Consider the following 72,089-nt stretch of genomic DNA (forward strand, 5'->3'; position numbering starts at 1 on the left):
ACCCATCTTCAATGCTCTGACTGAGGGAAGGAGGTTTCTGGCCAAAATCTCACAATACATGGCCCCGTTCATCCTCTCCTTAATACAGTGCAGTCGTCCTGTCCCCTTTGCTGAAAAGCACCCCCAAAGCATGATGTTTCCACCCCCATGCTTCACTGTAGGGATGGTGTTCTTGGGATGATACTCATCCTTCTTTTTCCTTCAAACCCGACGAGTGGAGTTTATACCTAAAAGTTATATTTTGGCCACATCACTTTCTCCCATGACTCCTCTGGATAATCCAGATGGCCATTGGCAAACTTCAGACGGGCCTGGACATGGGCTGACTTAAGCAGGGGAACATTCCATGCGATGCATGATTTTAAACCACTATACTGATAGTAGCCTAGGTAAGAGTGGTCCCAGCTCTCTTCAGGTCATTCACCAGCTCCTGTCGTGTAGTTCTGGGCTGATTCCTTCCTTCATAATAAACCATTACATACTAAACCAACGTTATTAAAAATACGGTATTCATTATGAAACCTCACAGATCTGTACACAAACCTGAAAGATGTGTCCAGCAGCCTTAAATGGAAAATAAATCGATTTTTTTTTTATTATTTTATAATAAGTTATTTATTTCAGAATTCTGAAAATGTAAAATATTTTTTTTGTTAAGCTACAGTAAGTGCTTCGTTTAAAAAAAGATCAACATTTAAAAAATAAATTATGCGATGGGAGTTAGTGGCGCCCCCGTGCGTCATTCATTACAATGACAGAAGCGTAAAAGTGGTTGAAATTGTGGCAATACACCTTGTTCATTTTCATATTCTTGTTCCCTTTTACTCCGTGGTAAGATATTATTTTTCATACATACATTACTAAAACATACAAGTATTTCACCAGCAGCCGCTGTAGTGGCTGCTGGTGGCAGGAGCTCTGTGCTCTTGTGTCATCCTTTTGTGGTCCTGCTGTTTCCCTCTTGTTTTCATGTGGGGTTTTTTTTTGCCTTTTGGTTGGGGACCCTTCGGGACTGTGTGACAAGGGGTGGCACTTTCGTGACTTCTGTGGTGCTTTTTTGTGAACTTCTGGATCTGCCTACCGGGAGCCTTTTGGCCATAGAGACCAGCTGCTGGGTCTCTGCCACACCAGAGTCCATTTGGAGAGACTGGAGGAGATGCGGATGAAGAGACAGGGCTGTGGAGCTGGCACTGAGCGCCGGGACGGACAAGCTTCACAGTAGGGCTGGGCGATATATCGACATACTCGATATATCGCGGGTTTGTCTCTGTGCGATATAGAAAATGACCACTCCTCTTGACAAAATTAGTGCAGTTCAGCTACATTTGTTGGTCTTCTGACATGGACTTGTTTCTTCAGCATTGTCCACACGTTTAAGTCAGGACTTTGGGAAGGCCATTCTAAAACCTTAATTCTAGCCTGATTTAGCCATTCCTTTACCACTTTTGACGTGTGTTTGGGGTCATTGTCCTGTTGGAACACCCATCTGCGCCCAAGGCCCAACCGCCGGGCTGATGATTTTAGCTTGTCCTGAAGAATTTTGAGGTAAACCTTATTTTTCATTGTCCCATTTAAAGCACCAGTTCCATTGGTAGCAAAACAGGCCCAGAGCATAATACTACCACCACCATGCTTGACGGTAGGTGTGGTGTTCCTGGGATTAAAGGCCTCACCTTTTATCTTCCAAACATATTGCTGGGTATTGTGACCAAACAGCTCCATTTTTGTTTCTTCTGACATTACTTGGACAAAGATAAGACCTTTCATCTGACCACAGAACTTTCCTCCAGAAGGTCTTATCTTTGTCCAAGGTATGTGCCATATTTATTAAAGAAGACATGCATTATACAATATTAAAAGTAACACAAGAACTAGAAATAGTAGGGGTAGAAATATGGAATAATAAAGAAAGGTACAAAGTGCTAAACTTCTATAATCCATGCAAGAAATGACAAATACATCAACTAGAAACAATGGTGGAGCACTGGAGTGGCAATATCATTTGGTGTGGTGACTTTAATGCACATAGCACAGTGTGGGGTGAAAGGATGACTTAATGGTGACTTTAATGCACATAGCACAATGTGGGGTGAGAGGATGACTGGAATGGGGAAACATTGCAAGCATTTTTGGAGGAAAAAGAATTGGTGTGTGTGAATGATGGGTGGGGAACAAGGTTAGATGTAGTTACGGGTAAAGAAAAAGCAATAGATTTAACACTGGTGTCACAAGGGTTAGCAGGAAAGGTGGAGTGGGAAGTAAATAAAGACAGCACTATAGGAAGTGATTAATACCCAATTTTCATTCACATAAACATAAAGCAAAGGACAGAAAGCACTAAGAAAGAAGGAAGATGGAAGTATAATCACGGTGACTGGGGACAATTTAGGGAAATTACAGACGTGACATTAAAGGAAATGGATATAAATCAAGATATTGAACAACGTAATACAGATATTACAAAGTGCATAATGGAAGCAGCCAAACAGAACATATCAAGGAGTAGAATGGGGAAAAGAAGGAAGATGGTGGACACAAGCGTGCACAGACACAATAAAAGAACAGAATAGAGCATTTAGAATATTAAGAAGGACACATATTTTTCAAGATATGATCCAATATAAAAGACACCAAGCTAAAGTAAGGTACGTTATTAAAAAGACAAAAAAACACTATTGGAGAACATTTTGTGAATCACTAAAGAGAACTACTCCTTTAGGCCAAGTGTGGGGAATGATCAAGAACATGTCAGGGATCAGAAGTCAACATAAACATCATGTGATGAAAGATGGGACACAGTGTGTGGTAGAAAATAAAGAAAAAGCAGAACTTTTAGCAAAAACATTTGTTAAAGTGCACAGTAATGATCATTTGAGAAATGTAGAAAAACAAAAGAGAGAAGAAACAACTAGTTTAAATATTGGGGAAATGATGGAAGATAATGATAATGGCTTTAGCAACACTATAGATATGACATTTTCTTTGAATGAAATGGTTCCAATATTGAAAAAGTTTAAAAATACGACACCAGGAAAAGACCAGGTGAGTTACCAGATGATCAAAAATTTAAGTAACATCGGCAAAGAAGTGGTCTTGAAATGATATAATAGGATATATGAAGAAGGAAAATGAGCAGCTGAGTGGAAAGAAGCTGTAATAATTCCAATATGCAAACCAGGGAAAGACAGAAGAGGCAGACGGAAGAGGCAGGTAATTATAAGCCGATAGCATTGACCTCACATTTGGGCAAAGTAATGGAAAAAAATAATAATGAAAGACTAGACTATTATTTAAAGTCAAAAGAAATAATAAAAAACTACCAAAGTGGATTACTACCATGAATTGATTTACGTGGACCCCGACTTAAACAAGTTGAAAAACTTATTCGGGTCTTACCATTTAGTGGTCAATTGTACGGAATATGTACTGTACTGTGCAATCTACTAAAAAAAGTCTCAATCAATCAATCAATGGGAAAGCAAGAAACACAAACGAGCAGCAGTGCAGCTGGAAGAGGAAATTAGAAAAGGACAAATGAATAAATAAAGTATAATTGTAGTATTTTTTTTTTACATAGAGAAAGCTTATGATATGTTGTGGAAACAGGGGTTGCTGATAAAATTAGATAACATTGGGATTAGAGAAAAAATGTATAGATGGATAAAAGACTTCTTAACAAGTAAAACAATTTTAGTAAAATTAGAGAATGAATATAATAGAGAATATGAAGTGGAAAATGGTCCAGTACTATTTTCAATATGATAAATGAAGTGTTTAGTGAAGTGGAAGGGTTAGTGGAGGTGGCACTGTTTGTGATGATGGAGTGATGTGGAAGAGAGGTAGAAATACTAATCATAGAGAAAAAAAAGATTCAAAAAGTGGTAAATAAAGTTCAAGAATGTGGAACAGCTTGGGGTTTAAGATTCTCTGTTGGAAAGACTAAAGTCATGAATTTTACAAAGAGGAAAGTTCAAAACAAGCTCCAAATTAAACTCTATGGAGAAAATATAGAAGAGGTACAAGTATTTAAATATTTGGGAATATGGTTTGATAAAAATATGAACTGGTCAACCCACATCAACAAAATAGTGGAGAAAAGTAAAAAGGTGTTAAATATAATGAGGGCTTTGAGGGGTAAAGATTGGGGGGCTGATAGGCAGACATTGAAAGCAATATATATCACTTTAATTCCATCTGTTATTGATTATGGATGCATCATTTATCAATCTGCTGCAAAAACATTACTTGGGAAAATAGACAGGATCCAATCACAGGCACTAAGGTTTTGTTGTGGAACTACTAAATCAACCCCAGTTGCAGCATTACAAGTAGAAATGAATGGAAAAGCTTTAGACATGAGAAGAGATCAACTGTCAGCAGTTTATTGGGCAAACTTAAAAGGGTCCAAGCAAGGACATCCAACTCACCAAGTGTTACTAAACTGCCAAGAAAAAGAGAAGAAAAATATATATATAGTTTGGGGTGGATAATAGGAGACATATGTAATAAAGCTCAAATTGACAATATTAAAGTTAGCCCTACAGTACCAATCCCTGCAATACCACTGTGGATGTATGACAACCCAAAGGTAAACATGCAATTATTAAAGAATATAAATTTGAATAGTTACCAGATAGAACAATGGATTGAGGAAAAAATTTTTGTCAACATCATAATATATACAGATGCATCAAAAACTATAAATAATAAGTAGGAGCTGCAGCAGTTATCCCACAAGGAAACATAGTATTAAATAAAAGAATCAGTGATAAGTTATCTGTTTTTACGGGGGAATTGGTCGCAATTTATATGGCAGTTCATTGGATGGAGGAAAATAAAGCAAGAAAAGCAGTCGTACGTGTGCTCGGACTCCAGCAGTGCATTGATGAGCATAAAAAACATAGCATCAGAAACAAGACAAGATTTAGTTGATGAAATAGTTCAGGCAATCTGCAGAATAAATAAAGCAGGAAGTGTGGTAACATTTCTCTGGTACCTGCTCATGTAGGAGTTGTGGGCAATGAGTTAGCAGATAGATACACAAAACAAGCAAGCACTAAAACAGAAGTAAACATGGAGATGAACCACAGTAAAGAAGAAGTGAAGAACATCATTAAGATAGAACACAATAAAAAGTGGCAAGATAATTGGAATAAGGAAACAAAAGGTAGAGAGTATTACAAAGTCCAGAGGAGAGTAATGAGAGGAGGAATAGAAATAGGAAGGAAGAAGACATTATTACTAGAATGAGATTAGGACATACATATCTAAATAGTTGATTGACATTGATATGAAACATAATACAGGACTGTGTGACTGTTGTCATCAGATAGAAAGTGTAGGACATGTTTTAATACATTGTAGGAAATAGAGAAAGGGAAATACTGGAAAATAAGTTAGCGAAAGACAAGTTTAGGTTAGCAGTGGAAGAGATATTAGGATTGCACTGAGAACACATAGGTTATAAAGCATTATACATATTTAAAAAAGACTGGGTTAAATAAAAGAGTATAGAGTAGGGTTCCATTTCCGTCCACACTCCATTTCAGTAGGTGGCGGTAATGCACACCACCACCACCCTGCTTGTCAACCGCCATTAAAGCAAAGACGAAGAAGAAAGCACATTGACGCAGAAAGAAATAAGCAGTGTCGTTATTTGTCCTCCAGTTTGTAAATATTAATGTCCTATAAAATACATATTTAATCATTTATTCAATGATAAAATTGTGCCGGTGCGCGAGATGCACTTTGCTGCTTCTCGTGCTCGTTTATTGTTAGTTAGCTTAGCTCGCTAGTTAGCTTAGCTTGTTAGCTGCTAACAGAAGACACAGAAGTTATCAACACATCGCTAAGTAGAGATCAAGTGTGAGAGTAACGTGTTGTGATTGTGTGAACATGTCTACATTACAAATGTTGAGAGCATTGGTGGATCAGCGACTAACTGCTGCCGTTGAAGAAATATTTGTAGTGTTAGAAAGAACGATAGCAGAATACGAGGCGGAACTTTCTAGAACAAAAGAGGAAAACAATCAACTATTGGACGCTGTTTTCAAGAAACATCAAGTTGTGTTACACAGAACAGGTTTGTTTACTTCTTATTCTCACGTCTTTACTAAATGTATATTTGATTATTAACAAGAAAATGACATTTGTAATATATCATATGCAGGCCTCGAATTTTAAGTTTTTAAGGTCAAGGCAAGTGTTGCCTTAAAGGAGGGCTCGTATTTTAGGGCACCAAGACAAACATTATTTTCTTTCGAGGCAGGGGCTCTAAAGCACATATGGAAACAATTATGTTAGAATTGTCCATTATGGGGATGTAACGGTGTGAACATTTCTTATTGTGACCAAAATTATCACAGTTATTATTATCGCAGTAATTTTAAATGTGCTTAAAATTTTCAAAAACTACTTATACGGAAATCCTTTTACCAATTTTTTTTTAAACACACACATTCAAAATGTAAATATGTACCTCGAGTTTTGATTGATTGATTGAAACTTTTATTAGTAGATTGCACAGTACAGTACGTATTCCGTACAATTGACCACTAAATGGTAACACCCCAATACGTTTTTCAACTTGTTAATCAACACGTTAATCAATTCATGGTAGAAAGCTGAATGTGCATATGAAAGCAGCACAAGCATCATAAACAAAGTAATATGGCAGAAACAAAATATAAGTTAATAAATAAAAATGTGAAAAATTCAGAAGATGGCCCCTTATGGATATAAGATGTAACGGCACTTTTTGTCCATTTAGATACAAGTAATGTTCATAAATGAGGTCTAGTCTTACACATAGGACTGCACGTTTATGGGCAAAATAATGATTAACAGTATTTGTATCAATATTGATATCTTGATTATTAATCATGATTATTCATTGTTTGGTAAAACAGTGTTGGGGTGTGAACACATCATGTCATTTGTAATATCTCATAAACATGCTGTAGATTCTGGATCTATATATTTAAAGACAAATATTTGTGTTTTTGTTCATTAATAGTATCAGCGTGTCAGATTTTTTATTACATGATGCCTTTATCACTAGTTTTCCATTTTCATCGAGAGAAGTATTTTTTAAGCTATGTACATTTACATGTGCTAATGTGTGAACATCTACATGTTGTATCGGGACAGATCCATTGAGAGTTTGAGCAGAAATATGTCGTATAGGAATTAATTATACACAATACAACATTAACAAAATGCTGTGTCACATGAATGGTTATTAAAGGCCTACTGAAAACCACTACTACCAACCACGCAGTCTGATAGTTTATATATCAATGATGAAATCTTAACATTGCAACACATGCCAATACGGCCGGGTTAACTTATAAAGTGCAGTTTTAAAATTCCCGCCACACTTCCGGTTGAAAAACTCCTTTGGATATGATTTATGCGCGTGACGTCACAAAATCCACGGAAGTGGTTGGACCCCATCGGACCCGATACAAAAACCCCTTGTTTTCTTCGACAAAATTCCACAGTATTCTGGACATCTGTGTTGGTGAATCTTTTGCAATTTGTTTAAAGGCCTACTGAAAGCCACTACTACCGACCACGCAGTCTGATAGTTTATATATCAATGATGAAATCTTAACATTGCAACACATGCCAATACGGCCGGGTTAACTTATAAAGTGCAATTTTAAATTTCCCGCGAAATATCCGGCTGAAACGTCTCGGTATGATGACGTATGCGCGTGACGTCAATCGTTGAAACGGAAGTATTGAAGTCCATACGAAATAGCTCTGTTTTCATGTCATTATTCCACAGTATTCTGGACATCTGTGTTGGTGAATCTGTTGCAATTTGTTCATTGCATTATGGAGAAAGAAGCTGAGCAAGCAAAGAAGAAAGTTGTCGGTGCGAAGCGTCTATTTTGCGAGGGAAGTCAGCAGCAACACGTACACAGCCGGCGCTTCTTTGTTTACATTCCCGAAAGATGCAGTCAAGATCGAAGAACTCGGACAACAGAGACTCTAACCAGGAGGACTTTGATTTGGATACACAGTTGCGATACCGTGAGTACACAGCTGCGCTTCCAAACATTTGATCGCTTGCTATAACTAGCTCGAGCTAGTAGCTAGGAGCTAGCATAACAAGCTAGCTCTTTGTGGCATATTAAATATAAGCCTGGTTGTGTTGTGGCTAATAGAGTATATATATGTATTGTGTTTATTTACTGTTGTAGTCATTCCCAGCTGAATATCGTGTCCCACCCGCGCGCTTCCAAACATTTGATCGCTTGCCCGTACGTGCGTGTCAAGTACGTAACTTTGGTTAAATATATAAGCTTTATGAACCTTGGGTTAGGTGAACGGTCCTTTGGGCTGAGTGAGTGTGTGTGTTGTGCAGGTGTTTGAATTGTATTGGCGGGTTTTATGGACGGGATCCCGTCCATATAACCCGCTCGAGCTATAACTATCTCGAGCTAGTAGCTAGGAGCTAGCATAACAAACACCTAGGTGTTTGTTATGCGGGATTAATTTGTGGCATATTAAATATAAGCCTGGTTGTGTTGTGGCTAATAGAGTATATATATGTCTTGTGTTTATTTACTGTTGTAGTCATTCCCAGCTGAATATCAGGTCACCCCCGGCTCTCACAGCATCTTCCCTATCTGAATCGCTTCCACTCCCCACTAGTCCTTCACTTGCACTTTCCTCATTTACAAATCTTTCATCCTCGCTCAAATTAATGGGGAAATCGTCGCTTTCTTGGTCCGAATCTCTCTCACTTCTGGCGGCCATCACTGTAAACAATAGGGAACTTTGCGTATATGTTCAACTGACTACGTCACGCTACTTCCGGTAGGGGCAAGCCTTTTTTTATCAGATACCAAAAGTTGCGATCTTTATCGTCGTTGTTCTTTACTAAATCCTGTCAGCAAAAATATGGCAATATCGCGAAATGATCAAGTATGACACATAGAATAGATCTGCTATCCCCGTTTAGATAAAAAAAATTCATTTCAGTAGGCCTTTAATGAACAATGGAGGCTGCAAAGAAGAACGTTGTAGGTGGGATTGATCGGTGTATTAGCGGCTAAGTACAATACTTACAGCAACACAACAAGGACTACTTACTACGCCTAGTCGATGCTTGCCGCCAAACCCACGGATGAAGTCCTTCGTCGCGCCGTCGATCGCTGGAATGCAGGTGAGCACGGCTGTTGATGGGAAGATGAGGGCTGGCTGGCATAGGTGGAGCGCTAATGTTTTTATCATAGTTCTGTGAGGTCCGGTTGCTAAGTTGCTCAATTAGCCTTAGCGTCGTTAGCAACAGCATTGTTAAGCCTTACCAGGCTGAGAATTTTTAACTGTGTAGTTACATGTACATGGTTTAATAGTATTGTTGATCTTCTGTCTATCCTTCCAGTCAGGGGTTTATTTATTTTGTTTCTATCTTCATTTGAGAACGATGCTATCACGTTAGCTCAGTAGCTAAGTGTGTCACCGATGTATTGTCGTGGAGATAAAAGTCACTTTAAATGTCCATTTCGCGTGCTCGACTCTCATTTTCAAGAGGATATAGTATCCGAGCTGGTTTAAAATACAAATCCGTGATCCACAATAGAAAAAGGAGAGTGTGGAATCCAATGAGCCAGCTTGTACCTAAGTTACGGTCAGAGCGAAAAAAGATACGTCCATCACTGCCTCTCTAGTCCTTCACTGTAACGTTCCTCATCTACGAATCTTTCATCCACGCTCAAATTAATGGGGTAATCGTCGCTTTGTCGCTCCGAATCGCTCTCGCTCCATTGTAAACAACGGGGAATTGTGAGGAATACTAGCTCCTGTGACGTCACGCTACTTCCGGTACAGGCAAGGCTTTTTTAATCAGCGAGCAAAAGTTGCAAACTTTATCGTCGATTTTCTCTACTAAATCCTTTCAGCAAAAATATGGCAATATCGCGAAATGATCAAATATGACACATAGAATGGATCTGCTATTCCCGTTTAAATAAATAAAAATTCATTTCAGTAGGCCTTTAATGAACAATGGAGGCTGCAAAGAAGAATTACTATGGGAAATGAAAAAAACCCACAAGTAATGTAAAAAAAAACATCCATCCATCCATTTTCTACCGCTTGTCCCTTTTGGAGTCGCGGGGGGTACTGGAGCCTATCTCAGCTGCATTCGGGCGGAAGGCGGGGTACACCCTGGACAAGTCGCCACCTCATCGCAGGGCCAACACAGATAAACAGACAACATTCACACTCACATTCACACACTAGCAGGGCCAATTTAGTGTTGCCAATCAACCTATCCCCAGGTGCATGTCTTTGGAGGTGGGAGGATTGATTGATTGATTGAGACTTTTATTAGTAGGTTGCACAGTGAAGTACATATTCCGTACAATTGACCACTAAATGGTAACACCCGAACCCACACAGTCACGGGGAAAACATGCAAACTCCACACAGAAAGATCCCGAGCCCGGGATTGAACTCAGGACTACTCAGGACCTTCGTATTGTGAGGCAAACACACTAACCCCTGTTCCACCGTACTGCCCATGTAAAAAACATGGTGTTTAATTTTTGATATCAATATAAAACACAAAGTAGTTTGGCTAATGAAGGTAAAGTCTAATAAACAAGCTTTGTTCTTCAACAACAACCCCATACTTGAGCGCAACAGTGTGGCCAACAAAAATAAAGAGTGATACCTCTCACATCTAAAAAATCCCCCCCCCATTTACTTCCGGGGCTGCGTCCAATAAAATCACAAAGTTGCCGAGGGTCCTTAACCTGCACGCGACTGTCCTGTTTCACGCCTGTACAAAAAAAACCCAATAATCGATTTCTTCAGATTCCAGCAGCTGTCAAAGACGAAGTATCCTTCCAGCGACGGGCAGTCAAAGCCGAAGTGCTATCGATCGCTGTCAATGACGTAAGAGGAAACATGACCACGGAAGTAAATGGGGGGTGGGGGGGTTTTGTAGGGGGAAGAAATTTGGCGTGACATCTCCCTCTCACAGACAGCAAGCGCACCTTACACACGTCACATACTGTCACGTCATACGTCACATACGTATACGCCCTCCCCGAGCAGAGAGGTAGCAGCATGGCTAACGTTAGCTGTGATGCTAGCGCAGCCGCGCGAGCAACGTTTCCTCTAAGGTGCGCGCCTGTGCCCCCCTCCTCACCCCGGATTATAAATAATGTAAATAATTCAATGTGATTATCTTGTGTGATGACTGTATTATGATGATAGTATATATCTGATAGTATATATCTGTATCATGAATCAATTTAAGTGGACCCCGACTTAAACAAGTTGAAAAACTTATTGGGGTGTTACCATTTAGTGGTCAATTGTACTGTACTGTGCAACCTACTAATAAAAGTCTCAATTAATCAATCAATCAAAACACATAGAATCATCATACTGCTGTGATTATATGCATCAAGTGTTCATTCAAGGCTAAGGCAAAATATCGAGATATATATCGTGTATCGCAATATGGTCTTAAAATATCGCAATATTAAAAAAAGGCCATATCGCCCAGCCCTAGTTCAATGATGCCATTTCTGTTTGTCATGTATAATTGTGTCTATTTTGTGTTTATCCTTGAATGAACAGGTCAGTTTCTTGTTACCAACCATTGTGTATTATTCAAACTCCCCTAAGTCAGCTGGCTAGTTGTTATCAAGAGTACTAAAACCCTTTTCAACATGATTCTGACAACTAAGTAGGCTAAATAACTTTAAACTTTAATACATGCTCGGATAGGCCAGTATCGGTATCGGTCAGTATCGGTATCGGATCGGAAGTGCAAAAACCTGTATCGGGACATCCCTAGTTGGAACACTATCAACGAAAGCAGTACAACAAAGGAGGAGTGAGCATCCCAGTAAACAAACTACAGACTTTATAAAGAAGTTGTGGCAACGTTCCCCACACATCGTCTGCTGCATGCTAACTCTCAGTCCCAGCAGCTGACGGAAGGACGCTAGCTTCAGGTTCAAAATGAAACTGCAACATCAAATATTGTTCTCCTCCAACAACATTGCACTCTTAATCGCACACCGACACTCCATGGAAGTATAAGCGATTGAAATTAAGTGAAACGAAGCGATCGGCTCCGTTAGCTTGGAGGGAACATTTTCAAAACAAAGTCCATGATGTCGCCGCCATGTCTCCCGAGCCATACGGCTCTAGTGATCATGCGCAGACGCTGCGGCGCTTCAGTATTCAGGAAGTAAGCAGTTGCGTAAAATGCATTGATAAATGACGGTTTTTCGGTAATTAAAAATGTAAACGGTTTTACTCATACTTGCCAACCTTGAGACCTCCAATATCGGGAGGTAGGGGGTGGGGGGGGCTTGGTCGGGGGTGGGGGGGTGGTGGTGGTTGGGGGCGGGGGGCGTGGTTGGGGGCGTGGTTATTTACAGCTAGAATTCACCAACTCAAGTATTTCATATATATATATATATATATATATATATATATATATATATATATATATATATATGAAATACTTGACTTTCAGTGAATTCTAGCTATATATATATATATATATATATATATATATATATATATATATATATATATATATATATATATATATATATATATATATATATATATATATTTTATTTACATAAAAGAAATACTTGAATTTCAGTGTTCCGGTGGCTATCCATTAGATGGCAGTATTGTCCTGTTTAACTTCTCCGTTCATGATGAGTATATCATTTCGGCCACCGTGTTCAATGGAGAAGTCTGTTCTACATATTTACAGGCAACATACACCTTCCCCTTCGAACGTCTCCTTGTTGTGTGCGCAGTTGTGCACTCTACTCTCTAAAAGCCCTAGATGTTATGACGTCATTGGGCAGGCAAGCTGTTTATATTGTGGGAAAGCGGACGTGAGAACAGGCTGTCCCCACTCAGTCTCAGGTCCGCATTGAGCTGGAGGGGGCGTGGCCTCCAGCTCCGGCTGAATACCGGGAGTTTGTCGGGAGAAAATCTCTGCCGGGAGGTTGTCGGAAGAGGCGCTGAATACCGGGATTCTCCCGCTAAAAACGGGAGGGTTGGCAAGTATGGTTTCTAATCATTTCTACAACTCTTAGTTTTTGTGATAGAGTGATTGGACTACATAATTGTTGGTCACAAAAAACATTCATGAAGTTTGGTTCTTTTATGAATTTATTATGGGTCTACTGAAAATGTGACCAAATCTTCTGGGTCAAAAGTATAAATACAGCAACATACATTATTAATTTTGGTGATGTAGAAAACTTACAATCAAATCAAATTAGCTTCATGGCCTCTTAACTTCATGTGAGTGAATATGATTGACGACACCTGTTGACTTCTCTGAGCCCATTTAAATAGGGCTCATGTGATGCAGTCATTAGACTCGGTTACAAACGCGACAATGGGAAAGTCAAAGGAACTCAGCACAAATATGAAAAAAAACAAATTGACTTGAACAAGACAGGAAAGTCTCTTGGAGACATTTCAAAGCAGCTTAAGGTCCCAAGAGAAACTGTGCAGACAATTGCTCGTAAGTACAAAGTGCATGGCACAGTTTTGTCACAGCCATGATCAGGAAGAAAATGCAAGCTATCACCTGTTGCTAAGAGAAAATTGGTCAGGATGATCAAGAGTCAACCAAGAACCACCAAAAAGCAGGTCTGCAAAGAATTGGAAGCTGCTGGAACACAGATGTCGGTGTCCACAGTCAAGCGTGTTTTGCATCGCCATGGACTGAGATGCTACCATGCAAGAAGGAAGCCCTTGCTCCAGAAGCGACAACTTAAAGGCTTACTGAAAGCCACTACTACCGACCATGCTGTCTGATAGTTTATATATCAATGATGAAATCTTAACATTGCAACACATGCCAATACGGCCGGGATAACTTATAAAGTGCAATTTTAAATTTCCCGCTAAACTTCCGGTTGAAAACGCCTTTGGATGATGATGTATGCGCGTGACGTAGCCAGTGAAACAGAAGTATGGATACCCCATTGAAGCCAATACAAAATAGCTCTGTTTTCATCTCATTATTCCATAGTATTCTGGACATCTGTGTTGGTGAATCTGTTGCAATTTGTTCATTGCATTATGGAGAAAGAAGCTGAGCAAGCAAAGAAGAAAGTTGTCGGTGCAAAGCGGAGCAGTTTGGGAGGGAAGTCAGCAACACAACACAGCCGGTGTTTCATTGTTTACATTCCCGAAAGATGCAGTCAAGATCGAAGAACTCGGACAACAGAGACTCTTACCAGGAGGACTTTGACTTCGATACACAGTCGCCTGTAGAGAACTGGGAGAACACAGACTCTTACCAGGATTACTTTGATTTGGATACACAGACGCAGACGCGGTACCGTGAGTACGCAGCTGCGCTTCCAAACATTTGATCGCTTGCCCGTACGTGCGTGTCACGTACGTAACTTGGGGTAAGTCTAAAGTTTGCTGCTGATCACATGGACAAAGATAAGACCTTCTGGAGGAAAGTTCTGTGGTCAGATGAAACAAAAATTGAGCTGTTTGGCCACGATACCCAGCAATATGTTTGAAGGAGAAAAGGTGAGGCTTTTAATCCCAGGAACACCACTCCTACCGTTAAGCATGGTGGTGGTAGTATTATGCTCTAGGCCTGTTTTGCTGTCAATGGAACTGGTGCTTTACAGAGAGTAAATGGGACAATGAAAAAAGGGGATTACCTCCAAATTCTTGAGGACAACCTAAAATCATCAGCCCGGAGGTTGGGTCTTGGGCGCAGTTGGGTGTTCCAACAGGACAATGACCTCAAACACACATCAAAAGTGGTAAAGGAATGGCTAAATCGGGCTAGAATTAAGGTTTTAGGATGGCCATCCCAAAGTACAGACTTAAACCCCATTGAGAACATGTGGACAATGCTGAAGAAACAAGTCCATGTCAGAAAACCAACCAAATTTAGCTGAATTGCCCCAATTTTGTTAAGAGGAGTGGTCAAAAATTCAACCAGAAGCTTGCCAGAAGCCTGTGGATGGCTACCAAAAACATGTAACCAAATAATAACATTGCTGTATGTATACTTTTGACCCAGCAGATTTGGTCAGACATTATCAGTAGACCCATAATACATTCATAAAAGAACCAATCTTAATGAATGTTTCTTGTGACCAACAAGTATGTGCTCCAATCACTCTATCACAAAAATATAAGAGTTGTAGAAATTATTGGAAACTCATGACAGCCATGACATGATGTTCTTTACAAGTGTATGTAAACTTTTGACCACGACTGTGTGTGTGTGTGTGTGTGTGTGTGTGTGTGTGTGTGTGTGTGTGTGTGTGTGTGTGTGTGTGTGTGTGTGTGTGTGTGTGTGTGTGTGTGTGTGTGTGTGTGTGTGTGTGTGTTTCCATTGAACAGTCAAAGGCCAAGACTTCCTTAAAATATTTGACAAAGGTCACAGGCAAAGTCAGGCTCTGTGTCCTTAAACAAATAATTATTTACCCTAAGCCCAGTGTCTGCCACACTAACCCATCGTTTAAGGTCCCCCTCCTTGGATAATTTTTTACACAGGTAAGAGCGCCATGTATTTCTTGAATCTCCGGCTCTTAGCTTTGTATGGACTCATCGATCGTTTAGAAACTGAGTTTGAAGAGGAAGTGATGCCAGAAAGACCGTGCCCCACACAGGAAGTGACGTTAAAAAGAACACGCCACAGCTTCATAACAGACGCTTGTGGAAATCACACGTGAATACTTTAAAGGAAGGAAACGCGCGATTGCAGCTATTTTAGGTACAACATATCTCAGACGGCAACATAGCAAAGTTGAGCGACGGTTTTGGATAGAGCCTGGGAGAACGGTAGCCTGGTGGGATATGTTTGTCAATGAGTGTGTTGTGCCACATGAACGGCAAGATAACTTTCGAATGTCCAGGTCAGCTTTGATTCTACTTAGCGAAAAACTTTGTCCATTTGTCGAAGGGGAGACAACGAGAATGCGGGCTCCCGTGGACCAGGGAGTACTACGGAAAACAGCGAATGCATTTGGACTGGCAAAGCAGACTATCAGTTATTGTCCGCGATGGATGTCTAGATTTGTACTCCATAACTATTGTGAAGCCATAAAGTGGTTGCGGCCGTCAAGTACGACCGCCAATTTCAGCCTACACGCACATCTGTCCTGACCAGATATCTAGATCCCTAAATTGATTGTTGTAAAATGTTGTTTATCGCATTGTTTACTTTCACACGTACATTAAGGATATGATTCATGTATGATGGCTCAGGTGTAATTCACTACAATAGTCTTAACAGCTGCTGATGGTGAGGCAAGCAAGGTTTACTGTTCAATCAATCAATCAATGTTTATTTATATAGCCCTAAATCACCATAGTCTCAAAGGGCTGCACAAGCCACAGCGACATCCTCGGCACAGAGCCCACACAAGGGACGTCGATGTGAATGACTATGAGAAACCTTGGAGGGGACGGCATATGTGGGTAACCCCCCCTCTAAGTACAGTCCCTAGTGGATCCACATAACAGTGAGAGTCCAGTCCATAGTGGGGCCAGCAGGAGACCATCTCGAGCTGAGACAGGTCAGTAGCGCAGAGACGTCCCCAACCGATGCACAGGCGAGCGGTCCACCCCGGGTCCCAACTCTGGACAGCCAGCATCTCATCCATGGTCACCGGAACCGTTAAAGGAAATGTGACAATAGGCTACATTGAAACACAGGGTAAGAATACACTTCCAGGTCAGAAATACTAGGTTGCGTTGCGCCGAAGGGGAAGGGGGTCTTACACGGTGGCTTTGTGTTTGTGTGGACAAGAATAAGGTTAGGTGGAATATAGCCTGGATAACCTTAGCTGGCATACTGTGACTGATCAAACGTGGACGTTTCTAAAGCATGTGTTTGTCTTCTCGTGTCCCACAGACCTCGATGAAGAACATCATCTCCATGAGCAGGAGGAGGAACCACAGCCCCTCCACATTAAAGAGGAAGCTGAGCAGCCACAGCCCCTCCATATTAAAGACGAAGCAGCGGAACACAGCATCAGTCAGGAGGGAGATCATATTGAGGGACTGGTGGAGTTCCCAGTGATTGGTGTCCCTGTGAAGAGTGAAGATGATGAGGTCAAAGGTGAAAGTGAGGAGAAGAGAGAGGCGGAGCCTCCAAGCAGCAGCTCAACACAACACATGACAACAGAAGCTGATGGAGACCACTGTGGAGGATCACAAGCAGACAAGCTCTTAGCTCCACTATCAGATAGTGAGGACACAACGTCACACTCTCCTGACACTGATGATGAAGACTCTAAAGATGATAAGACATATCACACTGACAACACTCACTTCAAATGTTCTCACTGTGACAAAACTTTTAAAAAACATTGTCACCTGAAAATACACATGAGAACATACACTGGAGAGAAACCTTTTTCTTGTTCAATCTGTGGCTTATCTTTTACAAGAAAGGAAAATATGAAAGAGCACACAAGAAGACACAAAGAGGAAAAACCTTTTTCGTGTTCTGTGTGTGATTCAAAGTATGCACGAAGTCAAGATTTGAAATTACACCTGAAAAGACACACTGGGGAAAACCTTTTTAAATGTTCTGTGTGTAATTCAAATTTTGTCCGAGGTGAACATCTAAAAACCCACATGAGAACACATACAGGAGAAAAACCTTTTACTTGTTCAATCTGTGGCTTATCTTTTACAAGAAAGGTCAGTTTGAAAGATCACACAAGAACACACACTGGAGAAAAACCTTTTTCTTGTCCAATTTGTGGCTTATCTTTTACAAGGAAGGAAAATATGAAAGCGCACACGAGAACACACACTGGAGAAAAAACGTTTTCCTGTTCTGTGTGTGATTCAAGTTTTGCACGAAGTCAAAATTTGAAAAAACACTTGAGAACACACACTGGAGAGAAACCTTTTTCCTGTTCTGTGTGTGATTCAAGTTTTGCACGAAGTCAAAATTTGAAAAGACACATGAGAATACACACTGGGGAAACCGTGTTGAGTTGCAGTGTGTGTGATGAAAGATTCTCTCATGAGTACCAACTTAACAAACACAAGTGTGCTGGTGAGAACAGCAGCAGTAAAATAGAAAAGCGCTCTGCAGACCTCCACCAGGCCAAATCTCCCAGTAGTAAATAAACCTTTAAAAGAAGGCTGAATCCAAATGATGATCCGGATCAACACCCAAATCTAATCACTTGTTCCTTATCCCATTTCTGACATGTCCTGAAAGTTTCATTAGCATCTGGGCAAGGCAAGGCAACTTTAATTGTATAGCGCTTTTTATACACAAGGCAGACTCAAAGTGCTTCACAGACAACAAAGTGAAATGAAAGAAAATAAAAGCAAAATTAAAATGCAGACAATAAAAATAAAAACAGTGCGGACGTTAAAAGTTAAAAGATTTAGCTGAAAGCTAAGGTGAACATAAAAGTTTTCAGTCTAGTTTTAAAAGAAGTCAGAGTTGGGGAAAGTCGGACATCTTCAGGAAGTTTATACCAGCTATTTGTTGCATAGTGACTGAATGATGCTCTCCCTTGATTTGAGTTTACTCTGGCAACCGCTAACAGATTGGTCTCAGAAGATCTTAGTGATCTAGAGGGCTTATATAGTGGGAGCATATCAGTGTTTGTTTGAACTCTAGCAGCAGCGTTCTGAACAAGCTGTAGCTGCTTGACAGTTTTTTTGGGAAGACCTGCAAGAAGACCATTACAATAGTCTAGCCTACTGGTAATAAAGGCATGTACAAGTTTTTCTTAAGTCTTGAGCTGACATGAGCCCTCTAAGTCTTGTTACATTTTTGAGGTGATAGTAGGCCGATTTTGTTACTGATTTGATGTGACTGTCGAAATATAAATCAGAATCTAAAATAACCCCAAGATTTCCAACTATACTTTTTTTTGTTATGATTCCAACTAAATGACAATCAAACAAACCCCAAATCACGTTTAGTTACTTTTCAATTACTTTAATAGCAAACGTGTAAATATGTTTCTTAGTTACACATCCTGGAAAACAACATCCACACAACAGTTTATATTTATTATTCATTCTTACTAATATTTTTAGCCGTGTACTAACACATTAATGTGTACTTCTGCTAATATTTAAGAAGTGATGATGATGTTATGGTTCAGTGTGCCCCTTCACAGGCTTGTTGTCTCCAAAACAAGTCTCCACCATGGTGGTGCCAGCAGTCCTACTACTTGTACTTGTACACTATACAATATAATTATGCACACCTTTTTGTAAGATAGGCATTTTTGTTTGTACTAGCAATTTGAAACCAGCGCTGTATCCTTTGTATGTGACCTTGTATAATAAAATGTCTGTTTTTTATGACTAATGGTCTGATTCTTTGAGATGGTTAACAAAAATAAAAGTCTATTCTTTCAATTGGTGCCGTGACCCAGATTGGCTGACACTGAGGACTCGAAATGTGTTATTTTGCAGGAAGATCTAGGCCTCTATTCTACTCAAATAGTTTGCACGTTTAATCAAATTTTATTGATAAAGACTTTAACCACAGGTGCCTCGAAGGGCTGCATGAACCACAAGGACATCACTGGTCTGATGTCATGTCTCACAACAGTCGTTAATGACTTGGAGATGGTCCTCCTTGTGAGTCATGAAGCGCATTTTCATCAGTGAAAGATCCTTGAAGACGACTTTTTCCTGTGTCTTTGTCTTTGCAGCCAACCGTCTCAGATCAAACATGGATCCATCTTAGTGGTATCTGATGTAGACGCCAATGTCAAGGTTCTTGATAGCATGGAGGATGACTTGTGTGAAGAAGAGGTTGAGGGTTAACACCATAACTGATCCCAAAGATGCCAGTATAGTTGCCGTTTGAGAGGACCTGATCAATCTTGTCATCGTGAGAAATCCTTATCAACATTGTGAACTTTTCTGGACCGCCCAATTTTGCAAAAAGACCAGAGTGCTTCACGATTCACTGTGTCAAAAGCATTGGTTAGGACAACAAAGACCAACAGGTCCATTTGTTGCTCTAAACACTCTTCTGGGAGTTGGAGTATCACAAATACCAGCTCAACAGTGCTTCTGCCCGGAAAGAAACCACATTGTGCTTCTGGGAGGCGATTCTCAGAAATGACATCCGTTAGACTGTTTTAGCAGGACACAAGCTCTGATCTTTCCAGCAATAGAGAGAAGCGATATACCTCTGTAGTTACCACAGTCCGAATTTCGGTCCTTTTTGTAAACACAATATGACAATGGTGGCATCTCCAAGGTCAGACTACGTATCTCCTTTGTCCCAAATGGTTAACAGGATGTCGTGAAATGCCTTGAAGGCTGTGGGTCCTAAGGCTTTGTACACTTCTACAGGTATGCCATTCTGAACTGGTGCTTTACCTCAGCATGTCTGGTCCATGGCAGTTCTCACTTCCCCCCAGTAGGAGGGAGGTACAGGCACGCCTGAGTTGGCTTCTGTGGTATCGGTTGTAATGCCTCTTGGTCAACAGAAGGTGGTCTGTTGAGGAACTGACAAAAGAGTTATTCCCAACGCCCACTGGTACAAGATTTGTTCTTTGATTTGGTGGATGCATCAACAGAGAGAGGGTGTGCAGTGCGCCCTTTGGCTGGACCGAAGATGGCTTTGAGACGGCTGAAGAGCATTTTGGAGTTGATAGAGTCTGCGTAACGCTGGAGTTCCTCAGCTTTTGACTCCCACCAAATGTCTTGCATAGAGCAAAGCTCTCTTTGGACTTTGGCTTGACAGTCTTTGAACCTGTCATGTCGGGATCCACAGGTCAATATAGGCTCTTCTTTTTTCATCAAATTGCACCTGTACAGCCATGTCGTACTCATCAAACCAGTCTTGATTAATTATCTGCTTCTTGCCAAACACAGCTTGTGCAGTCGCTGTTACTACGTCCCTGAACTGGGTCCATTTATCTGGTGTACTGCCTGTAAGGTGTCCTTTTGAATCTAATTATTGGTCCAAGCTGGTGGGAGTGTGAAGTTTGGCTGTATTAAATGATGCTTTAGTGACGTATGCCTATACTTTCATGTGGTTCTCATTGGGCTAAATCCAGAACCCTGGTTAGTAGTTTTCCTGCCGTCTTATGTGTCTAAACAATAAAGTTCCTAATCCTTCAACTCCCCCAGCCGGATACTCACCAGAACCCCCTTAGTCCAGCACATCACCCTGGTCTTGCAGCAACTCCACTGGCTCCTCGTCAAAGACCGTGGCCAATTTAAGATAATTTTCTTACTTTCAAGGTTATCCACAACCTCGCCCCGTCATATCTTCATATCTTTAGAACTTTAAAAGTATTTGAAAACGTGACGTCTTAGAGGGACATACTTTTAAATACTTTTTGGGGAGTTGCTTGAAGATGTGCAACATGTGGAAGTAAGACCTATGCTGACCCACAGCATGTAGCAAATCAAGTAGATACATTTAATACAGTTATTTATGTCAGGAGCTGGAATGCAGCTTAGCGACGAGACCCCAAGGATGCAGAGACGGGAGGCAGACGCTGAGTAAAATAATAATATTTAATACAAACAAAAGGTGCACTCACATGAAGGGAAGAAAAGAACATAAAACTCAACCACAAAAGGAGTGGAGGAAAACAAAAGAAGGCGAGTGCAGAAGTAAATGCGCAAGAGACGGAACTCATTTTGTACCAGGAACAACACACGCACACGAAGCAATGAGCCGACGCTGTCTGGTTGACAATCTGGACTGAAATAGGAGACTGATTGCCAACCGGGTACAGGTGTGTCCTGTTTGCATATCAGGCAGCTGGTGTGGAAGCCTGTGAACAGCACAAAGAAGTGAAAAATATCAAATAAGGGCACAGGGCAGGAACTCATATACCACATACAGAGAAAAAGCAAACATAAGTCCAAAACAGTTACAAAGATGTAACAATTTCCTCACTTTCGGACAAAGATATCGACCGATATTCTCTCTGGTTGGTGGAACCAATCAGATGTTAGGACCCGCCCACTGACTTTGATGGCTGAGTTTGACAGATAAAATACATTTATGTGTTTAATTCCATTTGTAAATAATTATCAAATTGAAGTATTTTTTTAAAGATGTATTTATTTATTTAATTTTGTCCCATTTGACCCTCCATATTTTTGGAACAGCAAGACTTCCACAATATGGACTCATTTAGCCTTTTCAAATCAAGAACACACTTATTCCAGGATGCTTATTCACCTTAATTTGAGCTATTTCTAATTTCTTATCTAAACTGACATTTTGTGTTTTATATTGTTCAATGTTGTAATGTTTGTATCGTCTCTAGAAAGGCACCTTATAAATAAAATTGATTATTTTTATTCATATTTTTTTAAACAGAGGATTTGGTCCTTTCAGATCATCTCCAACCTTTTTTTTCTTCCTGAGAACTACTCATTTTTTGTCATGTTTATTTTCATAGCTTCTTTCAAGCCAAACAAAGAAAATAAGCTTCTTTTGCCAGAGCACATTTGTATCACTACTAGAGGTATTCTGACAAAAATAAAGGATTTAGCGTTTTATTTGTATGAGCAGCCACATTTCAATGGTACTATATGTAGGACATTAAAATACTGTACTGCCATCTACTGGTAACTTTTGGCTACCGCACGATAAATTGACGTGTAGGCGAGAGGCAGTAGCTTAGATTCACATTCACTTTGTCTTTTACCTCATTTTTCATTATCATCAGAATAAAACACAGGGCCAAAATGTATCGTTTAATTGGTGAATAATACAAGAATATATACATCATTTTAGTTAGTGAAACAATTACAACAGAATAATACAATTAATCATTTTATTACGAACAACAGTTTTAACAAAGTCAATAATGCAAAATAAATCTGGAAAATCAAAAAGTGATCACGCTCCTGATTGACTACAAAGCTTTGAGTCTTCTGCGCATGACACATTTCGCGAGAGCAGAACAATCTTAGGCGAGAGTAGAACCGTCTTGTAACGTCAAGCGTGCCAACTGTCGTGAAAGCACATTGACGGAGAAAGAAGCGAAAAAGACGCTAATTAGTCAGTTATTATTTGTTCCTAAGTTTGTAAAAATTGTATGTCGTATAAAATCCATCTTTGAGTCTTTTTTTCAGGGGAAAAAAATCGTCTCCGTGCGCGAGAAACTTCTCGTGCTAGCTAGTTTAGCTCGCTAGTTAGCTTAGCTTGTTAGCTGCTAACAAAGAGACGCGGACGTTATCAACACATCGCTAAGTAGAGATCAAATGTGAGTGTAAAGTGTTGTGATTGTGTGGAAATGTGCGAAAGAACGATAGCAAAGTATGAGGAGGAACTTTGTCCAACAAAAGAGGAGAAGGAGCGACAACATCAACTACTGGACGCTGTTTTCAAGAAACATCAAGTTGTGTTACACAGAACAGGTTTGTTTACTTCTTACTCTCACATCTTTACTAACTTTATATTTCATTACTAACACTTTTCTTCAATAGGAAGATGCTTTGTCTTGTGGGGATGATGCAATGCTTTGATTTAGATTATTCATGAAAACGAGACAGTTTGAGGTTGATGTTCCTCTCAGTTTGTAACAATGTGTGATTGATTGATTGAAGGACTTATGAGAAGTTTGCATAGGAAAGGGTACAGTTTCATCACGGTACACATTCACTGCTACAAGAAAGCCTGAGATGGTTTCAGTTGAAAAATGTTTATAACTCACACAGATAGAACACAACATATGCAGAAAGTAGCATTTAAAAGACAACAATACTGCAGGAAAATAAAAGCAAAATACTTTGTATATTCCCAATTACGAGTAGCCGCAACCTGTAATGTCTTTTCAAAGCGACTTTGAAGGAAGTAAGGGATTTACACTCCTTTATAACTATTGATAGGAAGATCCACATTTTGGTGGTATAGCAGGCAAACAAATTAGAACCTTTTTTTGAGTGAAATCTGGGTTGAATGTGATTTGTACAACTACCTCTGGTGTTATAATGGTGAATATATTTTGAAGGATCTAGACAGGTACATGGGTATTTTAGTGGTATATTTTGTGGTGTCATCCAAAACTAATGTAAAGTCTCAAACAACAGAATAATAAGTGATTATTATATTTTAACAGAAGTGTAGATAGAACATGCTAAAACAGAAAATAAGTAGATATTAACAGTAACTGAACAAGTAGATTAATAATCCATTTTCTACCACTTGTCCTTAATAATGTTGACAAAATAATAGAATATAAATGACACAATTTGTTACTGCATATGTCAGCAGACTAAATAAATAAATGATAAATGGGTTATTTGTTTGTTTGTTTACTTCCTACTAAAAGACAAGTTGCCTAGTATGTTTACTATTACTGTATATTTTGGGACAAACTTCCAATAAGAAACATATGTTTAATGTACCCTAAGATTTTTTGTTAAAATAAAGCCAATAATGCACTTTTTTGTGGTCCCTTTTATTTAGAAAAGTATCAAAATACATTTTGGTACAGGTCCCGGTACCAAAATATTGGTATTATGACAACACTAGTAAGAACAGAATTTTTCGGTTGATTCTTTAAATACCTTAGTAGTATTTTTTTCACTGGAGAGATTAGTCTCTGCGATGCAGCCAAGATAGGTAATCTCATTTTTGTTTGTTATAATATTGTCACCCACTTTGACTCTGAAGTTATTTACGTTTCTGAGGTTAGGAATTGACCCAAAGACTTGTGTACTTGCAAGTACCAGGGGCGAGTCTTAATTTGCCAGTTTGTCATTGAAAGCCTTGCTAGTCTAGGTCTTGAGGATTGTAGCTTTGCTTGTTTTGTGGCCGTCAGCCTCGGTTCTATGTTCTTTACAGAAAATCGTGGAATGATCACTTAAAGGCGTACTGAAATGCGATTTTCTTATTTAAACGGGGATAGCAGGTCCATTCTATGTGTCATACTTGATCATTTCTTTGCCATATTTTTGCTGAAAGGATTTAGTAGAGAACATCGATGATAAAGTTTTCAACTTTTGGTCGCTGATAAAAAAAAGCATTGCCTGTACCGGAAGTAGCAGACGATATGCGCGTGACGTCACCGGTTGTGGAGCTCCTCACATTGTTTGCAATCATGGCCACCAGCAGCGAGAGCGATTCGGACAGAGAAAGCGACGATTACCCCATTAATTTGAGCGAGGATCAAAGATTCGTGGATGAGGAAAGTGAGAGTGAAGGACTAGAGGGCAGTGGAAGCGATTCAGATAGGGAAGATGCTGTGAGAAGCCGGTGGGACCTGATATTCAGCTGGGAATGACTAAAACAGTAAATAAACACAAGACATATATATACTCTATTAGCCACAACACAACCAGGCTTATATTTAATATGCCACAAATTAATCCCGCATAACAAACACCTCCCCCCTCCCGTCCATATAACCCGCCAATACAAATCAAACACCCGCACAACACACTCAATCCCACAGCCCAAAGTATCGTTCACCTCCGCAAAGTTCATACAGCACATATATTTCCCCAAAGTCCCCAAAGTTACGTACGTGACATGCACAAAGCGGCACGCACGTACGGGCAAGCGATCAAATGTTTGGAAGCCGCAGTTGCGTACTCACGGTAGCGCGCATCCAACTCAAAGTCCTCCTGGTAAGAGTCTCTGTTGTCCCCGTTCTCCACAGGCCAATGGTAAAGCTTGACTGTCATATTTCGGGAATGTAAACAATGAAACACCGGCCATGTGTTTGTGTTGCGGCAGCCGGCCGAAATACACCGCTTCCCACCTACAGCTTTCTTCTTTGCTGTCTCCATTGTTCATTGAACAAATTGCAAGAGATTCACCAACACAGATGTCCAGAATACTGTGGAATTTTGCGATGAAAACAGACGACTTAATAGCTGGCCACAATGCTGTCCCAAAATTTCCGCTACAATCCGTGATGTCACGCGCAAACGTCATCATACCGAGACGTTTTCAGCAGGATATTTCGCGGGAAATTTAAAATTGCACTTTACTAATCTAACCAGGCCGTATTGGCATGTGTTGCAATGTTAAGATTTCATCATTGATATATAAACCATCAGACTGCGTGGTCGGTAGTAGTGGCTTTCAGTAGGCCTTTAAGCCGCATACAGTAGTTCCACTTGTGGTGATCTTAGACTGGTCAGAAGTAACAACGAGGTCTATGAAGGTTTAAAAGGACTCACTCACCCTGGTAGTTTGCTTAATGAGCTAAGTGAGGCAATGTTGGTGGCACAGTTTAGTGAAGGTTTTAAAAATGGGTGCATCCTTTCAGGACATATCTGTGTTCCAGTCCCCTAGGACAGGGGTCGGCAACCCAAAATGTTGAAAGAGCCACATTGGACCAAAAATACAAAAACAAATCTGTCTGGAGCCGCAACAAATTAGAAGCCATAATACAAACAGACAGTGTGTCATGAGATATACATTGAATTAAGATGACTTAAAGGAAACTAAATGAGCTCAAATATAGCTACAAATGAGGCATAATGATGCAATATGTACATACAGCTAGCCTAAATAGCATGTTAGCATCGATTAGCTTGCAGTCATGCAGTGACCAAATATGTCTGATTATCACTCCACACAAGTCAATAACATCAACAAAACTCACCTTTGTGTATTCACGCACAACGTTAAAAGTTTGGCGGACAAAATGAGACAGAAAAAGAAGTGGCATAAAACACGTCCTAGAAAGTCGGAGAAAGTTATACATTGTAAACAAACTAAGGTGAGTTCAAGGACCGCCAAAATTAGTAGGACAAAACGGCGCTCGCCAAATACTCGAATCAGTGAAGCATGTTTAATACAAACAGTGTGCTTTATAACAATTAGGGAGGTTTGTGTCATGTTTGTCCTCCTACAGTAACCATATTAAAACAAAAAATATATATTTTTTCCCCTCATCTTTTTCCATTTTTCATACATTTTTGAAAAAGCTTCAGAGAGCCACTAGGGCGGCGCTAAAGAGCCGCATGCGGCTCTAGAGCCGCGGGTTGCCGACCCCTGCCCTAGGAGATGTAAACCTGTATCAACATGTTTACACAAAACTCACACAGTCACTAAATACATTTTATACTCTAATCAAATCTAATCATTTCACTTCCTGATTCTGACCTACATGCATCAATAAGTGAAAGTAAAAATTTATTTTCTATAACCAAAGTAGTCAACACTTGATTTATTAAAAGAACATAAAGGTGACTGACTTTCCTTCAGCGTGTCGTAGATGGTCTCCAATTCCTAAAGAGGAATTGTTGATGGAGATACTCCATAAAACACCACATAATAAAACATGTTTTGGTAAAAGTTCCTTTTGGCCCAGCCAACAAAATGACCACAAAAAAGTATTTTGCATGATGACAAAAACATACCATGAATGTTTTTTTAAGTGATTTTAGAGTTTTTTTATTTCCATGATATTGAAGTTATGGTAATGACTATGTCATTACAAGATTGTGGTTAAGTTTAGAGATCAAGTTTAGGTGTCATAGACCGTATACAGAATAAAATATTCACACATTTTACATCAGTGAGTGTAAAGTTAAGACTACCTCAATCAATGCTGCCTCGTACTTATAAAAACTTTTTTAATTGCCTCCCATCAAATTTCCAAGTCTGTTTTTGTACTCACTGTACCACTTTTGAAACAATTTTAGTGGCTGGGACAAGAGGAGGTATTTTCCGCATTTTTATTGGTTGTTTTGCTACACACTTTTAACACAACACACAAACGAACACAAATAATGTCATGGTGTTAACAGTGTCAGTCCAAAACTATTTCTATTTTCTCTTTATCTTATTTACTTTTTTACCCAACGGACGTCCAGCAGCCCCCCCACATTAAAGAGGAAGAGGAGGATCCACAGCCCCCCCACATTAAAGAGGAAGAGGAGGAAGTGTGGATCACTCAGGAGGGAGAGTGTCTTCTAGGGCAGGAGGAGGATGATGTCACCAAGTTTCCACTGACTGTTGTCTCTGTGAAGACTGAAGAGCATGAAGACAAACCACCTGAGTCCTCACAGCTTCATCACAGTCCAAGTAAGCACAACATCCACATATCATTTTATTCTCAGGGCATTCAATCCATCACAACTGGACTGTTCACTTTGTGTTATTTTTTATTTTTTTTATTTATTATTTTTTTTGTCCAGTCCAACTTCTCAGGCAAATCATATAGCAGATGTAGATGCCCATATAGGCTGTTCAGATTTACTTCACAAAAGAGAAGTGTAGGATACTTCTCTTGTTGCCTTATTTGTATTTGACTTTATTAAATGTATTTATATTATCATTTGTTGCAGCCGGGCCGGAGCAGGAGGGGATAGAAAGAGAGAAAAAAGGAAGACAGAGGGGGGAATTGTGGGGACAAGAGGGGGATTAGACAGAGAGAAAAAAACAACATCAGCAAACACAACAACAACAACAGCAATAGAGGAACATCAGCAAATACGACATGTACAAATATGATTGTAAAAGTGATGGCAAAGAAGCAGTTAGCTAAATAAATAATAATACAGAAATGACAATGAGCATTATTACACTACAAATGGAGCAATACAAATACCAATAGAAATAGTGCTATTGATAATTAACAATACCAATTATTTACCTTTATTATCAACAATACAGTTGTTCAAATGCAACAATGCATATACGTAATGTTAACTAGAGATACAAAAGAATGAAGAAAATGGAGGGGAAGAAAGAGAAGCAACCTATATTAACCTTTTAGATTGTTATAGTAACAATAGGCTAAGCGACCGGCAACCACACGCCAACAGGATCACGGAGACCAGCCAGCGCCAGCCCGCCAGTCAGCCCACACGCCAACATGCAAACAAGAGACATTAACACCTCCCCCACCAAAAGACCCCACCACCGCAACCCAAACCTGCACAAACACATCACCGCCCAAACAACCGAGACACAGTATCTAGACCAGACAAGGGGGCCGCGCCGCTACTGCATAAAGTCACCAACACAGACCCCACAGCCCAAGGTCGGGCCACACAAGCACGGACCCCACCCAACAGGAAGCAAGACCTACGCCACAGACAAATAAATAACACTGGATTAAAGGCCTACTGAAAGCCACTACTACCGACCACGCAGTCTGATAGTTTATATATCAATGATGAAATCTTAACATTGCAACACATGCCAATACGGCCGGGTTAGATTAGTAAAGTGCAATTTTAAATTTCCCGCGAAATATCCTGCTGAAAACGTCTCGGTATGATGACGTTTGCGCGTGACGTCACGGATTGTAGCGGACATTGTGGGACACCATTGCGGCCAGCTATTAAGTCGTCTGTTTTCATCGCAAAATTCCACAGTATTCTGGACATCTGTGTTGGTGAATCTTTTGCAATTTGTTCAATGAACAATGGAGATAGCAAAGAAGAAAGCTGTAGGTGGGAAGCGGTGTATTTCGGCCGGCTGCAGCAACACAAACACGTAGCGGCTACATCGTAGCCGGTGTTTCATTGTTTACATTCCCAAACGATGACAGTCAAGCTTTACCATTGGCCTTTGGAGAACTGGGACAACATAGACTCTTACCAGGAGGACTTTGAGTAGTGTATTGTGAGAGAGCGGGGGAAAGAAAAAAAAAGAGAGGGAATGAAGCATAATGAAATAACAACAAAGAATACAACATTTACCGTGTTTCAGACGTTAATAATACAGCCACGGCGTGGCTTCCGGATCACGGTAAAGTTGACCGTTGATAAAAAGTTTATCCACCGCGATAACAGCACAGCATCATTCGGCGATAAACTTCTTACGAAGCGGGAACAGATGGCGGAGCCTGTGGAGGATTTCCTTTAGGAACTGATCGTTGATGCTGAACTTGGATCCTTTCAGCTCTCGGCTCTGGCTCCTCACCTGCTCCTTCTGCTTGAAGTCTTCCAATTCCAGTCAGCCATTTTCAATATTCCGCTCCCAATACTTTTGGCTATTTTTGGAGAGTAACATCACCTTTGACACCGATTCTGTTCATAACTTTTATGGACAGAATTTCTAGGCGCAGTCAAGGCGTTGAGGGGATCTGGTTTAGTGGCGGCAGGATTAGGTCTCTGCTTTTTGCAGATGATGTGGTCCTGATGGCTTCATCTGGCCAGGATCTTCAGCTCTCACTGGATCGGTTCGCAGCTGAGTGTGAAGCGACTGGGATGAGAATCAGCACCTCCAAGTCCGAGTCCATGGTTCTCGCCCGGAAAAGGGTGCAGTGCCATCTCCGGGTTGCGGAGGAGACCCTGCCCCAAGTGGAGGAGTTCAAGTACCTCAGACTCTTGTTCACGAGTGAGGGAAGAGTGGATCGTGAGATCGACAGGCGGATCGGTGCGGCGTATTCAGTAATGCGGACGCTGTATCGATCCGTTGTGGTGAAGAAGGAGCTGAGCCGGAAGGCAAAGCTCTCAATTTACCGGTCGATCTACGTTCCCATCCTCACCTATGGTCATGAGCTTTGGGTTATGACCGAAAGGACAAGATCACGGGTACAAGCGGCCGAAATGAGTTTCCTCCGCCGGGTGGCGGGTCTCTCCCTTAGATATAGGGTGAGAAGCTCTGTCATCCGGGGGGAGCTCAAAGTAAAGCCGCTGCTCCTCCACATGGAGAGGAGCCAGATGAGGTGGTTCGGGCATCTGGTCAGGATGCCACCCGAACGCCTCCCTAGGGAGGTGTTTAGGGCACGTCCGACCGGTAGGAGGCCACGGGGAAGACCCAGGACACGTTGGGAAGACTATGTTTCCCGGCTGGCCTGGGAACGCCTCGGGATCCCCCGGGAGGAGATGGACGAAGTGGCTGGGGAGAGGGAAGTCTGGGTTTCCCTGCTTGGGCTGCTGCCCCCGCGACCCGACCTCGGATAAGCGGAAGAAGATGGATGGATGGATGGATGGCATCACGATAGTAACTAGGGTAGTCCCGATACCAAAAATTTGGTACCAGTACCGGTACCAAAATGTATATCGATACTTTTAGATACTTTTTAAAATTAAGGGAACTACAAAAAATATTAATATTCGCTTTATTTTAACAGAAACATTTACAATACAATAAACATGTTTCCTATTGCACTCCAAAAAAAGATTTTAGAATGTTAAAATTCAAAATAAAATGCATTAAACACATTGGGCTTTTCTTGTTACACTCAAAGAACAATGTTCAATTTTCCATATTACATATACTGTATTTCCTTGAATAGGCAGGGGCGCTAATTAATTTAAAACCTCTTCTCACTCCTGCGCTTACCAAAAGCATGCGGGATGGGCAAGCATGCGCTAATTATTTTAAAACCTCTTCTCACTCCGGCGCTTACCTTATCATGAAAAGCACATTTAATAAAAAAAAACTAGCGGCCTCTTCCACCAGGAGGCGGGAGTTATTTAATGACTCATATTTGACCCGGCGGAAGTGCCAAGCATGCGCTAATTATTTTGCGAAACGAGTTTGACCCGGCTGTAATTCTAGGCAGGCGAATACTATATTCCCGGCGGCAATTCAAGGAAATGCAGTAGTCTGCCATAACCAAGGATTAGGTTGGAATACAATAAACAGCTTTATTGACATTATATTAAATGCTTCAGGGTTCATGGTTGGCTATGCTTGCCTAAAACTGCTGTTAAAAGTGTTTGCAAAATACCTCTCTACAGTTTGTTTTATTGTTAATCCCACTGTGAATATTAAATTACCACAATTAGTTTGTCCGGTTGCGTCTGCCTCACAATACGAAGGTCCTGAGTAGTCCTGGGTTCAATCCCGGGCTCGGGATCTTTCTGTGTGGAGTTTGCATGTTCTCCCTGTGACTGCGTGGGTTCCCTCCGGGTACTCCGGCTTCCTCCCACCTCCAAAGACATGCACCTGGGGATAGGTTGATTGGCAACACTAAAATTGGCCCTAGTGTGTGAATGTGAGTGTGAATGTTGTCTGTCTATCTTTGTTGGCCCTGCGTCTTCCGCCTGATTGTAGCTGAGATAGGCTCCACCGCCCCCCGCGACCCCAAAGGGAATAAGCGTTAGAAAAAATGGATGGATGGATAGTTTGTCCGGTATCATGTTGAATTTTTGACCACTCTTCTTGACAAAATTGGTGCAGTTCAGCTAAATGTGTTGGTTTTCTGACATGGACTTGTTTCTTCCACACGTTTAAGTCAGGACTCCAGGAAGGCCATTCTAAAACCTTCATTCTAGCCTGATTTAGCCATTCTGCTACCACTTTTGAGGTGTGTTTGGGGTCATTGTCCTGTTGGAACACCCGACTGCGCCCAAGACCCAACCTCCGGGCTGATGATTTTAGCTTGTCCTAAGGAATTTGGAGGTAATCCTCCTTTTTCATTGTCCCATTTAAAACACCAATTCCAAAACAGGCCCAGAGCATAATACTACCACCACCATGCTTGACCTGGGATTAAAGGCCTCACATTTTCTCCTCCAAACATATTGCTGGGTATTGTGGCCAAACAGCTCCATTTTTGTTTAATCTGACCACAGAACTTTCCTCCAGAAGGTCTTGTCTTTGTTCATGTGATGTCAGATGAAACAAAAAATATGTATTTTTTTTACTACATTTTCCAGATAGCTTGCCCATCACTGTCTATTTACTCTACCTCACATGTCAATAGTTTGAATACTGCAAAGTAAAATACAGTAACACATAATTTGTGTTTTATGTTCTGCAGACGTCCAGCGGGTGTCAGCAGAGAGTCAAGAAGAGATTCCCTCCAAGCAACAGGAGTGGAGCTCAAGTGTGCTACAGAAGGAGCTACAGCCCCCCTCCCACATTAAAGAGGAAGAGGAGGAACTTCGGGAGCAGCTTCAAAGGTTGGAGGAGGCTAATGATGAAGATGAAGCTCAGTCCTTACAGCTTCATCACAGTCAAAGTGAGGAGAACAGAGGGGCGGAGCTTGTAAGTCAACACATCACAGAAGCTGATGGAGAGCATTGTGAAGATATAAAGTCAGAACCAGACAGCATCTTTGCTCCACTGTCAGACATGGACCACATGATGTCAGACTCTTCTGATCACAGTGACCACATCCAAAAACCTTTGGAGAGTAAAAATGACTCTAAAGGTGATACGAGACATCACACTAACAACAAACACTTTGACTGCTCTCAATGTGGGCAATCATTTAGACTGAAGACTAATCTTACAAGACACATGAGAACACACACTGGAGAGAAACCTTTTCTTGCTCTGTTTGTAAGAAGAGTTTCTCCACAAAACATTACATGACCACACACATGAGAACACACACTGGAGAGAAACCTTTTTTCTTGCTCAGCTTGTGCTGAAAGATTCAACACTAAGAAGAACATGATATTACACATGAGAACACACACAGGTGAGAAAACTTTTACTTGCTCCGTTTGTAAGAAGAGTTTCTCCAGAAAGAATGACATGACCTCACACATGAGAACACACATTGGTGAGAAACCTTTTACTTGCTCCGTTTGTAAGAAGAGTTTCTCCACAAAACATTACATGACCTCACACATGAGAACACACACTGGGGAGAAACCGTTTAGTTGCACTGTGTGTGATGAGATGTTCAGGTTCAAGCAGCAGGTCAGTAGACACAAGTGTGTAACAGTCATGGAAGCTGCAGGGATTTAAAAACAGTTAAACAGTGATTGTGCTAAATGTAGTTTAAAAACACAGCATGTTTAATATGAATGTATATTATATGTTGTATGTAGTGCTTCTCATCTTCTAGTCTTATATGTTGTCCTGTAGTTACTTTTTAAGTTGTGTGCACGTATTGAATATTATATATGTAGCTACTATTTGATTCTCTTTTCTCATTGTTAAAGAGAGGACATCTTATTATTTTCATTTGTTTTTTTCACACATTTTTTCCATTGCATCTTATTGATGTTATTATCCAATTAAAAGTATGATGAATAAAATGGTTAACAAAATGTGGACTCTGGTAGATTAGCAGCATTGTTACATCATGGATGTTAACTACTGCAAAACATCAACAAAGAAGAAAAAGGCTGAAGTTAGCAACACATCACTGAACTTTAGAGCCATCGTGAGTGGAGTTGCTTGTTTTTATTGCTGCATTTGTACTTATTTCACCTCACATCTTCACTTTTAATCCTAAAGTCTTCTTCAAATATATTTTTGTGGGCTTCTAAGATTTAAGTTTCTGGTGTGTGTGTAGTCTGTGGAAAGGGTTGTTGTCCCTTGTGGATCCAATTGTTCACTTGCACAGATACATCATCATCATCATCATCATCATCATCATCATCATCATTAGGCATTAAAGGTCCACTCTGGACAAAACCTTAGCATTAATGTTTTAATATAAGTGTGACCTCATTATTCCTTAACTATAAGACTAAAAAAATACAGATTTAAGCACTGTATTAAAGTGCTTCTTGTAGTACTCCAACTCGCCACACTGAGAAGTGGGGGCGATCGTGAGCTAGCAGATGCATGTTGCTACCATGTTTTATCAGCGAGGAAGACAGCATTTGTGTTTACTTTTTGTCAGATCCAAGTTTTAATGCTCTGCTGAATAAATTAATCACTATGGCTGCCAATATGGAGGATTATATTTATTTAAGAACATATACGTCTCCTAACAGGTAGAAAAATGACACCACAAAAAAGTGAACTAGCAGAAGGACTCAGTAAATATTTTATTAATTGACTAATTAATTAACTATAAGGAGTAACATGACACTGGATATTTCACAAGAGTTCACCAAAAAGTGTAAAATGGGAATGCTGGACCAAGTGGCTGGGGAGAGGGAAGTCTGGGCTTCTCTGATTAGAATAGAATAGAATGGACTTTATTGTCATTATATTTGCATATAACGAGATTAAGGACTCCAACTTAAGGTGCGGTAGTGGGAACAAATATGGGGTAAAAATAAATACTGTAAATAATAAAATAAGATAAATTACACAACAGGCAATAATGAGCCTGTTTTTCTGGCTGCTGCCCCCGCGACCCCACCTCGGATGGTAAATGGGTTGTACTTGTATAGCGCTTTTCTACCTTTTTAAGGAACTCAAAGCGCTTTGACACTATTTCCACATTCACCTATTCACACACACACATTCACACACTGATGGCGGGAGCTGCCATGCACGGCGCTAACCAGCACCCATCAAGAGCAAGGGTAAAGTGTCTTGCTCAAGGACACAACAAACGTGACTAGGATAGTAAAAGGTGGGGATTGAACTAGGAACCCTCAGGTTGCTAGCACGGCCACTCTGCCAAATTCACCACGCCGTCCACGGATAAGTGGAAGAAGATGGATAGATGGATGCACCGTCAAAAACGGGTATTTCTCTTGGTGGAAGTTGACTTGCATTTTGTTGTTTTATTAGCAGTACAAATATTTCATTTTGTCTTTGCAGAATGTGAAAAGTGTAATTATTGTTGGTTGCATGCATGACACTTTCATTCCTTTGTAACATTTCAATTTGTGTTGGTGCCAATAAGTTGTGCACCTGAACTCTCCCTCCTTATAGCAGGTAAGTGTTCAGGTTCCACAGGTGTGATAGATGCTTGCCTTTCATCAGGAAGTTGAATCTTTTTGCTTTTTCAAAATAAGACTCCATTCCATCTTGCTCTGAATATGCTCGTAACACAAATAGTTCAGCATCTGAAGCTTCAATCTGTGTTTCAAGTTGCAATTTCTCTATTGACTCCGCCTCCTTTTCTATCACATGCATCCTTTCCTTTGCTGAGATGCGCGCCAGAAGCGCGGCTCCTTTGGCTTCCGCTTTGATTTGCACAACACTGATGGATGCAGTAGATGTTATACTTGCACAACACTGATGGATGCAGTAGATGTTATACTTGCACAACACTGATGGATGCAGTAGATAGATAGATAGATGGATAGATAGATAGATAGTACTTTATTGATTCCTTCAGGAGAGTTCCCTCAGGAAAATTAAAAATTCCATCAGCAGTGTACAAAGTTGAGATCGAATTTAAAAAGTAAATAATGGGGGGATAAATGGAAACAAAATACAAACCCTGTTTCCATATGAGTTGGGAAATTGTGTTAGATGTAAATATAAGCGGAATACGATGATTTGCAAATCCTTTTCAACCCATCCTTGCCCGTATGTGGGCTCTGTACCGAGGATGTCGTTGTGGCTTGTACAGCCCTTTGAGACACTTGTGATTTAGGGCTATATAAACAAACATTGATTGATTGATTGATATTCAATTGAATGCACTACAAAGACAACATATTTGATGTTCAAACTCATAAACTTTTTTTTTTTTTTGCAAATAATAATTAACTTAGAATTTAATGGCTGCAACACGTGCCAAAGTAGTTGGGAAAGGGCATGTTCACCACTGTGTTACATGGCCTTTCCTTTTAACAACACTCAGTAAACGTTTGGGAACTGAGGAGACACATTTTTGAAGCTTCTCAGGGGGAATTCTTTCCCATTCTTGCTTGATGTACAGCTTAAGTTGTTCAACAGTCCGGGGGTCTCCGTTGTGCTATTTTAGGCTTCATAATGCGCCACACATTTTCAATGGGAGACAGGTCTGGACTACAGGCAGGCCAGTCTAGTACCCGCACTCTTTTACTATGAAGCCACGTTGACGTAACACGTGGCTTGGCATTGTCTTGCTGAAATAAGCAGGGGCGTCCATGGTAACGTTGCTTGGATGGCAACATATGTTGCTCCAAAACCTGTATGTACCTTTCAGCATTAATGGCGCCTTCACAGATGTGTAAGTTACCCATGTCTTGGGCACTAATACACCCCCATACCATCACACATGCTGGCTTTTCAACTTTGCGCCTATAACAATCCGGATGGTTCTTTTCCTCTTTGGTACGGAGGACACGACGTCCACAGTTTCCAAAAACAATTTGAAATGTGGACTCGTCAGACCACAGAACACTTTTCCACTTTGTATCAGTCCATCTTAGATGAGCTCAGGCCCAGCGAAGCTGACGGCGTTTCTGGGTGTTGTTGATAAACGGTTTTCGCCTTGCATAAGAGAGTTTTAACTTGCACTTACAGATGTAGCGACCAACTGTAGTTACTGACAGTGGGTTTCTGAAGTGTTCCTGAGCCCATGTGGTGATATCCTTTACACACTGATGTCGCTTGTTGATGCAGTACAGTCTGAGGGATCGAAGGTCACGGGCTTAGCTGCTTACGTGCAGTGATTTCTCCAGATTCTCTGAACCCTTTGATGATATTACGGACCGTAGATGGTGAAATCCCTAAATTCCTTGCAATAGCAGGTTGAAAAAAAGTTTTTCTTAAACTGTTCAAAAATTTGCTCACGCATTTGTTGACAAAGTGGTGACCCTCGCCCCATCCTTGTTTGTGAATGACTGAGCATTTCATGGGATCTACTTTTATACCCAATCATTTGCCTGTTCACCTGTGGGATGTTCCAAATATCAATCCAATCAATGTTTATTTATATAGCCCTAAATCACAAGTGTCTCAAAGGGCTGTACAAGCCACAACGACATCCTCGGTACAGAGCCCACATACGGGCAAGGAAAACTCACCCCAGTGGGACGTCAATGTGAATGACTATGAGAAACCTTGGAGAGGACCACATATGTGGGTAAACCCCCTCTAGGGGAGACCGAAAGCAATGGATGTCGAGTGGGTCTGACATAATATTGTGAAAGTCCAACACATCAGCGAAAGTCCAGTCCATAGTGGGGCCAGCAGGAACCATCCCGAGCGGAGACGGGTCAGCAGCGTAGAGATGTCCCCATCCGATGCACAGGCTAGCGGTCCACCCCGGGTTGGGAGCAGAGTAGAAAAGAAAAGAAAAGAAACGGCAGATCAACTGGTCTAAAAAGGGAGTCTATTTAAATGCTGGAGTATACAAATGAGTTGATGAGATGAGACTTAAATGCTTCTACTGAGGTAGCATCTCTAACTTTTACCGGGAGGGACTTCCATAGTATTGGAGCCCGAATAGAAAACGCTCTATAGCCCGCAGACTTTTTTTGGGCTCTGGGAATCACTAATAAGCCGGAGTTCTTTGAACGCAGATTTCTTGCCGGGACATATGGTACAATACAATCGGCAAGATAGGCAGGAGCTTGACCGTGTAGTATTTTATACGTAAGTAGTAAAACCTTAAAGTCGCATCTTAGGTGCACAGGAAGCCAGTGCAAGTGAGCCAGTATAGGCGTAATATGATAAAACTTTCTTGTTTTTGTCAAAAGTCTAGCAGCCGCATTTTGTACCAACGGTAATCTTTTAATGCTAGACAGAGGGAGGCCCGAAAATAAAACGTTACAGTAATCGAGACGAGATGTAACGAACGCATGGATAATGATCTCAGCATCGCTTGTGGACAAAATGGAACGAATTTTAGCGATATTACGGAGATGAAAGAAGGCCGTTTTAGTAACACTCTTAATGTGTGACTCAAACGAGAGAGTTGGGTCGAAGATAATACCCAGATTCTTTACCGAGTCTCCTTGTTTAATTGTTTGGTTGTCAAATGTTAAGGTGGTATTATTAAATAGATGTTGGTGTCTAGCAGGACCGATAATCAGCATTTCCGTTTTCTTAGCGTTGAGTTGCAAAAAGTTAGCGGACATCCATTGTTTAATTTCATTAAGACACGCCTCCAGCTGACTACAATCCGGCGTGTTGGTCAGCTTTAGGGGCATGTAGAGTTGGGTGTCATCAGCATAACAGTGAAAGCTAACACCGTATTTGCGTATGCTGTCACCTAACGGCAGCATGTAAATACTAAAGAGTGCAGGGCCAAGAACCGAACCCTGGGGAACTCCGCACGTTACCTTAACATAGTCCGAGGTCACATTGTTATGGGAGACACACTGCATCCTGTCAGTAAGATAAGAGTTAAACCAAGACAAGGCTAAATCTGACATCCCAATACGCGTTTTGATACGCTCTAATAAAATATTATGATCAACAGTATCGAAAGCGGCGCTAAGATCAAGAAGCAGCAACATAGATGACGCATCAGAATCCATCGTTAGCAATAGATCATTAGTCATTTTTGCGAGGGCTGTCTCTGTAGAGTGATTTGCCCTGAAACCGGATTGAAAAGGTTCACAGAGATTGTTAGACGCTAAGTGTTCATTTAGCTGCTGTGCGACAATTTTTTCGAGGATTTTCGAGATAAACGGAAGGTGGGACACCGGCCGGTAGTTTACCAAGAGATCAGGATCGAGGTTAGGTCTTTTGAGTAGAAGATGAATAACCGCTTTTTTGAATGCTAGGGGAACAGTGCCAGAGGAAAGTGATGAGTTTATAATATTTAACACTGATGGACCTAATAATACAAAAAGCTCCTTGATAAGTTTCCCAGGAATTGGGTCAAGTAAACATGTTGTTTGTTTTGTCCCATTTACACATTTTAACAATTCCTCCAATGTTATTTCATCAAAGAGAGAGACTATTTTGGAGGGCGGTGTCCGTCGTATATACAGTCGTATCTGTGTTAATAGAACCCAGTTGTAGCTGAGATGCATTGTCTTTAATCTCTTTTCTAATGACTTCAATTTTATTGTTAAAGAAATTCATAAAGTCATCTGCTGAGTGAGTGGAGCTACTGGGAGGAGTCCCTTGTTGGGTTAGCGATGCTACTGTACTAAACAAAAATTTAGGATCATTTTTTTTGAGGTGGATGAGATTTGAGTAATATTTAGCTTTAGCTGAGGTAAGCATGCGTTTATAAGTTATTAAACTATCACTCCATGCTTGATGGAAAACCTCAAGTTTAGTCGCACGCCATTTGCGTTCCAGCTTTCTACATGATAATTTATGGGCTTTAGTTTCTTCTGTAAACCATGGGGTACGCCTTTTAGGGGCCCTTTTTAGCTTTAGCGGTGCTACACTATCAATGGTGTCGCGCAGGGCGTCGTTAAAGTTGCTAGTGAGGTTATTTAACATGTAAAGCGACTTTGGGTACTTAGAAAAGCGCTATATAAATCCCAGGTATTATTATTATTATTATTATTATTATCAATAGAGCCCACATAATTTGGGAATGGTGCCATTACCGAAGGCAGTAGGTCAGTATGAGTCGTCGTTGTGGCAGCATTAATGTTGCGGCTGCTATAGTAGTTATCCATCCATCCATCCATTTTCTACCGCTTATTCCCTTCAGGGTCGCGGGGGGCGCTGGAGCCTATCTCAGCTACAATCGGGCGGAAGGCGGTGTACACCCTGGACAAGTCGCCACCTCATCGCGGGGCCAACACAGATAGACAGACAACGCGCTGGAGCCTATCTCAGCTACAATCGGGCGGAAGGCGGGGTACACCCTGGACAAGTCGCCACCTCATCGCGGGGCCAACACAGATAGACAGACAACATTCACACTCACATTCACACACTAGGGCCAATTTAGTGTTGCCAATTATTATTATTATTAGTTTGTTGACTATTAGTCAGAACTTCGAATTTTATAAGGTAATGATCGGACATTACTTTAGTGTACGGGAGTATCGTAACTTTAGAGGTGGTGACACCCCTGACAAGCACTAGATCTATCGTATTACCGTTGCGATGCGTGGGTTCATTTATTATTTGTGTAAGACCACAGCAATCAATTATAGTCTGGAGCGCCACGCATGGAGGTCCGATGGGGTATTCATATGGATATTAAAGTCTCCCATTATGATTATATTGTCGGCATGCGTCACTAGATCAGCAACAAACTCTGAGAATTCACTGATGAAGTCCGAATAGGGCCCAGGGGGGCGGTAGATAACAGCCAGGTCGAGAGGTAGCGGTGTGACAAACCTCATAGTGAGCACCTCAAACGAGTTATATTTATTATTTAGGTTAGGTGTAAAATTATAGTTTTCATTGTATATTAGTGCGACATCCCCTCCCCTTTTAAGAGGACGGGCAACATGTGCATTCGTATAGTTAGGAGGAGATGCCTCAATTAGCGCAAAAAAATCGTCTGGTTTGAGCCAGGTCTCGGCGAGACCAACAACGTCAAGTTTGTTGTCTCTAATGACCTATTAACTAATAACGTTTTGGAAGATAACTATCTTATGTTTAAAAAGCCCATATTATAGGTAGTGGGCTGTTTTGAGGATTGTTTGTTGAAATTATCCGAAGTAGCAATATTAATAATGTTGCATTTATTATGCGTAGTGCACTTTAAATAGTTTCGACCATATCTAGGAATTGATACGACGGGAATTTTCAGATTGTTTGCTTGATGCTGCGATAAACTGAACGCATCATAGTTAGCCACCTCAGTACAATGTATGTCTGCCTCTGACACGATCACAAAAGAAAAAACATTATGTGAGTTGTGTTTTATTCTAAGAGAATTGCTATGTGTGCAGGGATTATCTAGCCTGGCGCCGGCTAGTTCTAGTTTAAATGACTCCTTACCCGGACACTCCACGCTTCTTTGGGGATTAGCTTTTCCCTTTGTTGTTAGCCCCGCTCGGCATCCCCGCTTCTGCTTCCGCTCACACCGCTTACATCTCCTCCATTGACGGTCCCCGCTAGTACTTGACTCCGCTGCTACAAAGGCCGCTCGATGTAGCCCGCGAAGTATTCCCATGCTAGCGAGGAGGTCCACCGTACATGCATCTTTCAGTCTATAACGACCCGATCTATCCACATCCAAAATTGTCTGTCGGTCGTATGTGATCACAGAGTATTCACGCTTTGAGCCAGCCATGAAATTGACAGAAATGACGGGTGTCTTTTGCCAAATCGCTCTACACTCCCAAGAGCGTCTTCAAGCTGCTGCATTTCAATGTGCCGCCATTTTGTATATGTGTCAAATAAGAGTTTGATGAGCATTCCTCAACTTTATCAGTATTTATTGCCAACTTTCCCAACTTCTTTGTCACGTGTTGCTGGCATCAAATTCTAAAGTTAATGATTATTTGCACAAAAAAAAATGTTTATCAGTTTGAACATCAAATATGTTGTCTTTGTAGCATACTCAACTGAATATGGGTTGAAAATGATTTGCAAATCATTGTATTCCGTTTATATTTACGTCTAACACAATATCCCAACTCATATGGAAACGGGGTTTGTACAAAACTGTTGTATATACTAATTCACAGATGTTATTTTTTTATAAAAAGGTCAGTAAATGATGTATGTATTTGTAAACGCTCTGAAGTGGGAAAGGGGTAGGATTAAATAAACTTTACTTCTTCCTACTCCTTTTCAGACATGATGTAAAGTGAAATGATATGAAACTGTGATGTGTTATGCTGTAACATGCACGAAATAAACTAAAGAAAGAAAGAAATCACTAGTTTATTAGACAGACCTGCAAACTCTGGAGTGGTGTAGGCTACAAGATAACGTTAACGTTATCAGACACATACCAAAAGGCAAACGTTAACGTTACCGTTAGCCACTCACTATGCTTAGGTAACGTTAGTCTAGCTAACATTACTGCAGTCCTGGTTGACATAAGAGGTAACCTTATTTTAGCCTAAAGGCTACAAATGAGCAAATATGGAAATTAACCGGCAACAGTTAACGTTAGTTACTCACCGGCTCTATCACTGGAACTGGGGCTGCAGGTTGAAGCAGAGGAAGAGGGGCGTGCTTCGTCATCTCTGTCGCTGCTTCTCCACGTGTCGAAGACACGACACAGTTCTCGAACGTTCAGGTTATGTGCAGCCTGAAAATGTTTCAACATGCTTGTTGTACTTCCCCCCTTACATGAGAGCGAAGCCTGGCAACAATTGCATATTGCCGTTTCCTCGTCGTATTTTTTTGTAAAATGAAGCCATGCCTTAAGGCGTTTTTTCCGGTCCATTATTTTTGCTGCTTGTGTGACATCACAGGAAATGACGTAGCTCAGTCATTAGACTGAGCTACGTAATTTCCTAGAGCATTTCCTGTGGGTAGGGATTCGTTCTCAGGGATTCGAATAAAGAACCAACTCTTTTTCTTTACTATAGTGGCCTCGATAACGGGAACCGTTTCTCAAAAAGGGATTTGAGTCCATGGAATCGGTTCTTTTCTTATCGAACAACCGGGAGAACCGGTTTCGAACATCATCCCTACTTATAAAAGTAAATCCTTCTTAGAGTTGGCAACTTGGGGACAGGGGCTTCTTTCTTGGTCTGCACCCTCTCAGTCTATGACCGTGTAAAACTGCTTTGAGTTCAAGCACTTGGCGGGCTTGAGGTTTGACAGTTTCCAGCCACTAAACATCCACCCATCCATTTTCTACTGCTTATCCCTTAAAACTGGAAAATTCAAGGCATGGGCCGGCTATAGCAGTGATGAACAAACAATATGAAAGTAGGTTTGAGGTTCTAGGTCACATGACTAAAGCTATTGACAACTGAAATGTTATTTATGAGCCAATGACAAGTACTTTATTGACGGTCCCATAAACTAAAGCGCTTGTCAGCACGGACTGACAGACGGGGCATGAGTTTTCAATGCCGGGGACAAACAGTCCGGCTGGCTGGATGTTGAATGTCTGTTTATTATCGCACTTCAAACTAATTTGACCTCTGTTCGACACTTGGCGATCACTCCAGCAGCACTGAGAGCGGACTCAGCCAGACTACCTTTAGGTAAATGTTGCAATTGTCAATGCCAACAAAGAAATGGACTCAAAAATGCTACAAAGTAGGTCAAGTAAGGCTACACTTTCCCGAAAACTGTGCTGGATAGTGGGGGTGGCATGGCGTAGTGGGTAGAGCGGCTGTCACGCCAAATTTCTTCCCCCCTACAACCCCCCCCGCCCCATTTACTTCCGTGGTCATGTTTCCTCTTACGTCATTGACAGCGATCGATAGTGTAGTGGATTGTCCAAAGCTTAAACAGAAACAAAAGTGAATTTAGTACAAGTTTATTTACTCATAGTCAAAAGTGCATAAGTTGGATTGTTTTGTCCCTGCAAACAAACAGACGTCCTCCGGAGGACACACAATAAAAAAATCTCTCCCGAGTCCTGGTCTCCTGGCCATTTTTATCTGTTTCTTCGTGCGTCAATCTGTTTTCCTCGTGCGTCACGGTCTTGTTGTTTTGATTGTCTGTTCCATAACAGCACTTCGGCTTTGACTGCCCGTCGCTGGAAGGATACTTCATCTTTGACAGCAGCTGGAATCTGAAGAAATCGATTATTGTTGGTTTTTTTTGCACAGTTGCGAAACAGGACAGTCGCGTGCCGGTTAAGGACCACCGGCAACTTTGTGACTTTATTGGACGCAGCCCCGGAAGTAAATGGGGGGGGGGGGGGGTTTAGGGGGGAAGAAATTTGTCATGACACGGCTGTGTCAGAAACCTGAGGGTTGCAGGTTCGCTCCCCGCCTCTTGACATCCAAATCGCTGCCGTTGTGTCCTTGGGCAGGACACTTCACCCTTGCCCCCAGAGCCGCTCACACTGGTGAATGAATGATGAATGATAGGTGGTGGTCGGAGGGGCCGTAGGCGCAAACTGGCAGCCACGCTTCCGTCAGTCTACCCCAGGGCAGCTGTTGCTATGAAAGTAGCTTACCACCACCAGGTGTGAATGAATGATGGGTTCTCACTTCTCTGTAAAGCGCTTTGAGTGTCTAGAAAAGCGCTATATAAATCTAATCCATTATTATTAGATTGATGCTAATATACATTGTAATATTATTAACACACACAAAAGTACCGAAAAGTGGTACAGTTGAGGACTGGTGTCGATTCCAAAGTCCCGGAATTTTGTGCCGTATCGGTTGAAATGTGAACGGTACCCATCCCTACCAGCAAGTGTTGTTGTACTGGAAACTAATTTACAAACACAACTTCATCACACACAATACTCCACTATGGAATTGTTGTTATATTAAAATGAGAAACAAATCCATCTTTGTACAGCAATGGTTTGAAAAAAGCATTTGGTCGCTGATGCACTTATTGAGTGATAAAAGTATTTTATTATTTGAAAATTTCATTAAGTACGACCTGCAAATAGACACACATATTAAATAAATAAATAAAAGCTTTCGTTTAAAATATTCTAAATACAGCATATAATGTTTTTCAGAACTATTTTCTAAACTTTCTGGGCTTTTGGAGGATGGACACAATATTACAGATTTGAAACACTGAAATTAGACAATTCTTTACTATTTCTTCTTTGCTGTATTTTCTGTGGAACAAAACAAACAAACAAAAAATACAAATAATTTCAAAGTTTCCATTTTTCAAAGGCAAAGGCGTTTAAAAAAAACAAACAAAAAAAACAAAACGGATTTGACCACTTAAAATACATTTTAGGATGTTGTTTTGCAATTAAAGACAACACTTGTTCTTTCTGTGATAGGGAAACAAAATGAACAGTTTATTTTATGAATGGATGCAAAGTAAATCTTTGAGGGATGATGTACAATATTGGCTTTTGCCTGACACTCCAAACTTGTTTTCTGAAATTGATATTGTTTTGGGGATGTTAAAAAGAAGAAAAAAAAAAAACATTACATTTTTTAAAAACACAATAATGGGAGTTTTTGTTTTATCCACAAATGTAAGTTTGTAAAAACAAAACCATCCTTCCACAAACAATTCAGTTATTTTCTCTCACTTTTATATTGCATAAAGGTCTGGGGACATACATATAAAACAATCACAACACAATCATCATATTACAAAAAGAGAGTAATAAAACAAATAATTCATAAAGTCACACATTTTAAAATTGTATAAATGGTTCAGATGTCTAAAGTAAATAATATGCTTCCCGAAGTGGTCCAGAAGATGTTTCAGATGTGAACCAGTACATATGTATATCATATAAAGGTGCTAATCTATGGGATCATTAACAATTACAAATAAAACTATGTAACACTTCAATATTTCAAACACCTATAACAACACTAGTATGAACAAGCCTAAAATTGTATGATGTATATATATATACACATAAAATGTTTATTGTATGTAAAATATGTCGTGTACTGTTAACACTCACCTTTTCAGTCAAAATGTTCTGTTAAAATTTTAATAAAAGTACACAATGTTGCATATTAATGCATGTATTTGACTGAAAAAAAGCACAATCATAAAATATATAATCTATAAATGTAGAAGCATACTAAAAAGATTGTTACACAAACAACAATGTCACACATGTTATATGTGCTGATGTTGTTAGAAAGTCAAAATTAAAGTCTTGACAGTTTATTTCAAATCCTGCAGTTTCATTTGCTGCTGCTGTTCTCACCAGCACACTTGTGTTTCTTACACTGGTACTTAGAAGAGAATCTTTCACCACACACACTGCAACTCACCACTTTCTCTCCAGTGTGCCTTCTCATGTGTGCTACAAGGTATGATTGGTTACAAAAGCTTCTGTTGCAGATTGAACAGGAATGTATTTTTTTGCCAGTATGTGTTCTCTTGTGTGTTTTCATATTGACACTATTTGTAAAACCCTTACCACAGACTGAACAGGAAAAAGGATATTCGCCAGTGTGCGTTCTTATGTGTACTTTCAAATGTTCCTTCCTTGAATAAGATAAGCCACAGATTGAACAAGAAAACGGTTTTTCACCTGTGTGTGTTCTCATGTGTACTTTCAATTTGCCACTTTCTACAAAACCTTTACCACATATTGAACAGGAAAAAGGTTTTTCACCAGTGTGTGTTCTCATGTGTTTTTTCAAAGTGTCATTTTGCACAAAACCTTTACCACAGATTGAACAGGAAAAAGGTTTTTCACCAGTGTGTCTTCTCATGTGTACTTTCAAAGTGCCACTTTCTACAAAACCTTTACCACAGATTGAACAGATAAAAGGTTTTTCACCAGTGTGTGTTCTCATGTGCGCTTTCAAATTGCCACTTTCTACAAAACCTTTACTACAGATTGAACAAGAAAAAGGTTTTTCACCAGTGTGTGTTCTCATGTGTATTTTCAAAGTGTCATTTAGTGCAAAACCTTTACCACAGATTGAACAGGAAAAGGGTTTTTCACCAGTGTGTCTTCTCATGTGTACTTTCAAATTGCCACTTTCTACAAAACCTTTACCACAGATTGAACAGGAAAAAGGTTTTTCACCAGTGTGTGTTCTCATGTGTACTTTCAAATTGCCACTTTCTACAAAACTTTTACTACAGATTGAACAGGTAAAAGATTTTTCTCTAGTGTGTCTTGTTCTGTGTTTTTTCAAATATACACTGTGTGCAAAACCTTGACCACAGATTGAACAGATAAAAGGTTTTTCACGAGTGTGTATTCTCTTGTGTGCTTTCAAATAGTGACTGTGTACAAAACCTTTACCACATATTGAACAGGGAAAAGGATTTTCTCCAGTGTGTGTTCTCATGTGTGTTTTCAGACGACAATGGTATTTAAAGGTTTTGTCACAGTGAGAACATTTGAAGTGAGTGTTGTCAGTGTGACATGTCTTATCATCTTTAGAGTCTTCATCATCAGTGTCAGGAGAGTGTGACGTTGTGTCCTCACTATCTGATAGTGGAGCTAAGAGCTTGTCTGCTTGTGATCCTCCACAGTGGTCTCCATCAGCTTCTGTTGTCATGTGTTGTGTTGAGCTGCTGCTTGGAGGCTCCGCCTCTCTCTTCTCCTCACTTTCACCTTTGACCTCATTATCTTCACTCTTCACAGGGACACCAGTCACTGGGAACTCCACCGGTCCTTCTAGATGATCTCCCTCCTGACTGATGCTGTGTTCCTCCTCTTCCTTTTTAATGTGGGGGGTCAGTGAGTCTTCCTCTTCCTTTTTACAGGTAAGGGTCTGTGTCAAAGAGGAAAAGGAGACGCCAGAGGGTCCGTGGCGTCTGGTCTTCCTCTTTGATGGCTCCTCCTTCACCATCCTGAAGCTACACTCCTGTTTTTCAGGCAGATGTTGTTCTTCACAGACGTCTGCAGGACACAAAATGACAGACATGCTTGACAAATGTCCAGATTTGCTCAGTCACATGAGGCATTCAGTATGTTTACATGTACTTAAAAAAAACATGTTATTATATGAATTGGCCTGAAAACAAACACACTGCTCTTTACAGCATTTAAGATGGCGGCGCGCACAATTGCAGCGGCTCATGGCTCTCCTCTTCAGTGCTATTCTTTATTGTTTTCCTACTTCTTTCTTACCTGTGCTTTCACTATCGGTTCTGTGTATACTTAGTACACCCGCTAGACACTTTTGGATATCGGCATCCAATACCAGATAGCGGTCTACGGAGACTTTCACTACACGCACAACATCCCAGAAGACATAGCAAGATCGCCGGGCTCTCCGTGGATTGTTATCGGGTCTGGGAGGCGGCGCAGTCAGAGAAGGTAGAGGAAGCAGAAACGGGGCTGGAGGGCCGGTGTTATGCTACGGCTAAAGAAACAACCACACAAGCCACCTCTACCGAGCCTGTTTCTCTGCCATGCCAGATCCCTGGTGCATAAAACGGACAACCTGGAATTAAAACCTGCTGGAAATCGATATGTTCGTGACTGCTGTGTTTTGGCCATCACTGAAATGTGGCTTCACCCGAGGATCCCCGATGCTAGCCTGAAGCTAGCTGGCCGCACTTTTTGGGACAGGACTGTGAACTCTGGTAAGAGCAGAGGAGGGGGCCTCTGTGTTTACGTGCATGATAACTGGTGTAACAACGGGACAATCATAGACCAACACTGTTCCTCAGACCTCGAGTACATGTCTGTAAGAGAGAGCTAACTGTAGTGATCGTCACGGCTGTTTACATACCACCCGACGCCAACGTGAACACAGCGCTCTCTCCTGCTGAACACCGTAAGCGAACAGCAGCGGGTCCACCCGGATGGTGTTCACATTATTGCAGGGGACTTTAATAAGGCCAACTTAAAGACTGTACTGCCAAAGTTTTACCAACATGTAAAGTGTTCTACTAGGGGAGAGAACACTCTGGAACATGTTTACACCAATATCAGGCACGCATACAGAACCACACCTCTCCCCCATCTCGGCCAGTCATACCATCTTTCCCTCCTGCTCTCTCCAGCCTACTCCCCCCTCAGACGAAGAGTCAGACCCACCATAAAGACAGTTACAACCTGGCCTGAAAATGCTCTGTCAGACCTACAGGACTGTTTCAGCCGAACACACTGGGACTTACACAGGAACTGTACTGGACTATATCAAGTTCTGCATTGGGAATGTGACTGTCGATAAAATCATCCGGGTTTTCCCTAACCTGAAACCCTGGATGACCAGCCAGGTCCGCTCACTCCTCAGGGCCCGCGACGCTGCTTTTAGGTCAGGTGACAGAGCTCTAAACAGGGCTGCTCGAGCTGGCCTGAAGAAAGGAATCAAAAAAGCTAAGGCGGACCACAGGATGAGTATTGGCAGGGTGCTCAGAGCGTGCGCCCACCAGCTCACCTCCACCTTTATCAGGATCATCAATCTCTCCCTGGCCCAGGCAGTCATCCCGTCCTGCCTGAAATCAGCTATAATAATCCCGGTGCCGAAGAAGTCTCCCGAAACCACCCTGAATGATTACCGCCCGGTGGCCCTCACCCCGGTAATCATGAAGTGCTTAGAGAGGCTGCTTATACAGCCCATTAAGGACTATCTCCCCCAATATTTCAACCCCTACCAATTTGCATATCAGGCGAACAGATCTACTAAGTATGCAATCACTGTGGCTCTCCACTTTGCTCTACACCACATGGAGCAACAGCAGAGCTATGTCCGGATGCTCTTTTACAGTTCTGCCTTTAATACAATAATATCGGACATCTTTGTTACAAAACTGGACACTCTCGGCCCCCGCCCCAAGAATCAGAAGGACGGCGGAGTCCACAAAGAATGAAATTTCCGTAAAATTCAACATTGAAAATAAGGCAAATTAAGGACCGCGGAATCCACGTAAAAACCGAAAATTCTAAAACAGAAGAGGCCACAGAAGGACGGCAGAGGCCACAGAAGGACGGCGGAGTCCACGAAAACTGAAACTTCCGTAAAACGAGTGTAAAAGGTGTGAACGAGAGAGTGTGTGGGAGTGATCGCCACAAGGCTATCACTCCATACTAAAGTTTTGAGAAGTAATAGTGGGTTATTGTGGAGGCTTTAGGCAAGACACCTCCACTGGGGGGAAACCTCCAGCAGAAGCGACATGTACCACAATAATAAATTAAACCACTATCTTACAACAAATAAAAAGTAATCCTTATAAATTCGGCTCTGTAGGGGACGACGGATTACTCCAAATTCTCAAAATGGGAAATGGAACAAGTAAACCAAAGGTTAGTCCAAAAGACGAGCTAAAATGTAAAGACTGGAAAGCAGTAGAAAAAACAAATCCAGACTTACTGAAATTTCTCAAAGACTGGATCTCAAAACATGAATTTACCGGACGCCTCAAAGCAGGTGATGTATTATAACTGCGGGAATCAATAATACAAAAATGCGGAAATAACAAAAGAAACTGGCCAGAATGGGGTGGGAACACTTGGAGTGCTGGATGAGGATGGCTCAAAAAAAGGAAGAACAGGAGAAAGGGAAAGAAAATGAAAAGAAGAGGAAAAATAAAGGGCCAAGAGAGATGAAAGGCTTATGAGAAAGGCCCAGTTAGGAGAAGAAATAGGCAAGTTGTAAGGGAAGATAGTGAGGAAGAAGTACAGACAGAAGCCGCCACACTCAGCGCTCCAACAATAACAAAACGTAGATCAGCGTTAAACAAATTAAAAAATCCACCACCATACGATGAAAGTGTATCGGAGCAACCAACAGTAAGATCAAAAAGGGACCCAAAAAAACGCAGACCTGAAATGGTCTATTACAATCTATTACAACCAAAAAAGAAGACAACAACAACAACAACAGCAGTTACACCCTGCTGCATGTTGGTGTTGTGGGAAAGAAGGACATTTCGCCCGAGACTGTCCTGAAAAAAAAAGAAATAACAACAATCAAAGTTACTCAGCATTACTAGGTCAGGAGACATCCAAATCTCCAAAGACCACACCAAAAGACAAAGAAAATGATCAGAATGATCATAAGAACATACTAAGTTAAGATAACTTAAGTGAACAAACAGCAAGTAAACCAGAAATAATAATTGAAATAAATGACAAAGAAATTAAATTTCTGTGACACTGGAGCATGTAGAATTACATGCAAGTTTTATTGTGAGTAGTGTGGATAGAGAGGGGGAGAGAGAGAGAGAGAGAGAGAGAGAGAGAGAGAGAGAGAGAGAGAGAGAGAGAGAGAGAGAGAGAGAAAGAAAGGAAGTAGGAGAGGAGAATAGAAAGGTGAAGAGAATGGATTGGGAAAACATGGAAAAAGGGACGTTTATAACCTTACGTGAATGGTTTCTAGGAGAGGAGAATAGACATAGAAACATTGTGTTGCAGTTTAAGGAAGAGATGGATAGAGGATGTTTGTAAGAGAAAAAGCAAGTTGAAGAAAAGATGAGAAAGTGACAAATGGATGTGCATGTGGAAAAACATGGTTTTCGTGTTGTCAGCGTATACCATTGGTGGTAGATCGCTGCAAACTTGTTTGTTTGTTTAAGTGTGTATCTTTCCAGGTACAAATTGTGTAAAAACCACAAGGTTTGAATATAAAAGAGATTCAGATAAAAATAGGTTCAAATAAAAATAATTGAAATATAAAATATTGGACACTGGCAGGTGAAAGATTCCAAAAAGACGACAGAGGTGAAGGAGTGAGAGAAATGTTTAAAAATAGATTAAGAAATAGGAAGAAATCAATAAGAATAATTTCATGCAAAATGGAATAAACTAAAGCGTACGACAGATAATGTGGGGGTATTGAAATAAGATATGAATGAAATGAAGAATGTAAACTGAAGATATACACATATATATATATATTAATATATATATAAATAGCACTTTTTTAAGGGACCCGATGATGTATGTGTATATACAGTATACTCAGTGGCCTAGTGGTTAGAGTGTCCGCCCTGAGATCGGTAGGTTGGAGTTCAAATCCCAGCCGAGTCATACCAAAGACTATAAAAATGGGACCCATAACCTCCCTGCTTGGCACTCAGCAACAAAGGGTTGGAGTTGGGGGTTAAATCACCAAAATGATTCCCGGGCGCGGCGCCGCTGCTGCCCACTGCTCCCCAAGGGGATGGGTCAAATGCAGAGGACAAATTTCACCACATCTAGTGTGTGTGTGACAATCATTGGTACTTGAATCTTTAATCTTAATCTTTAATATACACTACCGTTCAAAAGTTTGGGGTCACATTAAAATGTCCTTATTTTTCAATGAAGATAACTTTAAACTAGTCTTAACTTTAAAGAAGTACACTCTATACATTGCTAATGTGGTAAATGACTATTCTAGCTGCAAATGTCTGGTTTTTGGTGCAATATCTACATAGGTGTATAGAGGCCCATTTCCAGCAACTATCACTCCAGTGTTCTAATGGTACAATGTGTTTGCTCATTGGCTCAGAAGGCTAATTGATGATTAGAAAACCCTTGTGCAATCATGTTCACACATCTGAAAACAGTTTAGCTCGTTACAGAAGCTACAAAACTGACCTTCCTTTGAGCAGATTGAGTTTCTGGAGCATCACATTTGTGGGGTCAATTAAACGCTCAAAATGGCCAGAAAAAGAGAACTTTCATCTGAAACTCGACAGTCTATTCTTGTTCTTAGAAATGAAGGCTAGTCCACAAAATTGTTTGGGTGACCCCAAACTTTTGAACGGTAGTGTATATATCAGGGGTCACCAACGCGGTGCCCGCGGGCACCAGGTCGCCTGTAAGGACCAGATGAGTCGCCCGCGGGCCTGTTCTAAAAAAATAAATAAATAAATAAATAAAAAATAAATAAATAAACATTTTTTAAATTAAATCTACATAGAAAAAACACAAGATACACTTTCAATCAGTGCATCAACCCAAACAACCTCCCCCATGCACACTCATCCACACCCACTCACACAAAAGGGGTTATTTCTTTCTGCTACCAATATTCTGGTTCCCACAACATAGACAACACATCTGCAAGGGACACAGTTCCTGAAGCACACATGATTGTATAGGCTGCTGGTCCACTAACATTTTCATTAATTACTATTTTTTATGTAATTATTTTTATATTGTTTTACTTTCTTTTTTATCCAAGAAAATGTTTTTTATTTATTTATCTTATTTTATTTTATTTTTTAAAAAAGGGCCTTATCTTCAACAGACCAGGTTGTCAATGAAATTAGATTAGTTTAAAGGTTTTTTTAAACCAGGCCCAGTCCAGATAATGTCCAAGTCGGACTCAGCAACACACACCTTCATTCATGTACACAGAAAAAAATTAGGGAACACAACAGATTGCATATAATTTATAAACAAAATTACATTTTCAAAATAAGCATTTATGTACAGTCCAGATTATGTCCAGGTCACTCAAATTAGGGAACACAACAACAGATATCATATAATCTATAAACATAATTATACTTTCAAAATAAGCCTTTGAGGACTTCTCATCTTTTTTTTAATGTTTTTTGGCATCATTATCGTTTTCAACCATGTAACTTTCTAAAGTTAGAAAATACTGAATAAATGTTTTAAAGAAAGTAATACTAAGTGAATATCTGTTTTTGGCCTTAAAAATAAACATTTTACAGAGTACTATAATTAAATTGACTAAATCATGATGGTCAATGAACTCTCCTAAAATAACAGAAACCACATTAAGCTTCATAAACAAACCAATCCTTAAACACATTTTTTCAACTTCCACCCAAAACAAAGACACAATATGACAATACCAAAACAAATGCAGGGTGGATTCAGGCTCCTGACAACAAAATCGACAATCATCTGACTCTGTCATATTCCATAATTTTAACATTTTCCCTGTGGGTAAGAAGTTATAAATAATTTTAATTTGAAAATAACGATTTTGCACATCGATAGTGGTTTTATAGATTAGTTTGAATATGGCATCCCATGGCAACGGGCAGTCAAAAAAGTCCTCCCATTTTCCATTTGTGTTGTATGAGGCAGCCTTCAAAGATTTCTTTATTAAATAAAAATTATATATTTTTCTATTTATTTGAGTTCCTTTTTGCCAACTAGAATTTCTTATTAGAGGTTTACAAACTAATAATTTAGTAGTTCCATAATTAATTATTTGTTTCCATCTTTTCCCAATTACTCCAGTTAGTTGATAAAATGAAAAGCTTGAGCAAGCATCACCATACATAGCTCTAAATTCATCATACTTCATAATTTTACCATTCTCATTGATAATATCATTGACAAAAATGATTCCTCTTTCAAACATATTTTTCCAAAAGAAAGGCTTTCCATCTTTTACAATATTAGAGTTCATCCATATTATCTGCTGCAAAATATCGTCTCTTTTTTCTGGCACATAAAATTAAAAACACCACTATGAGTGGATTGTTTCCTTTATGAACCCCGCCATGTTTCCCAGCAGACTTTCTGGGAGGGGATCACTTGTAAAAAAGGGTACAATTTCTTTTGATACAGTACATGTTTTTTGTCCAACAGGACATTTGTGTACCACTCAATGTTTAAATACATCTTTGGAACAATTGATACTTTTAAAGACAGACACATAGCTTCAAGGTTGAGAAGTTCCGGCCCCCATATTCATGCTCTTTGTACAAAACCTTTCTTTTAATCTTTTCTGGTTTGCCGTTCCAGACAAAATCGAAGACCCTCCGCTCATAAATCTTAAAAAAGTTTTGTGATGGAGCTGGTAATGACAAAAACAAATAAATAAATTGAGGAATAATTAACGAGTTGGCAATAGACATTTTACCATAAAAAGTTAGGTATTACCCTTTCCATAATTGCATAATTTTGTCCAGCTTTCTTAGTCGATTATCATAATTTACTGAGCCTAGATCTTCCAGATTTTCTGGGACAACAACACCAAGTATGTTAACTGGTGCATCTGTCCACAAAACAGGCACTTTGCATTCCATTCGAAAGGACGTTCCCTTTAGATTTCCGATCCTTAACATTTTACATTTATCATAATTAAGCTTAAGGCCAGATTGCTGTGAAAATATGTCCAAAAGATTAAGAAGGTTCCGCAAACAATGAGGAAAAATCTTATCTTTGTGAATCAGCCTTTTCTGACATGAACTTCATCAAGAACAAACACAGAACACGCCTCACTGATGCACATCTGCAAGACTCACTCAGAGTTGCAGTGTCAAGTTACACACCAGAGTACAACTCACTAGTTAACAGCATGCAATGCCAGGCTTCCCACTAACTGACAAAGAAACAGATAACCGATTTGGTGTCCAGTTCAAAGTGTGACATGATTTAAAAATTTGAGAGTTTACTTTTGTATTTTACATGAGTTATTATTTGTACAAACATGGTGCAAAGTAATTCATGATTTGTTAAAAAAAAATGTTAGTGGCTAGCTAGTTAAAATGGGATATTGTGATTTCACAAGACTGTCTTAGAAGTGATCATTTGAAAATGTTCAATTTGAAAAATGTGCACTTAGTGAAAATATAAAAATAAAGTGTTGCATATTGATATTTATCTGTTTCTATATATATTTATTGTGAGAAACCATTAAGATGATCAGTGTTTCCACAAAGATAAATATCATTAATTATTAATAATAACAGAGTTAAAGGTAAATTGAGCAAATTGGCTACTTCTGGCAATTTATTTAAGTGTGTATCTAACTGGTAGCCCTTCGCAGTAATCAGTACCCAAGAAGTAGCCCTTGGTTTCAAAAAGGTTGGTGACCCCTGGTATATATATATATATATATATATATATATATAATTAAAATAATGGAACAAATAAAAACCTAGATTAATAAATATAATAAGAATCGATATGTATAGCATGATAAAGTGATATAAAATAAGTTACATGTTTATAGGCTGAGGAAGAAGAAAAAAAAGAAGAAAAAACGCTCTTCGAGTGTCGTTCGCCTTATCTCTTAGGATGTGCACATGTGTGTGGAGCATTGGGAGCGGAAGTTTGAAAATGAATGTATTACGTGAAAGTTTAAAGTCGGTTTAACTTTAAAGTGTAGTCTAACATTCTTAGATTGGGTTATTTTTTTTTAGACATTTGCAGTACACCATACATCTGGGTGCTGAGCTAAGATAAGATAATGGCATAACATAGAATAAATAAGGAGGCATGGCAATCACAACAGCTATCATTTAGCTACAGACTTTTGATAGTATAATGCGAGTAATAAACAAACGAGAATATATGCACGCTTTTATTTTATAGATTATCACACACGACAGGAAGTCAAGGTGCATAAGTGAAAAGTGTGGCATGACAGCATGTAACTGACAGACACAAATTATAGTTTAAAAAGCCCAAGATGCAAGAATCAGTAAATGACATTTAAATGATGTGCTGGGTAAATAGCACTATTTTCTCAGTCGGTGCATGGACAAGGAGTATGACTATAACCATTACAACGGTTTGCTTTGAATATTGTTGAATAATAATTGCAAATTAAAAAATATAAAGAAATGGAATAATGTCTCTTCTGAGTTATAAAATTATCGTTTAATTCACTTATAGACAGTTTTAGTGGGTTTAAAATTTTATTTAAAATTACATGAAGTAATACGTATAACATTTGAATTAGGAATATTGATTTAGTGTTTATTAGGACAATAAATGCTGTAATTTTAAACATCATATGCAGGATTGGACACAATTCACAGTGATTGATATCAGTAATGCATTCTTCTTGATACCAATACATAAAGAATGTCCATTTTGGTTTTCATTTACTTATAAAGGGAAAAGATACCAGGGTTTCCCACACATTCATTTATTTGCGGCGGCCCGCCACGAAAGAATTACGTCCGCCACAAATAAAAAAATAAAAACAATTTTAAATTGTTTTAAAATTTATTTAAAACATTTTTTTGTTGTTGTTGTTGTTATGTTGTTATGTCCAGCTTCTCAGGCAAATCATATAGTTGATGTAGATGCCCATATATGCTGTTCAGATTTACTTTACAAAAGAGAAGTGTAGTATACTTCTCTTGTTGCCTTATTTGTATTTGACCACTACTGTTTTCTGTTTATTTGTTACTGACTGTGGCAGGACACCTCTGCCTCTGTTTCACTTTATGTTGCTGGTAAATAATATGGTTGTAGTAGTAGGCTGAAGTTAAATTATTTAGTATGCGCTAATTAAAGGGGCAGAGCTTTAAGAGACATTTTAGCTTTTATATTTTATAAGATATATTTTTTGTAAGAACCACAATTAATAAATATATTTCAGTGAATAACTTATTGTTCAAATCTGTATATAAATATGTACATAAAGTGTTGTAATTATATTGTAAAATGGATGGATGGATGGACGTTTAAAACAAAACTGTTATTAATTAGTAAGTATACATTTTTTGAGCCTTTTTAGAGAAAATCATATCATTGTAATAAATTATGCAAATTACTCGATGATGTCATGGTGACCACGCCCATAGCCACGCCCCCACCACCACAGGTATCATGGCAGTTTATGGGAAACACTGGATACACCTATACAAGACTACCTCAAGGGTATGCGGAAAGTCTGACAATCTATTCACAAGCAATGCATGCAAACATGTCCAAATTCGTCCCTCCAGGAGGACAAAAGTCCTGATATATGTAGATGACATATTAGCATCACCGGATAAGTAAACCTGTAGAAAATATACATTAGCGTTATTAAAAATACATTAGCGTTATTAAATCATCCACATTGTGAAGGACACAAAGTAAGCAAAACAAAAGTCCAATTATGCAAAACAGAAGTAAAATATCTAGGACATTCCCTAAACAAAGATGGACGCACTATTGTGGGAAGCAGAAAAACAGCAGTACTAAAGGCACCAAAACCACAAACAAAGAAACAAATGATGTCATTTCTAGGATTAACTAATTACTGTAGAAGTTGGATACCAAATTACGCTGAAATAGTAGCTCCTTTAAGTAAATTAATGAATGAAAAAGATCTAAAAATGTCATCACCTGTAGAGTGGAATTTAGAAGCTGAAGCAGCATTCTGTGAAATAAAAATAGAATAGGATGTGCGGTTGTTACAACAACTGAAGTTTTGAAAGCTATCAAATGACCATCAAATGACTCAATGCAAGCTGCACAACTAGTAGCACTAAAGCATGTAAATTAATGAAAGATCAAAAGGTTACAATACACACAGATAGCCAATATGCATTCTCAACAGTGCACACATTTGCACAACACTGGCAAAATAGAGGAATAACGTCAACAGGAAAACCTGTAACACATGGAGAACTATTAAAATAATTATTAAAAGCGGTAGTTACCAGCTAAAATAGCGATATGCAAATGTACGGCACACACCAACGGAATGGACGCAATATTACTAGGAAATGCGTTTGAGGACAAAACAGCAAAACAAACAGCAGAAGAAGAAATAACATTTTTAAACTACAAACTAGTGACATGAATAATGATATACTAAAAGACATGCAACAACAAAGTACTCTAAAAGAAAAAGATAAATGTTAATAAATTATAATCTAGTTATATTCCCGTTTAGATAAAGAATGACTCATAATCATCGCACATAAAAGGGGGGTGAAGCCAAGCGTCTTTTTGTGTCCTTCGCCATTGCCGGGTCTAAATTGGCTGTCAAAGGGTACCAACTTGTCAAAATATGTCGTCATCCTTCTACTATCCAGGTGAGAGGCCTGATTCATGATCTGGAATAATCTTCCACCAGCACCGAGGCGAGGAAGGAGCTCACCAGCGGGTGATGTCAACATAGACACACAAGCTATAAATAGTTTGTCTGCGTTAGCACTTATAATAACAATATCACTAATACTTGGTTGGTATTCAAGCCACAAAATGCAAATGGAGTATTGTTGGTGCTTTTTGGATGGTTATAGAGGACCTCCCATTGGCTCCATTGCAAGTGGACTTTTATTTACATTTATGAGTTAGAATGTGATATTAAAAGATATATATATCCATCGTCGTGTCTTTTACAATGATTGTGAATGATAGAAAAAATTCCCCCCAAAAAGTGCAGTTCCCCTCTAAATTCCAGTGATTAGATTTAAGACTTGAAGTCTATGAGCATGAAGTGATGAAGCCTACTTGGATGAGAGGACAAACGTCTTCTAAGACAAAGTGAACAGTCCAGTTGTGATGGATTGAATGCCCTGAGAATAAAATGATATGTGGATGTTGTGCTTACTTGGACTGTGATGAAGCTGTGAGGACTCAGGTGGTTTGTCTTCATGCTCTTCAGTCTTCACAGAGACAACAGTCAGTGGAAACTTGGTGACATCATCCTCCTCCTGCCCTAGAAGACACTCTCCCTCCTGAGTGATCCACACTTCCTCCTCTTCCTCTTTAATGTGGGGCAGCTGTGGATCCTCCTCTTCCTCTTTAATATGGGGCGGCTGTGGAGCCTCCTCTTCCTCTTTAATGTGGGGGGGCTGTGGATCCTCCTCTTCCTCTTTAATGTGGGGGGGCTGCTGGACGTCTGTTGGGTAAATAAGTAAATAAGATAAAGAGAGAATAGAAATAGTTTTGGACTGACACTGTTAACACAATTACATTATTTGTGTTATTTCCTGTGTTGTGTTAAAATTGTGTAGCAAAACAACCAATAAATACGCAGGAAATACCTCCTTTTGTCCCAGCCACTAAAATTCATTCAAAAGTGGTACAGTGAGTATAAAAAAAGACTTGGAAATTTGATGTGGGGCAATTTGAAAATTTTTACAAGTACGAGGCAGCATTGATTGAGGCATTCTTAACTTTACATTCACTGATGTAAAGTGTTTAAATATTTTATTCTGTACACGGTCTATGACACCTAAACTTTATCTCTAAACGTATCCACGATATTGTAAAGACCGAGTCATTACCATAACTTCATTATCATGGAAATTAAAAAAAAAATCCAAAATCACTTAAAAAAACATTCATGGTAGGACTGGGCGATCGATAGGGTTGGGTATCGTTTGAATTCGAACGATTCCGATTCTTTGTTTCGATTCCGATTCCTGACGATTCTCGATTCCGATTCTTTTAAGAGGCAGGGTCAAAAAAAAAGTTTAGGATATTTTAAATGAGCTAGCTAACCTACAGTCTTTCTGAATGAAATAGTCTGACATTCTCCATCAATTTTAATTCTAATAACTTTTTATGAACTTTACTATAAATTCCTCACAGGGCTGTTTTCAACTAGAATATAAATATCAAATCTATGAACTTGAATATAAATATTATAAATTATGAATACATTTTCCCAGGGGTACACTTTCTTCAAGAGAGCTTTATTTTTGAAAACCTCATGAAAACACATTTACACATAAGTGTATGATGCTGCAGGAAACCTCATGAAAACACATTTACACACACAAGTGTATGATGCTGCAGGTACTTAAAAATGTAACCGTGCTCCCACTGATGGGCTAACCTGGTGCAGAAAAGCAAATAAACAATAAGAAACAACTTGCAAAACCCAGTCCAGATTAGCAGCAGGTACAGTATAAAATCAGAGACAGTTCTTGTTTAGGAAAATGACCTTATCCGCCTTCTCAGGCAGGATGCGTGAGCGTTCTGGACAGATAGTGTCTCCTGCTGTGGAAAATACACATTCGCTGGGTGTGGAAGAAGCTTGAACACATAAATAGGAGAAAGCGAGATATGACAGCAAAGGATAAGTCTTTTGTTGGTTCCACCGGACCATCACCATGCAGCAGGGTCGTCAGACATAAGTATCGGTGGAACGTCCTGGTACATCTGCAGCTCTCTCTCCACTCGTTTCTTGATGGACATGGAGCTCTGTTATTTCGCGGTTATTTCATTTTTTTTTTGTAAAGTAAAGCCACACTTTCGACCGCCGACGCCCGCTATCCATGCTTGAGCTTGACTGACTCGCTCGGCTATGCTAACACTTCCGGTGGTGGGCGCTTCTTCGTTGGTGTTCAGCGGCTTCTTCTTCCGGTTCGGCGGACATATTTTTTTCCGGTCAGCGGGCTGGGTATCGAAAATAGGAATCGAAATTTAAACTTTTGAACGATTCCGGGAGAATCGGAAAGTTAGTCCCGGTTCCAATCGATACTCGATACCCAACCCTAGCGATCGATATACTCGACATATCGCGGGTTTGTCTCTGTGCGATGTAGAAAATGACTATATTGTGATATTCGAGTATACGTTCTCACGCAGTTGCTTTTAGCTGCGGGCATTACACTACAGGCTCTTCTCACTCTTTCTAGTCTCTCCTTCTCACAGAGACTTAAACAAGCGCACCTTCTTACATACGTCACATACGTATACGCCCTCGCGGAGCGGACAGGTAGCAGCATGGGTAACGTTAGCTGTGGTGCGAGTGGTAATACGAGAGAAAGAAGGTGCGAATCTGGTAACAAATGAAGGAATAATTCCCAAGAAAAACAGCAGGGGGTCTATCGTCTGGCGGTGGTTTGGCTTCTAGTGGGAATATGTCGAACAGACAACCGTAATTTGTCAAGTGTGGGGCAAAAGCGTAGCAGCGTAATGCTACAAAAAGTAGCATTACTGCTAATAGGTAGCATCATTTGAAAAGTCACCTGCTAGAGAATGAAGAGTGCTTACTCCGCATGTCAACATCCCCGTTCAGTGCCACACCAACAAAATGCCGAGGCAACCATTTCCATATCAACACCATATGAAACAAATAGTCCACGACATACATAGAATAGAATAGAAAGTACTTTATTGACATAAGGAGATAACGTCCGCCGGAACCTACCACATAGCGAAGGACATACACTATTTGATTTCCGATTATGCAGCTCATTTTTATTTGACACTTATTGACATATCTTGTGTGACATCATGCACAAAAGTGCACTTTATTTGTTTTAAACTATTGTAGTGGTGTTCTGTACAAAAAGTGCACTTTAATTTAGTCTTGTTTTGATATGTCATCTTAGTGACATCATGCACAAAAGTGCACTATCAATCATCAATCAATGTTTATTTATATAGCCCTAAATCACAAGTGTCTCAAAGGGCTGTACAAGCCACAACGACATCCTCGGTACAGAGCCCACATACGGGCAAGGAAAACTCACCCCAGTGGGACGTCAATGTGAATGACTATGAGAAACCTTGGAGAGGACCGCATATGTGGGTAACCCCCCCCACTAATAGCTTGTTTTAAAATGTCTCTGACAATTTTGCACTTTCTGTTTAGAAATGACATGAATGTTTGTGCCACTGCTTAATAACTGTTTAATAAATACACTTTTGCTAAATTGACTTAGTTGTGATTTCCCTCTCTGCATGAAAGTTTAAAAGTAGCATATATTAATGCAGTATGAAGAAGAATGTTTTAATGTAGACACATAGAATCATCATACTGCTGTGATTATATGCATCAAGTGTTCATTCAAGGCTAAGGCAAAATATCGAGATATATATCGTGACATGGCCTAAAAATATTGAGATATTAAAAAAAGGCCATATCGTTCAGCCCTAATTCATGGTATGTTTTTGTCATCATGCAGAATACTTTTATGTGGTCATTTTGTTGGCTGGGCCAAAAGGAACTTTTACCAAAACATGTTTTACTATGTAGTGTTTTTATGGAGTATCTCCATCAACAATTCCTCTTCAGGAATTGGAGACCATCTACGACCCGCTGAAGGAAAGTCAGTCACATTTATGTTCTTTTAATAAATCAAGTGTTAACTACTTTGGTAATTGAAAATAAATGTTTACTTTCACTTGTTGATGCATGTAGGTCACAATCAGGAAGTGAAATTATTAGATTTGATTTGTCCGTTGTGTCCTTGAGCAAGACACTTCACCCTTGCTCCTGATGGGCCTGGTTAGCGCCGTGCATGGCAGCTCCTGCCATCAGTGTGTGAATGAGTGTGTGTGAATGGGTGAATGTGGAAAATAGTGTCAAAGCGCTTTGAGTTCCTTAAAAAAAGGTAGAAAAGCGCTATACAAGTACAAGCCATTTACCATTTGATTACAGTATAAAATGTATTTGGTGAGTGTGTGAGTTTTGTGTAAACATGTTGATACAGGTTTACATCTTCTTGGGGACTGGAACACAGATATGTCCCGAAAGGATGCACCCCTTTTTAAAACCTTCACTAAGCTGTGCCACCAACATTGTCTCACTTAGCTCATTAAAGCAAACTACCAGGGTGAGTGAGTCCTTTTAAACTTTCATAGACCTCGTTGTTACTTCTGACCAGTCTAAGATCACCACAAGTGGAACTACTGTATGCGGCTTAAGTGATCATTCCATGATTTTCTGTACCCGTAAAGAACATAGAACCGAGGCTGACGGCCACAAAACAAGCGAATGGTATGCGGTCAGGCCCACGCTTGACTCAGGGAGATGGACGTCCCTGCCATGCATAGTCCCTTGGGACTCATTCCGTATACACAACAGCAATAACACCGGGGTTAGAATGTGGGTACAGTATGGATCCTCTAGCTGGTTGCAGGGGGCGGCAGGGAGACGTCCCTGTCGCTGCTCCACCACCCAGAGATGTTCCGGGATTAAAGGAGCGAAACATCCGTGAAGGGTGGCTCCCGGCTGATGACCCTGCAGCCAGCACCACATGGCACTGTCGGAGGTGCGTCAGGCAGTAATGCCCTGCAAGTGATAACTTGTGCTTACATCTCAAGACCTACACTAGCAAGGCTTTCAATGACAAACTGGCAAACTAAGACTCACCCTTGGTACTTGCAAGTACACAGTTTTTGGGTCAATTCCTAACCTCAGAAAAGTAGATAATTTCACAGTCAAAGTGGGTGACAATATTATAACAAACAAAAATGAGATTACCTATCTTGGCTACATCGTAGAGACTAATCTCTCCAGTGAAAAAATGACTACTACGGTAGTCAAAGAATCAACCGACAAATTCTGTTCTTACTAGTGTTGTCTTGATACCAATATTTTGGTACTTTTCTAAATAAATGGGACCACAAAAAAAGTGCATTATTGGCTTTTGTTTTAACAAAAAATCTTAGGGTACATTAAACATATGTTTCTTCTAGCAAGTTTGTCCTTAAATAAAATAGTGAACATGCTAGACAACTTGTCTTTTAGGAGTAAGTAAGCAAACAAAAGCTCCTAATTTAGTCTGCTGACATATGCAGTAACATATTGTGTCATTTATATTCTATTATTTTGTCAAAAATATTGAGGACAAGTGTTAGAAAATTGATTATTAATCTACTTGTTTATTTACTGTTAATATCTGCTTATTTTCTGTTTTAAAATGTTCTAACTACACTTCTGTTAAAATGTAATAATCACTTATTCTTCTCTAGATTGAGACTTTACATTAGTTTTGGATGATACCACAAATGTGGGTATCAATCTGATACCAAGTAGTTACAGGATCATACATTGGTCATATTCAAAGTCCTCATGTGTCCAGGGATATATTTCCTAAGTTTATAAACATAATATATATTTTTTTAAACGAAAGATTTTGTGATGCCAAAAAATATTGATGTAATCATAGAAGTAGTACTTTTTAGAGGCGGTATAGTAACGAATATGATTCATTAGTATCGCGGTACTATACTAATACCGGTATACCGTACAACCTTACTTCTTACATAGTAGGATCACCCCGCTGGTGGGTAGAAATACACTTAAAAGGCCTACTGAAATGCGATTTTCTTATTTAAACGGGGATAGCAGGTCCATTCTATGTGTCATACTTGATCATTTCGCGATATTGCCATATTTTTGCTGAAAGGATTTAGTAGAGAACATCGACGATAAAGTTCACAACTTTTGGTCACTGATAAAAAAGCATTGCCTGTACCGGAAGTAGCAGACGATATGCGCGTGACGTCACCGGTTGTGGAGCTCCTCACATCTGCACATTGTTTACAATCATGGCCACCAGCAGCGAGAGCGATTCGGACCGAGAAAGCGACGATTTCCCCATTAATTTGAGCGAGGATGAAAGATTTGTGGATGAGGAAAGTGAGAGTGAAGGACTAGAGGGCAGTGGAAGCGATTCAGATAGGGAAGATGCTGTGAGAGGCGGGTGGGACCTGATATTCAGCTGGGAATGACTACAACAGTAAATAAACACAAGACATATATATACTCTATTAGCCACAACACAACCAGTCTTATATTTAATATGCCACAAATTAATCCCGCATAACAAACACCTTCCCCCTCCCGTCCATATAACCCGCCAATACAAATCAAACACCCGCACAACACACTCAATCCCACAGCCCAAAGTACCGTTCACCTCCCCAAAGTTCATACAGCACATATATTTCCCCAAAGTCCCCAAAGTTACGTACGTGACATGCACATAGCGGCACGCACGTACGGGCAAGCGATCAAATGTTTGGAAGCCGCAGCTGCGTACTCACGGTACCGTGTCTGCGTATCCAACTCAAAGTCCTCCTGGTAAGAGTCTGTTGTCCCAGTTCTCCACAGGCCAATGGTAAAGCTTGACTGTCATCTTTCGGGAATGTAAACAATGAAACATCGGCTGTGTTTGTGTTGCTGCAGCCGGCCGAAATACACCGCTTCCCACCTACAGCTTTCTTCTTTGCTGTCTCCATTGTTCATTGAACAAATTGCAAAAGATTCACCAACACAGATGTCCAGAATACTGTGGAATTTTGCGATGAAAACAGACGACTTAATAGCTGGCCACAATGCTGTCCCAAAATGTCCTCTACAATCCGTGACGTCACGCGCAGGCGTCATCATACAGAGACGTTTTCAGCAGGATATTTCGTGCGGAATTTAAAATTGCACTTTAGTAAGCTAACCCGGCCGTATTGGCATGTGTTGCAATGTTAAGATTTCATCATTGACATATAAACTATCAGACTGCATGGTCGGTAGTAGTGGCTTTCAGTCGGCCTTTAAGACTCTAACACAAGCGCTCATTTAACCCCACTTTGACTACAGAGTTCATGTTTGGTGCTGTGACGCCTTAAAAGCCCTGAAAAACTAACTCCAGACAGCCCAAAACAAAATGATTGGGCTTCTACTCAACCGTCCATCTTGGGCTCACCTTTCCGCCAACCATTTCCTTAACGTGGGGAGGCTCTTGGTATCTGACAGAGTACATCTTCTTGCAGTTGGTCTGGTGTAGAAGATACACCATACTACTAAAATACCCATGTACCTGTCTAGACACTTCAAAATATATTCACCATTAATAACACCAGAGGTAGTTGTATAAGTCATATTAAACCCAGATCTCACTCCAAAAAAGGTTCTAGTTCGTGTGCCTGCTATACCACCAACATGTGGAAGTCCCTATAAAAAAGAAAACATATTACAGGTTGCAGCTACTCGTAACTGGGAATATACAAAGTATTTTACCTGTTTGAAATTGTATTTTCATTTATTTTCTTGCAGTATATTTGTATTTTAAATGCTACTTTCTACATAGTACTGTGTGAGTTAAATATTTCAAGTGAAACCATCTCAGCCTTTCTTGTAGCAGTGATTGTGTACCGTGATGAAACTGTACCCTTTCCTATTCAAACTTCTCATAACTCCTTCAATCAATCAATCACACATTGTTACAAACTGAGAGGAACATCAACCTCAAACTGTCTCGTTTTCATGAAGAATCTAAATCAAAGCATTGCATCATCCCCACAAGACAAAGCATATTCCTATTGAAGAAAAGTGTTAATAATGAAATATAAAGTTAGTAAAGATGTGAGAGTAAGAAGTAAACAAACCTGTTCTGTGTAACACAACTTGATGTTTCTTGAAAACAGCGTCCTGTAGTTGATGTTGTCGCTCCTTCTCCTCTTTTGTTGGACAAAGTTCCTCCTCATACTTTGCTATCGTTCTTTCGCACATTTTCACACAATCACAACACTTTACACTCACATTTGATCTCTACTTAGCGATGTGTTGATAACGTCCGCGTCTCTTTGTTAGCAGCTAACAAGCTAAGCTAACTAGCAAGCTAAGCTAGCACAAGACGCGATAAAGTGCGCTAAGACTAATGTATCCGGATACAAACAATGACTAACAATGTTTCATCTACTACACGACATATATGCGTACATGTATGCACTAAATACAAATAGAGAAACAATAATGGCCAGTGGCCACGTTTAGGCCTTCTCTGTCAAACGCCATTTTGCTTTTTACTCCTTCGTCTTCTTTGGATTTCCAGCAGACTAGTAGAGCATCTTAGGCCTCCACAGCTTCTTAACGGGACTTCTTCGTCCTGTCCTATGGTCCATACTACATTCTACAGTACAGGAGGTCGCGCTAGCAACCTTTCAATGGACCACTTCCAAGTTGGCTTCGTCGTTCTTCTTTTTTTTTCTGTTTAATGGCGGTTAGGGTACGTGGAGGCACTAGGACCATGTAGAGGGCACTAGGACCGCCCTTTGTAGTCGCAGGAAGAGCAGCAGAAAAAATCCCTGGAGAAAGAAATAGGTGAGTGACTAAGCATTTTATTGTATTTTTATTTTGTATTTTATATAAATTAAAAAAATAATAATAATTTAAAAAAAAAAATATATATATATATATATATATATATATATATATATATATATATATATATATATATATATATATATATATATATATATATATATATATATATATATATATATATATATATATATATATATATATATTATATACATTAAAAAAATAATAATAATAATTAAAAATAATAATAATAATAAAATATATATATATATATATATATATATATATATATATATATATATATATATACGTATATATATATATATAATATATATATATATATATAATATATGTATATATATATATATATATATATATATATATATATATATATATATATATATATATATATATATATATGTATATATATATATATATATATATATATATATATATATATATATATATATATATATATATATATATATATATATATATATATATATCCATTTTCTACCGCTTGTCCCTTTTGGGGTCGCGGAGGGTGCTGGAGCCTATATATATATATCCATCCATCGCGGGGGGCGAATCAGAAGTGTCACCAGGACGTCCCCTGGCCCTAACACTCCATGAAGGACATTTACTGGCATTGACCTCCATCTTACATGGACATTCACATGGACATTGTTAACATCCATATTATCAACCTTCCTGTTTGGTCCTTGTGTGCCAGCTGTTTAATGGCAAATGTTTTTGAAGAAACTGCACATTTTCTGTTTTGAACATTATCAGGATTTATTTTATTTAAGTATGACGTTTCGAGCAAGCGCTCTTTTTCACACTGCTGTGGCGGTGTGTGCGGACCTTTCTTTCTTTCTTGTTCTTGTAATTGTTCCTTTTTTGATCCAGCACGCATCCCGATTGGTTTTTAGATTTCTTTCTCCCTCTGCTTTGCACATTTTGAAAATAATACAATTTTCTTGTGATTATGGTATGAATAGGACTTACAGTACGTGCAGCAGTGGTCTAGTGGAGGTGTAAAGATCATGTTTCTAACCATTTTGGGATTTTTAAAGCATTTTCTAAGCATTTGTTCAGACCCGGACTGAAATAGGGGACACACAAATTTTACAAATGACACAAAAATGTTCCGACCGCCCGTGAGATGTGCCTTAATTCAAAGTCTGGGTGTTGGCAACCCTAATGGTTTGAAAAAGGCATTTGGTCGCTAATGCACTTATTGAGTGATAAAAGTATTATAACATTTTTTAAAAAGCTTTCGTTCAAAATATTCTAAATACAGCATATCATCTTTTTCAGAACTCTTTTCTAAACTTTCTGGGCTTTTGGAGGATGGACACAATATTAAAGATTTGAAACTCTGAAATTAGATAATTATTTACTATTTCTTATTTGCTGTATTTTCTCTGGAACAAAACAAAAACAAAAAAACTTGAAAGTTTACATTCTTCCAAAGGCAAAAGAGTTCATAAAAAAAAAAAGAATTAACCACTTAAAATAATTTTAGGATGTTGTTTTGCAATTGAAGACAACACTTGTTCGTTCTGTGATAGGGAAATAAAATAAACAGTTTATTTTATGAATGTATGCAAAGTACATCTCTGTGGGATGATGTACAATATTGGCTTTTGCCTGACACCAAAATTGATAATGTTTTGGGGATGTTAAAAAAAGAAAAAAACGTACAAAATGTTTAAAACACAATAATGGATTTTTTTGTTTTATCCACAAATGTAAGTTTGTAAAAACAAAACCATCCTTCCATAAACAATTCAGCCATTTTCTCTCACTTTTATATTGCATAAAGGTCTGGGACATACATATAAAACAATCACAACACAATCATCATATTACAAAATAGAGTAATAAAGAGCATTAATAAAATGGATTATAGAGACCCAACAAATGATTCATAAAATCACACATTTTAAAATTGCATAAAAGACAATTGTTCAAATGATGTATAAAGTAAATAATAATATGCTTCCTGAAGTGTTTCAGATGTGAACCAGTACATATGTATATCATATAAAGGTGCTAATCTAGGGGATCATTAACAATTACAAATACAAATATGTAATACTTCAATATTTCAAACACCTATAAAAAAAAAAACACTATTATGAATAAGTCTAAAATTGTATGATAAATATATATACACATAAAATGTTTATTTTATGTAAAATATGTCTTGTACTGTTTAGTCTCTCCTTTTCAGTCATATTGTTTTGTTCAATTTTTAATAAAAGTACACAATGTTGCATATTAATGCATGTACTTGACTGAAAAAAACACTATCATAAAATATATAAACTATAAATGTAGAAGCATATTAAAAAGATTGTTATACAAACAACAATGTCACACATGTTATATGTGCTGATGTTGTTAGAAAGTCAAAATTAAAGTCTTGCCAGTTATTTCAAATCCTGCAGTTTCATTTGCTGCTGCTGTTCTCACCAGCACACTTGTGTTTCTTACACTGGTACTTATAAGAGAATCTTTCACCACACACACTGCAACTCAACACTTTCTCTCCTGGGTGTGTTCTCATGTGTGCTACAAGGTTTGATCGGTCACAAAAGCTTTTGTTGCAGATTGAACAGGAATGTGATTTTTCCCCAGTGTGCGTTCTCTTGTGTCTTTTCAAACAACGACTTTGTGTAAAACCTTTACCACAAGTTGAACAGGAAAAAGGTTTTTCACCAGTGTGTGTTCTCATGTGCACTTCCAAATGTTCCTTCCTTGTAAAAGATAAGCCACAGATTGAACAAAAAAAAGGTTTTTCACCAGTGTGTGTTCTCATGTGTACTTTCAAATAGCGACTTTCTACAAAACCTTTACCACATATTGAACAGATAAAACTTTTTTCTTCGGTATGAATTCTCATGTGCACTTTCAAATTGTTACTTAGAACAAAACCTTTACCACAGATTGAACAGATAAAAGTTTTTTCTCCAGCGTGTCTTCTTCTGTGTTTTACCAAACATGAACTTTGTGCAAAACCTTTACCACAGATTAAACAAGAAAAAGGTTTTTCACCAGTGTGTCTTCTCATGTGTACTTTCAAATTGTGACTTTCTACAAAACCTTTACCACAGAGTGAACAGATAAAAGGTTTTTCTCCGGTGTGTGTTCTCATGTGTACTTTCAGATGACTATGGTATTTAAATGTTTTGTCACAGTGAGAACATTTCAAGTGAGTGTTGTCAGTGTGACATGTCTTATCATCTTTAGAGTCTTCATCATCAGTGTCAGGAGAGTGTGACGTTGTGTCCTCACTATCTGATAGTGGAGCTAAAAGCTTGTCTGCTTGTGATCCTCCACAGTGGTCTCCATCAGCTTCTGTTGTCATGTGTTGTGTTGAGCTGCTGCTTGGAGGCTCCGCCTCTCTCTTCTCCTCACTTTCACCTTTGACCTCATCATCTTCACTCTTCACAGGGACACCAGTCACTGGGAACTCCTCCAACCATTTAGGCTGACTGATGCCGTGTTCCTCCTCTTCCTCTTTAATGTGCAGCGGCTCTTGGTCCTCCTCTTCCTCTTTAAAGTAGGGGTTCAGTGGGTCCTCCTTTTCCTCTTTAATGTGAGGGGTCAGCGGGTTCTCTTGCTCCTTAAAGTGAGGGGTCAGTGGGTTCTCTTCTTCATTTTTGCTGTGTAAGATCAGTGGGTCCGCCGCTTGACCTTTAATGTGAAGGGACAGTTTAACACTATGGGTGTGTGGCATTTTGTCTTCCTCTTTAATGTGATGGGAATGTGGTAAAGCTTCTTCCTCTTTAATGTGGTGGGGCTGTGGCTCTTCTTCTTGCTCACGAGGAAGATGTTCTTCTTCGACATCTGCGGGACAGGAGAAAACCAGCATTCTTTAGAAAAGTCCAGCTTTGCTCAGTCACATGAGACATTTTCCTGCACCAACATATGATCTCACAATCTCATTAAATTCCCCTCACAGCAGTCAGGGTACTTCCAGCTGACACATGAAGAAGACCTTCAGGGGAATGCCTTCCCAGGCCAACATCCAATCCACCGTATTCATATAAAAACATCCTAAAAGTCATTCCTGCAATCCGTAATGGTAGACGCCATACGTGAGAGTGTACTGTTCTTCCTCTGAATAAGTCATACACACACAGGAAAAAAATTACCACATGCCAGCCTCCACGCAGTAGTACTGGTGATGAGCTCCCCCTGCTGGTGGACAATAATTACAGTGATTTTCACATTTATCTTTAGAGACATGTCAACTCTAAAAAAGCATGAGCACAGTCAGCATGTTGGCCAAAAAAAATGACATCTGTTTTGCTTTCATTTAGATAGTGTTGCCATAGTTAAACTGGGAAGAAGTAATCAGATTACTGACTACTCCTTCAAAGTATAATTTGTTTACCTTTTAATAATAGTAATAATGGATTTGATTAATTTAGTGCATTTCTAGATACTCAAATTGCGTTAGAGTGAGAACTGAGAAGGTGTGGTAAGCTACATTTAATTATAATAATACTAATAACTAGATAAAGCAATTCCTGAAGAAATTGCATGTGAATGCTCCAATGCTGAAGTTGAACTGAAATGCTGACAGAATGTAGTATGAATGTAAGAATAGTTTGAATGTTGGAATGGTTTGAATGTCGAAGAGATTGAATTTCGGGAAAACCGGGAATTTTTTAAGTTCTTAAACCAACTTCTTTTTTTGTCCTGACTCAGAGGAATGTTTTGACAGT

The 72,089-nt window shown here is 39.6% G+C and overlaps 4 protein-coding genes across 11 annotated transcripts in view; 2 read left to right on the top strand and 2 right to left on the bottom strand.

The window, feature by feature from the left end:
* The first annotated feature begins 5,593 nt into the window (after positions 1–5,593).
* LOC133664653 (oocyte zinc finger protein XlCOF6.1-like) lies at positions 5,594–19,329 on the top strand. Of its 3 annotated transcripts, none has more exons than XM_062069468.1 (2): positions 5,594–6,082; positions 16,913–19,329. In XM_062069468.1, exons 1-2 carry the CDS (start codon positions 5,896–5,898, stop codon positions 18,142–18,144), a joined length of 1,419 nt encoding a protein of 472 aa, XP_061925452.1. In that variant the 5' UTR covers positions 5,594–5,895; the 3' UTR covers positions 18,145–19,329. The 3 variants fall into 3 exon arrangements, with proteins under 3 accessions (XP_061925452.1, XP_061925453.1, XP_061925454.1); XM_062069469.1 differs by lacking the exon at positions 5,594–6,082 and adding an exon at positions 7,646–8,040; XM_062069470.1 differs by lacking the exon at positions 5,594–6,082 and adding an exon at positions 16,618–16,714.
* A 3,609-nt stretch (positions 19,330–22,938) lies between these two features.
* On the top strand, positions 22,939–33,968 carry LOC133664690 (zinc finger protein 394-like). Of its 2 annotated transcripts, none has more exons than XM_062069527.1 (3): positions 22,939–23,391; positions 27,808–28,018; positions 32,661–33,968. In XM_062069527.1, the coding sequence occupies exons 1-3, from the start codon at positions 23,293–23,295 to the stop codon at positions 33,215–33,217; spliced, it is 867 nt and encodes a 288-aa protein (XP_061925511.1). In that variant the 5' UTR covers positions 22,939–23,292; the 3' UTR covers positions 33,218–33,968. The 2 variants fall into 2 exon arrangements, with proteins under 2 accessions (XP_061925511.1, XP_061925512.1); XM_062069528.1 differs by having other exon boundaries at positions 27,811–28,018.
* Positions 33,969–45,007: 11,039 nt separating this feature from the next.
* The window catches only part of LOC133664598 (oocyte zinc finger protein XlCOF6-like), a 183,537-nt gene continuing 156,455 nt past the window's right edge, over positions 45,008–72,089 (bottom strand). The window contains exons 1-3 of one of the 3 annotated variants that reach the window (XM_062069360.1): positions 66,633–67,252; positions 59,113–59,403; positions 45,012–47,801 (exon numbers count right to left, since the gene is read on the bottom strand). In XM_062069360.1, the coding sequence (XP_061925344.1) occupies positions 46,120–47,801; positions 59,113–59,403; positions 66,633–66,756 (2,097 nt within the window). In that variant the 5' untranslated portion in view covers positions 66,757–67,252 and the 3' untranslated portion in view covers positions 45,012–46,119. Of the gene's footprint in view, positions 47,802–57,497; positions 57,569–57,896; positions 57,931–59,112; positions 59,404–66,632; positions 67,253–72,089 lie in introns of those variants that run through there. The other 2 variants (XM_062069361.1, XM_062069358.1) reach the window with 2 other exon arrangements.
* Positions 68,981–72,089, bottom strand: part of LOC133664652 (gastrula zinc finger protein XlCGF57.1-like) — a 4,452-nt gene continuing 1,343 nt past the window's right edge. The window contains exons 2-3 of one of the 3 annotated variants that reach the window (XM_062069464.1): positions 71,514–71,559; positions 68,981–71,428 (exon numbers count right to left, since the gene is read on the bottom strand). In XM_062069464.1, coding sequence (XP_061925448.1) covers positions 69,806–71,230 — 1,425 coding nt within the window. In that variant the 5' untranslated portion in view covers positions 71,231–71,428; positions 71,514–71,559 and the 3' untranslated portion in view covers positions 68,981–69,805. Of the gene's footprint in view, positions 71,627–72,089 lie in introns of those variants that run through there. The other 2 variants (XM_062069465.1, XM_062069466.1) reach the window with 2 other exon arrangements.

The sequence above is a fragment of the Entelurus aequoreus genome, linkage group LG14 (assembly GCF_033978785.1).
Source record: "Entelurus aequoreus isolate RoL-2023_Sb linkage group LG14, RoL_Eaeq_v1.1, whole genome shotgun sequence".
Classification (NCBI taxonomy): domain Eukaryota; kingdom Metazoa; phylum Chordata; class Actinopteri; order Syngnathiformes; family Syngnathidae; genus Entelurus; species Entelurus aequoreus.

What these genes read in the sequence shown, in the direction of transcription:
- LOC133664653 (XM_062069468.1), top strand. Translation starts at nt 5,896, where the DNA reads ATGTCTACATTACAAATGTTGAGAGCATTGGTGGATCAGCGACTAACT. An exon ending in AGTTGTGTTACACAGAACAG is followed by an intron (nt 6,083 to 16,912) that starts GTTTGTTTACTT and finishes CGTGTCCCACAG; the next exon opens with ACCTCGATGAAGAACATCAT.
- LOC133664690 (XM_062069527.1), top strand. Translation starts at nt 23,293, where the DNA reads ATGAGGAGGAACTTTGTCCAACAAAAGAGGAGAAGGAGCGACAACATC. An exon ending in AGTTGTGTTACACAGAACAG is followed by an intron (nt 23,392 to 27,807) that starts GTTTGTTTACTT and finishes ACGGACGTCCAG; the next exon opens with CAGCCCCCCCACATTAAAGA. An exon ending in ACAGCTTCATCACAGTCCAA is followed by an intron (nt 28,019 to 32,660) that starts GTAAGCACAACA and finishes TATGTTCTGCAG; the next exon opens with ACGTCCAGCGGGTGTCAGCA.